Here is a 71,813-nt window from a genome sequence, read left to right as displayed (position 1 = left end):
CTGGTCTCTCACGACAGAGGAAGACACGCGGTCCGCGGCTCTGCCAAGTGCTCCCAGATGAGCCGCGGGAAACCCACCGCATAGAAGCAGCCAGCTGTTAGAGTTGGACTCACCTTTAAAGGCTGGTGCTTGGACTTCTGGCTCCCCCATGCCTAGGGTCTCTCTGACCCCCTCCCTTTCCCCCCCTCTCTCTCCTCCCCCCTGCCTCCCTCCCTCTCTGACCCCCTTCCTGTCTCCCTTGCTCTCTGACTCCCCTCTGCGTCCCTCTCTCTGACCGCCCCCCCCCACTCTCCCTCTCTGTCTCTCTGTTCCTTGAACGCATCTGCCGAGGGTCCCGATGGCTGCAGGGAAACTGAACTGGGGGCCTGTCCCCGGGAGCGGGAGGCCAAGGGCAGGAGGGGAAGCCTCTGGAAGGCACCTGAGAGCCGCTGGGGGATCAAACACAGACGCCCCAGAGCTCTGAACTATATACATAGGATTTGTGCACTTTGGAAGCAACCCAAGTGAATAAGCAAAATGTGGTGTATACGCACAATGGAGTATTATTCAGTCTTTAAAAGACAGGAAACTCTGGGGGCACTCTGGGATACTAATTACTTAACATCTATCTGGTAAGATTCAGAGAGTAATTAAATCAGATAATGCATATACAGTCCTTATCACTGCTTAAAATATAGTCAACACTCTATCAAAAGTAGCTATTAATAAAAATGACAACAAGAATGAACAAAATATTTTAAGACGGGTTTTTTTCTGAGTACAGTTTGGACATGTTCTATACACTCGGATATGTAGTGTTGTCATTGTAATTACTGTTTTAGTAGTCTGCATTTGGAATGGCCATTTCCTCTTTAATCAAATATTTATTTACTGGTTAATCAATTATGTGTGTATGTATGTATATATTATTTTCAAGAGGTTGGATTTGGGAGGAGCCTGGGTGGCTCAGTCGGTGAAGCGTCTGCCTTTGGCTCAGGTCGTGATTCCAGGGTCCTGAGACCAAGTCCCACATCAGGCTCCCTGCTCAGTGGGGAGCCTGCTTCTCCCTCTGCCCCTCCCTCCCCCGCTCGTGCTCTCTCTCTCTCTCTTTCTCAAATAAATAAATAAAATCTTAAAAAAGAAAAAAAGGACTGGAAACTCTGACTCATGCTACAGCATGGATAACTTGAGGATATTATACTATGTGAAATAAGCCAATCAGAGAAGGACAAACACCATATGATTCCAGTGTGAGGTTCGTAGAGCAGTCACCCTCAGAGGGCCATCGAGTATGGTGGTGCCAAGGGCTGGGGAAGGCAAGGGGAAGTTGTTGGCCGTAGAGTCTCAGTTTTGCAGGATTTAAAGAGTTCTGGGCATGGCTGGGGGTGGTGGCTGCTCAACAATGTGAATGCTCTTAATATCAGTGAACTGTACACTCAATAGTTAAGACAGTCAATTTTATGTTAGGCCTATTTTACCACATAAAAGGACTGGAAAAACACACACGCACAAACAGAAAGAACACTACCCACACGGCCAGTACCGGAACCATTAGGTGACTCGTGTCTTGTCTGACCCACTAGTGCTGCCCAGTGAGGTTTCTGACGTGCAGTGTACCTGTGGGAGGGGCCGGGTCCCACAGCCCTGCTGCTTCCTCCACTGTGGAAGGAGCACTTGCTGAGGAAGAGCTGACTGGATTCATAGACTCAGCTTGCATGATTTCTGCTGATTCTCCCATATGTACTTCTTCAGATCCTGCTTCTTTCCCTCAGCACGCAGTGTGCATATTCTCAGAATGCCATTTTAAAGGCATCATAATATCCTGGCCTGTGGATGGAGTCCTGCCCTGTGTGGCTCTTCTAAATTGCTTTCCTCATGCCAGTCCTCCTCACCCACACTGGCTCCTGGCCTTAGTTCCGGATTCACTCTCTCTCTCCCTTCATACCATAATTCATCTTGATTCTTTGTATAGGATGATAATCAGCTTCTGCTCTATGCACAGTCACCACACGTGGAATGAATGAGCACTGAATAGGCCGACATCACTGTGGTCCAAAAAGCAGTGAGCTACCCACACCTCTTGCTCCAGGTGCTTGGGCGTAGACTCACGAACAACTTGGGAAAGTGGGGTGTAAACAATCACCAAACCATAACAGATCATAGGCGCCTCTCTGACTTTAGAGAGCATCTAATTTCATTACTCTTATACAGATGATTGGACTGCGGTCCCTAAGTAATGTGATGTGGTCAGATGCCACGAAGTCATTGCAAAGCAGAAAACAACAGAATGCAGAACCCTTTACAATGAAGAGTGGGTTCAAACTAGGCTGCACAGGCAGGATACATGCTGTCAGGAGCCTCTCACCCTGCAGATGCTCACACCTTGTAAAGGGGTGTTATTTGTGTGTGGACAGGGCATCTTCCTATTATCACTGCCATCCCCACTTACATTACTTCAGCCTATGTGAATCCTGCTACATTCGGTTTTATGGCTGCATAACAGATTACCAGCAATTCATCAGCTTAAAACACTCCTGTTTATTACCTCACAGTCCCGTAGATGAGAAGCCCAGGCACGGTGTGACTGGGGTCTCTTCACGGGGTCTCCAAAGCTGAAATCCAGGTGGCTGCTGGGCTGTGTTCTCATCTGGAGGCTCGACTGGGGAAGAATTCACTTCCAAGCTCGTTCAGGTTGTTGGCAGAATGCAGTTCCTTCTGGCTGTAGAATGGCAGCCCCACTTCCTTCCTGGTTGTCAGCCTGGGGCTACTCTTCCCTCAAAGGGGCATCCCACACCCTTCGCCATGTGATGCCCTTGGGCAAGGAGACTGTCCCTCATGTGCAATCCCTCTCATGCCTCAATTCATCTGTCTCTGATTTCTGGCCCCAAATGTCAAGGGTCACATGCCTGGGTCAGGTCTGCATGGCAATCTCTCCCTCTTAATGTCAGCTCCATCATTTAACAATCTAGTCACAGAGTGAGATCCATTATATTCACATATGCATACACACATTGCACAGGGTGTGCACACCAGGGTGAGATTTGGGGACTATCTTAGAATCCTGCCTGCCACACTGCCCCAGAGCAGTCCCAAGGAACCTAAACACTGGTCCACAGACTTAGCACCACATCATTAGAGCTGAAGTTTGTGTTGGAAAGAACCTCTGAAGTCAGGAAAGTTGGCTCTGTAGATTTCCATATGATGCTGGATTTGAACTTGATTCCAGCTGGGAGGGGGGTGGGGGGACAGTTCAAGTTGGTCAAAGCATAACCAATTCCCTGCTCTGCCTTCTTGGTTGGACTCAAATCTTCAGCATTTCCAGTTTGTTCCTCCACCTGCAAGAACCCTATGGAAATTATTCCTAATGGTCCATGAAAAGATCAAGGGTCAACCGAACTCAGATGTCTTCAGTTGCCGTGTTCTGATTTATTGGCAATACGTTGGGTAAGGCTTTCCTGATTATTTCCCGGTTAGGTTGCTTTACCAGATGAAACATGGTCAAAGACAGTTATTAATTAAACGAAAATACAGCAACCAGATGTGAAGATCCTAAACTCTTTTATTTTGAAGTATCTTTTTTTTTTTTTTTGAAGAAACACCGGCTAGAAGAGAAATTTGTCATACATTTTAGCTTATAAATTTATTTTAAACATCCATATGCAACTAACTTCTGGTTTCATTTCCTCTCAAACAATGTTTTGAACTTGTTTTCCTTCTAAAATCGTCCCAGGTAAACTCGTATTAACCAGTGAGGCAGGTTGCTTTTGTTAAAGAAACTCTGTGAAAAGAAAATTGAATCCATTTCCAGAGTTGAAGAGGAAACAGTGGTGAAAGAATAATTTATAGAATACACTGCACTGTTAATTGGCAGTGTTTGTCTTGTCTTTTTGAGGTAACCCTCTAAAACCCTAGCATTTTAGAAGAATGAAGGAACCAGAGGATGCTCTCATATAATCTCTTTGTGTTACAGATAAATTGAGACAGAGGGAGTTGAAGCGACTTTCTCAATGCCACACAGCTAGTTAGTGCCTGCCCTGAGGGTCCAGTTTCCCAAGGGCACTGCATGCGGCCAGGCCATCTCCCTGACCTCTGGAACTGAGCCAAGGAGCCCTCCCTAAAATGCCTCCAACCCGCTAATGGTTTCATGCAGAAGGTGTTGCTAATGGAAATGCAAAATGACATAAATTAGGCAGGTTCTCATGTGTTAGTGTTTTGAACAAAGACAGAACATCTGTCTTCACTTTGCCCTTGCAGGAGGATCTTCTGCATGAGCATGCTTGGACCCATTCTGATGATCCTTTGCAGGGTTGGCCAAACAGTGAGAGTGAGGTATCACTGAAGGACATCTCAGGGTTGGCAGTCAGGCTCCTAGAGCTTCACTCCAGAGTCTGAAGACCATCATTTCTAGGGAGATCTGATAGATACCCAAAATAACTTCCCAAGCATGCCATTTCATGCCTTGTGTCCTGAAAGCCTATAATCCCTCTAGTTATCAGAGGGTCGGTAGTGATTAGTAAGTTATTCAATGCTATTTTTTTCTTACTAATAAGGGACATTTTGAAACTTAAAAAATCACTTGCAAAAAATAAATATTTAGGGCACCTGAGTGGCTCAGTCGGTTAAGCGTCTGCCTTCAGCTCAGGTGATGATCCCAGGGTCCTGGGATCAAGTCCCACATCAGGCTCCCTGCTCCGTGGGGAGCCTGCTTCTCCTTCTGCCTCTTTCTCTCTCTCTCTCATTCTGTCTCTCGTGAATAAATAAATAAAACCTTTAAAAAATATTTAAGGGTGATGTATTGACCTAAAAGGCATTAATAGTATTTTTTTTGGTACCAAAAAAATGAAAAACAATTCTAAAAACCTATGGGTTTTGTAAAGAAAAAACTTTTAAATTCTTTTATAATACAGGGTCTGTCAATCTTGGCACTTTTGACATTGTGGGACAAATAGCTTGTTCAGTGTGTGCCTGTTCTGAGCACCGTTAAGATGTTGAGCAGCATCCCTGACCTCCACCCACCAGATGTCAGTAGCACACCCCCTTCCCGGTTGTTATGATCATCAATGTCTCCAGACATTGCCCAATGTCCCCTGGAGGCTGATGGCACCTGTTGGCATACTATTGAACATCGGCAGTGCATTTCAGACATGAATGGGACAGTATGCATTGCTATCCAGAGCCAGGGAGCCCTCAAAGACAGTTTTACAACAAAATCAATATCCAATACCACCAAATATATATCTGAAGTTCAATTTAAAGCAAAACTTCCTAACAGGCAGAACTTCCCAAAGGAAACTGCTGCCTGAAGAAATAGAAGATTGATTATTAATAGATGTGACTGACAAGAAGGAGAGTCAGAAAACTACATAGCACAGACTGATGGGAAGGTAACAGCAGGTAGAAGCAGGGATAGGAGAACATTCAGCTGTTTCCATTCAAGAGATGGGCTTCAGCATGCAAAAAAAAAAAAAAAGTTACCTATCTGTAAAACATTTCTGCCTAAATGCCTGCTTTCCATCGCTTAACATTTTTAAACTGGGTAAACTAATTGTGTCACATTGTAGAAAATTCAGAAAATACGTAAAAGTACAGAGACATAAAAACAATCACCCTCAATCTGACCAAAAGAAATTGCTCCTGACGTGTGTTTATATTTCCGTCCAGATGATGTTCTATGTGTGTTCTTGCATTGTTGAGCCCAACTTGTCTTGCTCTAAAAATTTTGTATTCAGTTTTCCTCCTGTCAAGAAAACTCTGGAAGCAAAATGTATCCTAATTTATTTAACCGTCCTCCTGTTGTTGGGTATTTACAAAAGTCACCAAGACAGAAGGAATTTTTGGTCTTGATAGATATGTCTCATGATTGTAATATATTTAGCTCTGCACCTGGCTTGATGCAGAGTAAGTAAAGTTCTCAGTGAATGAGTGAGAGGGTGAGTAAGCATTGTTATGACATGGTTAAATTGCTTCCCTGACAAGTTAAACTCCCACCAACAGTGAATAAGTTTCTGTCTCCTAAAACCTTCAATGGCACTAGCTATTACCCTCTCTTCACTTTGTTGTAATTCAATGGATGAAAATAGAACTAATTGCTATCTTAATTTAATTTGCATTTCTTGACTACCAGGGACATTGACTACTTGGGTAGTTTATTAAACATTTTTTTGTAATAGAAGGTCTGCTTATGACCCTGTTTTGAATTTCTTGAAAACTTTGTTCTTGCCTTTATTACTTGCATGAGTCCCTCTCTTAATAAGGATATTAGATACTAACCTCTATCTTTCTCAGATGTTTGGGGTTTTCTAATTTTATAATTTACATTTGCACACAAATTTGCTTGGGGGAAAACTCCCAGACAAGGTGAATTTACAAATAAAAAGTATAAAACACTTGACAAAACCTATTGCCATAGGACACAATTAATAGAACAAAATCATGGGAGAACTCATACCTAATGAAACAGAGGGGAAATGAAGCAAGTTGAAAAGAACTTTGACGTTCAATTGTTAGACTTTATGGAAATAGAAGGAGTGACAACCATTAAGTGAGAACAGACATTTCAAGTTTAAGAAAATCCATTTGGAAATCTGGAAACTGAAAAACAGCCATTGAAATAAACAAAAAAAAGTCAAAAGATGGCTTAAATTGTATACTAGAGGGCGCCTGGGTGGCTCAGTCCTTAAGGGTCTGCCTTTGGCTCAGGTCATGAACCCAGGGTCCTGGGATCCAGCCCCGCATCAGGCTCCCTGCTCAGCAGGAAGCCTGCTCCTCCGTCTCCCACTCCCCGTTTGTGTTCCCTCTCTCACTGTGTCTCTCTCTGTCAAATAAATAAATAAAATCTTTTTAAAAAAATTTTATACTAGATATAACAGAGGAGGGAACCAATGAATTAGAACATGGGGCTAAGGATATCACTCAGAATGTAGCACAGAGAGATGAAAAATAAGTTCAGAGACATGAAGGTTGATGGAATCCGAGATTCATCTAATAGGAGTTCCTGAAGGAGAAAATGGGCAAGTGCGGATACTTAGGCAGATAACAGAATAGAATTATTTTATAACTGAGGAAATATGAGTCCCCAAATTGAAGAAGTTCACTGAGAGATGAGAAGGATTGAGTTTTTTATATTGGAATCACCTTGGAAGCTTCATAAATGCTGATGTCTGTGTCCCATTCCCAGAGATTATGATTAGTTGAGCTGGGGTGGGGCCTGGGCTTTGGGATTTTTCTAATGTGCAGATAAGTCTGACATTCATTGCCATAGACCCTTGAATGCCGAGTGAACTTTAACAACAACAAAATGAGCCCCCAAAACAATAAAGGAGTATCATAAAACATAGTGAGCAAAGAAAGAAGTAAAATAGTCTGGTCAATTAGATATTAAACTTTAGATAATACAGTAAAAAGTCCAAATTGGGTCTTTATTATAAAGTACAATAATAACAATAATAATAATAGTGAAAAACATATCTATTTGAAAAATGCCAGGAACTAAAATTCTAAATAAGAACGTGGAAAATAGGAAGTAGAAAGTTCAGAGGGAAGTTATTGTGTCCCTGGATTCTTGTCTTCTTTATAAAGGGAGCTTAGAGTTAATTACCAAATGCATTTGAAAAATAAGTTAAATCACTAAAGAGTTATAAAAAATTATAGGCGACCACTAAAAGAACAGATACAAAATGTTTAACTTTCAAAAGAGCATGTAACGGGAAGATAAAACTTTCAATCTAACAAAGTCAGGAAAGAGAAAAACAACTAAGGAAAATAATGTTGAAAAAACTGATGCTAGAAATAAGTCCAAATGTGTCAGTAAACTCAATAAATGTAAATTAATTAAATCATCTTTCTAAAAACACAGATTTTTTGGGAGCCTGGGTAGCTCAGTCATTGAGCGTCTGCCTTCAGCTCAGGTTGTGATCCCAGGGTCCTGGGATCGAGCCCCGCATCGGGCTCCCTGCTCCACGGGAAGCCTGCTTCTCCCTCTCCCACTCCCCCTGCTTGTGTTCCCTCTCTCGCTGTGTCTCTCTCTGTTAAACAAATAAATAAAATCTTAAAAAATATATAAATGAAAGCACAGATTTAAAAAAAAACAGAATAGATCCTAAAATTGAAGTTTTGACTAGACACCAAGATAAAGGGATGTGAAAATCCTAAATGAAGTATCAGATTCACAAAGGAAACAGTTGAGAACCAGTCCACTGGCTGTGAACTCACACACTCAAGAATATGGTGAAAATATAGATTTGTGGGGACAACATAGATTTGTGTAACATGCCTGTGGTGGAAGGGGTTTTTATAGCTGAGACCCTCCCAGGAGGGAAGGGTGGGAGGGGTGACACCTTTCTCACCCCAAGAGAACAGGCTCAGCTGTGGTTCTTGGAGAAGCTGTATAGGTTTGATGTTGAGGGCTTGCTCTAGACTGATAACTTCCTCCCGCCCAAACAGAGGAGTGGCCAGGTACTTTCCCAGGTGTGGGAAGGCTCACGAAACCAGAGGTGGTTAGACACAAGTAGCCCTCCTGAACCAGATGCCGGGCATACAAAAGGGGAGGAACCAGGGCGGGAGACGGGGGCAAGAGACAGACAAGAAACAGAACTAAGTATGCACATGCGTGTACACACACACACACACACACACACACATAACAGACATGTGAGGCCCTGCCCGGGAGGACCACCCAAAGTGTCTAGAGGACCTTCAGCAGCAGAAGCCACAGGAGAGTGGCCCTCTGAGATCCCAGCAGAGGAGCAGACCCCAGAGTTCCTGCACAGGGTTGCCAGTGAGGGCAAGAACAGCTCCGAAGAACCAGAAAGTGCCCCACAAGAGCTGTTTAAAACCTCTGCTGGACCTGCAAGGAGGAAGCACCCCCCCACACACATACACTCCTCTCTTCTCTCCAAGGACTCTAGCTTGGCCGAAGTCGGCACCTCTGTGAAGGCTGTCAACTCCACAACCACAAAGCTCATGGGGGGGGGGGACAGAGTGGTAAATGAATATAACCATTTCAATGAACAGCTCAGCTGCACTTACTTGATTTCTGAATTGAGATGTGTTTGAGGCGGCACACCAGAAGTCAGAGGTGAGTATGGGACCACCCAAGCCCTGACCACCAATAAACTCACTTTAAAGAGACAGGGAACAAAACTAAAGTCCTGCCCTCACTACCGCATAAATTGTGTTTATTGCACATACTAGTTACAAAATATTCAGCTACATACAGTGCATGAGAGAAAAACCCCAAACACCCCAAATGCAAGGAAACACAGGATGTAAATAAAGAGATGAGAAAGATAGGCAATCGCTGAACAAGGAAAGCTTGACTGGCTTTATAAATATGAGACAAAAGAGACATTAAGACAGAAAGTATTATTAGGGATAAAATGATCATTTTTAAGGATAAAAGCAAGAGCTCTCTGGGAGATGAATAATCTTCAATACACACACATCAGACAGGTCAGCCTTACCACATACAAAGCAAGAACTGACAGAACCATAACAAGTTGGCAAATCCATAATCAAAGTAAAATATTCTAACACACTTCTCTTACTAACAGATAAATCTAGCTTCCCAAATATCAGCAAGAATAAAAAAGATTGAAACACTCTAATTGCTATATGGGATATAGATAGAGATGGAGATGAGCGATAGAGATGGAGATGGAGATGGGATGGGGATGGAGATGGGCTGGGGATGCAGATGGGGATGGGGTTGGAGAAGGGAATGAGGATGGAGAAAGGGATGGGGATGGAGTTGGGAAGTGGATGGGGGTGGAGATGGAGATGTGGATGGTGACAGAGGCGGATATGGGGATGGAAATGGGAATGAAGATGGGGATCAGGATGGAGATGGGGATATGGATGGAGATGGAGACGGGGAGGGAATGGGGCTGGAAATGGGGATGGGGATGGAGATGGGGATGGGGACAGAGATGGGGATCCGGATAGGGATGGCTTTTCTATATTTTACATATAAAATGGTGGGGATGGGGGTGGCAATGGGGGTGGAGACAGAAGAGAGGGAGCTCCGAGATTTCCACAGATTCAGACTATGCATTCTTTTCAAACTCATAAAATGTGTTTTTAAAATTTGAGTACATACATAATGGATCATAAAGGAAGTATTGAAAAATTCCAATGATTTGAAAACATGCACTCCACAATGATTTTATAAATAAAATTTTAAAGTCTGCTAAAATACACCCATATGTTTGGAAACTAAATAGCACTTTTAAATAACTCATGGATCTGGAAGAAATTGTAATGGAGATTATAAATACTGAGAACTGAATGACAAAAAAGGAACTACTCAAGAATCTGTGGGAAGTGGATGAAAGGATATAGGGAATTTATGATATGAATATACATATGTTAGAAAATGAGAGAAATTTTAAATTAATGAGCTAACAATTCAATATGAGAATTTAAATATGAAAATCAATGTAAGACGAAGGAAAAACAAAATAAGAAAATAACAAATTCACAATTATGGAAACAGTAAATCAAGAAGTAATACGGAGAAACAAAAACCTCAAAAGCTGATTCTTTACAAATGATTGATAAAAAATACAAATTCTTTTCTTGATTAACCAAGAAAAAAGGCATGAATAAATATCAGAAATGAAGAAGAAGAAGAATCACTGCTAAGTAGTGATCAAAGTACAAAAATAAATGAACGATTTTGGACTAATCTATTTGAAATCTTATATATGGTGGACAATTTTCTTTAAAAAAATGAAATACGGAAGCTTCTCTTTTTACTAATATGCTCCAAATCCTAGAAGAGGAGGGAAGACTATCTCCTTTATGAGGGAAGCATCCCTATGGTAACAAAACAAGATGAAGCAGGAAAACTAAAGAAAATTATAAGAAGTCTTCTGCACAGCGAAGGAAATGATCAATGAAATAAAAAGGCAACCTGCAGAATAGGAGAAAATATTTACAGACTACACATCTGATAAGGCGTTAATATGTAAAATGTATTAGGAACTCATACAACTCAATACAAAAAAAGCAAGTAATCCAATTGAAAAATGGACAGAGGACCCAAATAAACATTTTTTTTTTCCCAAAGAAGACATACACATGGCCAAGAGTTACCTGAAAAGGTGGGCGACAGCACTCAGCAATCCTCAGGGCAATGTAAATCAAAACCACAATTCACACCTGCTAGTTGGCTTTTATCAAAAGGACAACAGGTAAGTCTTGGTGAGCAAACACTTCAGAGCAAAGGGAACCTTTGGGCACTGTTGGTGGGAATGTAAATTGGTGCGGCCACTGTGGAAAACACATATGGCCCAGCAATTCCACTTCTGGGTGTACATTCTGAACAAATCAAATCAGTATCTCAAAAAGATATCTGCATTCCCGTGGTTGTTGCAGCATTATTCACAGTAGACAAGATTTGGAAACCACCTAAGTCCTAAGTGTCCACTGATGGACAAATGGATAAAAAAGATGTGATATATACATATAAAATGGAATATTATTTATCCATGAGAAAAAAGGAAATTCTGCCATTTATGAGAAGATGGTGGGAGGACATGCTGCAGGACAACTTGATTGGATTCTTCAAAAGGGTCACAAAACCCAAAAAGGGAGTGGGGGTCGGGAGCTGCTCTCCATTTACAGAGATTAAAGAGTGGCCCCTAAACGCAGTATGTGAGGCTGGATTGGAGCCTGGACCAAGTGAAAAACAGCTACAGGGACCTTCTCCAGACAGCTGGCAACGTTTCTCCCAACTCTGGCCATGTAGAGGAATACCTTGATTTCAGTTTCTTAATTTATACATTAGATTTATTTAATTTATTAATTTATACATTAAATGCACTTCCACCAAAATCTCAAAGCATGTTTTCTTTTTTTTTTAAGATTTTATTTATTTATTTAAGAGAAAGAGAGGAGCACAAGCAGGGGGAGCAACAGAGGGAGGAGAAGCAGACTCCCCACTGAGCAGGGAGCCTGAAGTGGGACTCGATCCCAGGGCCCTGAGATCATGACCCGAGCTGAAGGCAGAGGCTTCACTGACTGAGCCACCCAGCCATCCCTCAAAGAATGTTTTCCTCCTGGAAATTTTCAAGTTGTCCCTCAAATTGACAAGGATGAGGATGAGCTAAAGTCATGACTACGTAGAGTAATGAAGAAGGATGTGCCTTTCCAAGTGTGAAGACAGACTTGAAGGCAGAGAGATTATAATCCTGTACAGGCACGGGAAACCTCCTGGCTACTGGCCCTGTTGCCTTCAGCAGACCCACCGCCCAGGGGCTGCCCGGAGCCCCTCCATCACACATAAGCACTGCCCTTGCTCTTCCAACCCCTGCTTTCACCCGGCCTGGGGCCAGAGCCACCTGACAGAGGGTCAGGACACCAGCATTTCTGAAGTTCACATTAAACTGTTATAATCTTCAGGGAAAGAAAGCACCAGTCACAGTACTCAAGCTATCTGGATGTGGGTGTGCAGAGGGATGGGGGTCTCCATCCTCCCCCTTGTCCTCCACGTCCCCATGGCAAGGATAAAAAGTCGCTGGGGCTCTCTGTGCACCAGCTGCTGTGTCAGGAGGGGGCCGGGCCATCTGGATCTCTTATTACTGCTTCTGTGGAAAGAAACTAAGCTAGGAACCAAGTCAGAGAACCCAAGAGGAGCCCCGCCCTATCTCGGAGGCCTTGCCACCTTGTCGCTCTCTCCCAGCCTCCTAGAAGCATGGAGCATCGTGTCCCTTGAACTCTCATCCTGTGGACTCCATTGCCCCCGGGGTGGGGCTGTTGCATTGCATGAGTGTATGCGGCACCCCCAGGATGCCATGGCTGGGCTCCCTGGCACTATGCCATGCCTCCGCCTGCAGTGGGGGCCGGGGGAGGCTCACAGGCTTCCGTGCCAAGGGCCACCTGAAAGGGACCCAAAGCTGAAACTTCTACAATACAACAACCAAGCTGGCTTGGTGGAGGAGGGCATCACTGAAGTGAGAACTCCGCCCCTCCACAACCCAGGAGCACGCCCCCTCCTGACCCCAAGCCTGGGTCCTCTCCTGGAAGGCGCCTTGGCTACAATGGGAAGAACTCTGCATGACAAGGAATCCAGAAAAGGAAGATTCAGAGCCCCAGAGAGGAGGGTGAAGAGATTTGGCAAATGCTCAGGGAGATTCCAGCTGAGCTGGCTGAAGGCTGGGAGATGGAAGGACACATTTGTTTTTTCCAAATTATTAGGACCAAAGAGCTTTATTCTCCAACAAATCCTTCCAGGGAGAGCCCCACATCTCCAAGGCGTGCATGGGACTCCTATTAGCATTCATAACCATTTTCCCCACTAGTCTGATGAGGTAGTTCCCATGCAACCTTGATCTCCTCCATGTGGCCTCCTACTTGGCCATCTTTTCAGCTAAAAATAAACTCTATTCATCAACAAATACTTTAATATTGATTGTGTTGCCTGAGTGCAGGCTGGTTACCAGATCAAAGTACCCTGTGTATAATAAAATGCCATTTATAATGAAGTATTAAATCAAATGACACTCAGAAACACACACTTTTCTGGAGGCTTTTTTATGTGTGAAACTTAATGGGTATTAATTGTGAAGCATTTGCATCGAGAGTGGAGAACAGGGTCTCTCTGAGCCAGAAGTGAGTGTTCTCCTTGCTTCTTCACTCCCAGCTGGGACCTCACCTGGACCACACTTCTGTATCGGTGCCCTCCCGGTGTGACCATACAGATTCCACAGACACTCATGAAGAGTAGGGATGGGTTCTCACGCTGATGGTCTGTCCTGGAAAACCCAGCCAAACCAATTCTAAAGATGAAGCAGAGTCAAGACCCTCTCCTTACCCCTGCCAATACAGACAGGACATTTCTCTTTCAAATTCCTTTTCCATGAGTTTTACAGAAGGTCTGTCTTCATTGGCTCTAGTGTGTCTCTGGGTCTGCCTCCATTGGCTGTCATGCATCTCTGGGCCTATTCCCACTGGCTGTCATGCATCTCCGGGTCTGTCCTCACTGGCTGTCATGCATCTCCGGGCCTGCCCCCACTGGCTGTCATGCATCTGCGGGTCTGCCCCTACTGGCTGTCATGCATCCCTGGGCCTGCCCCCACTGGCTGTCATGCGTCTCCAGGTCTGCCCCCACTGGCTGTCATGCGTCTCCGGGTATGTCCCTACTGGCTGTCATGCGTCTCCGGGCCTGTCCCCACTGGCTGTCATGCGTCTCCAGGTCTGTCCCTATGGGCTGTCATGCATCTCTGGGTCTGTCCCCATTGGCTCTTATGTGTCTCTGACACCTTCAAGTCCATTCAACTTACATTCGTGGTGGAGGTCCACCCACTCTGGGGCAGGCCCCCTGCTGAAGTGTGGGTGTGGAGGTGAACAGTCCAAAGAGAGCCCTGCCCCTGAGGTGTTCCTGGTCTAGCTGAGGGGGAGGCAGGTGAGCAAAGGAAAAGGTGACAAAGAAGTGCAGGAACACTGGGAGAGAAGAATTTTGCCCACCCACACTCAAGAAGCCCAGGGACCTCGGGGACAAGTGTTGGCCCTCAGCCCACTGACTCCTAGGGACAGCTGCCTTCTGTGTCTGCGAGTTCTGACCAAAAGTGGAAACTGTTCTCTTTTGTTTTGACCTTTGCTATTGGAAATCTTATAAAAGTGTGTGATTCCTTCCCCAGCCTCAGTAAACACAGAAAAGAAGCCCAGATAAATCTGTTTGTGAGGCTGGAGGATGCTGAGCTGCCTCTGGGTTTCTTTCAGACGCATGTCTCAGGAACACATTGAACTTGGCTTGCTGGGGGAAGGCATCCTCTGGGTCCCAGCAAATTCACTAGGACGGCAGCGTGGGGTCAGGAGGGAGATGCCCAACAGACTGAGGACCCCGACCGGCTCACCTGCGTTTCCGTGTGTCACCCCCAAGCCCCACATGGCTTCTGCAGCAAGGAAGTCCTTCTTGAAAAATGTGACTGAACTGAGACCCTCGGTGGTGGGCGGGGAGAGATCATCTGAGTATCTGCTTTGTCTCTCGCACATTCACCCCGGTTTCTAAAGGTGAGGAAATGAACACGGTTTAATTCACTAATTCTGTTCCTCTGCACTAACAAAGACCCAGGGCTTGGCCGTCTCTCTGTAGGCAGGACAGGGAGGGGGACCGAATCACTCTGGCTGCGAAGGGCGAGGGTGTGCGGAGCACGAAGGGTGCTGGGTTGAGGCTGAAGAAGGTGCTAAGCCCAGGCCATTTCATTGGGCTGTTTGAGGGCTTTGTCAAGTACATTTTGATTACTTTAGATCCCATTCAACTGGGAAGACCAAAGGAACAATCAAGGTGGGTGATGGGAGCACTACGGGCATCTCCTGCAATCCTGGGCAATACAGATTGGGGAGATGGTCAGGATTCCCCCCAGACTCCTGCTCGCGCGGCCCCCACAGGGCACAGCTGTGTGCAATCTCTGCGGAAACCCAGGCTTCCCTGGAGCCACCTGCCACCGTCACCTGGCAGAGCTGGGCTAGGTGCCCACAGGACAGAGGGGAGGGCTTGGAGCCATGGGCAGGTCAGACCTCCTGCCCCCTCACCGAGGACTTGCTCCTCATCTAAGAAGGTGTCCTGGGAGCTCACAGAAGTGCAGAAGGGCTCCTTGGAAAGTTGTCATTGGCAGCATGACACCTGAGCGGAGACCCAGACTGGCTTTGAGGGCTCTGCTGCCTGTGCCCTCAGAGGCATCTGCTGGAGCAACCAAGTGCACTTGCTTCCTGCGGGGGCTGTACCAAGTCTCCTGATTTACAGGCCCTCCCCCACGCCTGGAGGCCACAGGCCAAATCGGGCTGTAGCCCGGTTCCCTCTGCAGGCTCCAGGGGCAGGTTGGCCTCCTGCACATTCCTGGCTGTGGGACCGAGGTCTCTGGCGGGCCACCAGCCCCTCGGCCTGCGGACCTCAGGAGGAACAGCATGGCCTTGGACCCTTCTCCCGTCAAGTCTCCCTGACCCTTCTTCAGTGGTGCTCACTCCACTTTTAGGGACCCTGTGGTGACATCGGGCCACCTGTGTGATCCAGGCTCTCAACCCACCTGGGGCTCCTGAAGGTAATCCCACCTGCAGAGTCGCCTTGCCCTATGAGGCCACCTATCGCAGGCCCTGGACGGAAGTTAGGACTATCAGGGTCGGCGGGAGGCCAGCCGCAGGGGTGGGGACCGGAGAGCTGCACGCGGTTTCTGTTACGTTCTCTTTCTTTCATCCTCTCCTCCGTCTCCATCCTGCAGGAAGGGTACCAGTGGTGCAGATGCTGAGGACAAGCAGGGAGTGACTGACCCTGCAGCTGAGGAGACTCCGTGTCCCCCCAGGAGGGGGGTGGACGTTTCTCCATCTGAACAAGGGCGAGATGGATTCTGGACGGTAAAGGGTGCACAGGGTACGCCATTCTCCAGCTCATGCCCCTGCCCTGTCAGTCTGCCCACCACCTGTTGCTGACTGCACCTCCCAGATCCCTGGATCCAAAGGCAAGAGTTGGGAGGGGCAAATTAGTCAGGGTGTTTCTTCCCTTGCACCTTCCCCACTTCGAGGCTGTGTCTTCCTCCACAGCTAAGGCCAGGAGCCCCTCCTCCACCGCCCAGCTCCTACCAGGCTCCAGTCAGCCCCGGGGGTGCAGCAGCACCCAGGAATCCAGGGGTTTCTTGGGCACCGGGACGTCCCCTCAGGCTCCCTTACTCTGCCCTCTCCACCCTAGTCTTTACTGGCTTGAGTCCTGCTTTCTGCCCCTGACTCACACTAACTCATAAGGACCTTGATAAGCCCACCCAAATCATGGCCCCCTGTCATCTCCTTGGAACCCCCAGCCAGCTGATGTGATACACACAGGCCCACGTGTGCGCTCTGTTCTCCCTGGAGCAAGAAGCATTTCCGGCTCTGTCTCCCTGACTGAGCCCCCCTGCTCTTCACACCGTCTGTACCCACCTCCTCTCCAGAGCCCACTCTGACCTTCCATGGGCAGAGGCTCGTCCTTCAGGCGTGGCCTCTCCATACCTGTGCCATCCCCCCTGTCATGTGATCACTTATGTCTCCGTGACTAGGTCAGGGTCAAGGCATGGGTGTAGACCACACATCAAGCCCCTCAGTGCCCACTAAAGCTGCAGGCTGGGAGACTCTCTCAGTCCTTCTCCATCAGAGTTTCTGCTGGTGGCCCCTGGGAACTCTTACTGAACAAGTTCCCTTGTTGATTCCTACCCATCATGAAATTAGAGAAACACCATCCCAGAGGAGCCAATCTTCAGTTATCTCTGTGTTTCTGGAGCCACACACAATCAATGTCAGTTCATTTTCAGTGATGGTTTTGAATGAAGTTGGGGCAGGGTGTCATTCCACACACTGCATGGTAAGATCCCCTACTTGCCTTTGTCATGGAGTTCCAAGGACACTGATACGACATCAGAGGATTCCCCTCATTAGAAACCGGATGGCACAAAAGGAAAGACCCACATGCACTCATGTAGGAGGAGAGTCAGACCCCATCCCCAGTCAGCCCATGGTGGGGCCTGCTGGCCAGCAAGCCCACCACCCATACGGCCTTTCAAGTGAATGGACAGCCAAGATGGGCCCTTCATTTGAGTGAAGCATTGAATATGAGAGACAGAAACCAAAATCAATAAAAAGTTTTTTTAAAAGAACTCAGAAGAAACACATAAAGCAACAGGCAGATAAAGAAAACGGAGGCCCTCGGAGAGGTAAGAGATTTGGCACCCATGAAACGGGAGGTGATGCCGAAAACAGGGAATGGAAACGTGCTAGCATAACTTTCCAAAGGGGATATTTGACGTTGGGGAAATCCACCAGAAAGTGGAAATATAGGTTGAAAAATAAGAGGGGGAAAAGCCAAGAGTGTTAGAAAAGCAGCCCAAGACCATCTAACTGGAATTGCAGGAGAGAGCAAAGGAGAGAGGGAGGACGTGATTATCAAATAAATCCTTCAAAACCTTTCCTACAGCTAAAGAATATGAATTTCCCAGTGGAAGGGGCCCAGTGCCTGGCGCAGTGACTGAAGGAAGCCTCATACCCTGAGAATCCTTGAGATGTTTCACTGGGGGTAAAGAAAAGCCCAGAATGTTTTCAGAGAGAAGGAACTGATTGCTGGATGAGGTTGAAACCCAGAGTGGCCTAGACTTCTTGACAGCAACGCCAGGAGCACGAGAAAGTGTCAGGACTCCCAACCTCACTTTTGATCACACGTGAGAACAGAATAAAGAAATGCGCCAACATTTCAAGGTAATCAGAACGTGACTTCCCGTGTACCCTTCCTCGGGGTCTTATTGAAGAATATCTTCCATGGAATGAAGGGATTAAACCAAAAGGAGGAAGATATCAAATCGGCAAAGCAGGGAAGCCCACAGTGTAGCAAGGCTAAGGGAACACGGCAGGGGATGGTGAAGAGATGTCCCTCAGTGAGCGCTGTGTTGAGGCCGCAGGAGGACCAGACTGGGCAGGGGGTGAGAGGGCACGGGAACACCACCAAGACAAAAGAAATTACAGAATGTGAGTGACCAAATCAAAGGGGTTTTAGAGTCTGTAGCAAGGTTTAAGGTTGAATTTAAAATAGGTGCATAGAACAACAGATTTTAACGGGGGTGAGGGGGCATCAAGGAAAGGAAAAAGGTTGTTCCAGGGGAAAAAAAAAAGAACGTATGCTTTGGGTATAAGTGCCTTCACTGTGAAAAATATTTTCATTAGCATAAGAACAAACATCAAATACTGATTTGATCAAAAATTGTGCAAAGACTCGGTGTGAGGTGCTGCAGGGCCTGGGAGGGAGTGTGTTCTTTCCACAGCAAGAGATCAAGACTGTAAGCATGTATTTAGAAACAGCTCCAAGAATTACAAAGGCCTTCTTCTGGGTACTTCAAGAGAGATGGCAAAGGACAGGAAAAGTCTTGTTTGACCTCTAAAACCAAGTATTTCCTTTGCTTTGATTAGAAAGTGTTGGTTTTTTTAAAAGGAAAAAAAAATCAGGCCCCCCTGAGACTTTTTCATTATATGACAAAATGCCTGAAATTTAAAAACTATCAAATTTTTAAACCCTTGAGGGAAAAGATTGTGAGCAGAGACTCTTCTACCAAGCCATTGTACCTGTAGGAAAGAAATTAGGAGACGTTTTTAAATATGGGTTCTCAAGTATTGTTCTACACAAACACACACATGCATATTCCCTTAAACATTACTTAAATATATTCATAGTTGAATGAATAAATGTCATCAAAACTGAGAGTTCAAAGGCATGGAAAATATGTATTTTCAAAACTTATGGAGATCAATAAAAGCAGTTTTCAAAAAACATGAGTTTCAATGAGTACCATTGGAATATTCATTTAAAAATAATGAAAATATTGCAGTTGTTCTTGCAGAAGTTGCTTATGTTCTGGAACTCAATAATAACATTTTGGATCAAGCCCCAGAACATAGCACTGCAGATGAAAAGGAAGGATGAGTGCACAAAGAATTTTTGACACACGTAAGTAGAGGAGCTTGGTACAAATAGGGTTGAAAAAACCCTAAATGGGCGTTTGTGCTCCTTTCAGGGGCACAAATGAAAACAACCAGAATGTCCGAACACAAAGGATCAGATCAATCCGGATGATAAACTAGTTGTTACCGCTCAGAATCTAGCCCACAGTGAAAACAGGAGTCACCAGGACAAGATGCAAAATATATTCTCCCGTTTTCAGAAAATGTAAAGGCGGGTACATATGTATGCCCAGGAACAGGACCAGGAGAGCATTCCCCAAAGGGTTACCCACCATTCATAAATCACTTTGATTTTCTCCTTTGTGATCTTTCTGCATTTGCCATGTCTGTGCTGATTATGCCTTACCTCTGTGAGGCAAAATCAAAGCAGGAGTCTGGGCGACTGAGCCTCCTGATGACCCCAGAGAGGTGAGCGTCCAGCCGAGTTCTGAGCCATCTGATGTCCTCCCCTTCTCTTCTGACACTCTCTTATTCTCCCCTAGAAACCTGAAAGGAAAATCCAACAGGTGCATTTTGTCCTCAGCAACAGCTAAGTCCGGCCAAGATGGTGGCCCGGGGACAGCCCGAGTTGGGAGAGAGAAATAGGGGAGAGGCGGACATGGGAGACGACATAGGGTGCTTGGTATCAGAAAGCATTTTGAAACTGTCAACCAAGGTGCAGTAGAAGGACCGGTGAGCTGAACTGAGATGCTGAGCATGGGTGGATTCCAGCCAGGATTCACCACTCACTAGGCAGGTTATTCTGGAGCTTGGGGAGAGGGCATCTTGGAAACACACCAAGACTTGGTGTCTTATTCCTGAAACGGGGGTAATAGAGTGCTTGCCTGCCTCTAGGATGTAGTGGGGCTGCAGTGATGTCAGGGACATGCGGGCGGGAGCCCGGGTACCCCTCTGTGTGCCCAGCCCAGGAGATGGTCAGGCTAATGCTTTGCAAGTGGGCTGCCAGTCATGCCTCCCTCCACCTGCCTCTTCCTTCCCCATCACCTTCCTTCCCTCAATTGCCCCGATGAGGTAGTTAAGCTTTCCTCCTTCCAAAGGCCCCTGCAAATGTTAAAGAGCCATTACTTTATTTTTTTATTTTTTTAAATTTTATTTTATTATGTTATGTTAATCACCATACATTACATCATTAGTTTTTGATGTTCCATGATTCATTGTTTGCGTATAACACCCAGCGCTCCATTCAGTACGTGCCCTCTTTAATACCCATCACCAGGCTAACCCATCCCCCCACCCCCTTCCCCTCTAGAACCCTCAGTTTTTTTCTGAGTCCATAGTCTCTCATGGCTCCTCTCCCCCTCTGATTCCCCCCCTTCATGTTTCCCTTCCTACTATTTTTTTTTTAAAAAAAAATACAATGTATTATTTGTTTCAGAGGTGCAGGTCTGTTATTCAACAGTCTTACACAATTCACAGTGCTCACCGTCGCACATACCGTCCCCAATGTCTATCACCCAGCCACCCCATCCCTCCCACTCCAGCAAACTTACTTTAAATTATCAGAAGTGCTCCTGCCTGAAGTGGAAGTTTAAGCTTGTTGGGAATTTCACCTTCAAAGTCATGAGTTGGTTCAGAACAATCCTTCACATGTACTGCTTCCTAGATGGGGTTTTTAGGCCCATTGGAACCTGTCTGAAGTGAAGGGGTCCCTGTTGGGGCCCTTCTGGGGAGGTAGGACAGAGCCCTCAGGGCTGTCAGCTTCCTGGGCTTGAAGTAGGTCAATCACACCCTGGGTCTGAAACAGGCCTGCTTTCTCAGGAGTCATTTTTATGCTGAACTCACCACTTAACACTGCAAAGCCAAGAAAGAGAAGGTTTTCTGCAAGAGAAAACAGCAATGCCCCTGCCCTGGGCCTACCCAAGATAGCGAGATAGCGCTGTGCTTCTCTTCCAAGGAATGCTGAGGCTGGGGCCGGCTTCTGGACTCTAGGTTCTGACAGCCAGAAATCCAGCCACCGCCAGGGGGGCTGCACCTGGGAAAGGTTGCCCAGACATGCCATTACCCTTGGACGACAGCAGAATATTTGCCTCTACAGAGGTCAAAACAGAGTTATGGTTAGTTTCCAAAATTGCTTTACAAAAGGAAAGTAAAAATGTTCCCTTAAAAAGAAATCTTAGCAACCCAAGGTAGATTGGTGGTTGCCAGGGGCTGCAGGGGGCGGGGGGGGGGAGAAGGAGGAGAAACTGCTTAATGGTTAATGGGCTTTACTTTGGAGAGATGGAAACATTCTGGAAGGAGACAGAGGTGGTGGTTTCACAACAGTGTGAATGGATTTAATGCCACTAAATGGCTCGCTTTAAAAATGGTTTAATTTTATGTTATGTGAATCTCACCTGCATAAAGTATTTTTTAAATCATTTCAAAGTGCTCTCCCCTCTGGCTTGCAAGGCTTTGTCAACTTTGGGTGAGGGGTGGGACTGTGTGGTGTGTGTTCCAGCTAGCAAAGGTGGGAACAGTCCCCCTCCCCGCTCTGCCCTGGAGGGGTTGGAGGGCCAGCTGGGGCAGGGTGCCTGCCGGTGCTGCTTGGTCTAGCGAGGCCAGAGAATGGTTCTTCTTTTAAAAACCCATTCATTTGGGTTTCGGGTAATATGATGAAATATATATGTATAGTAAAGAGCAGCCATCAAAAAAAAAAAAAAAGTGAAATCTTGCCATTCGCAAGGATGTGGATGGAACTAGAGGGTATTATGCTAAGCGAAATAAGTCAATCAGAGAAAGATAAGTATCATATGATCTCACTGATACGAGGATTTTGAGAACAAGACAGAGGATCAAAGGGGAAGGGAGGGAAAAATGAAACAAGACTAAACCAGAGATGGAGACAGACCATAAGAGATTCTTAATCTCAGGAAACAAACTGAAGGTTGCTGGAGTGGTGGGGAGTGGGAGGGATGGGGTGGCTGGGTGATGAACATTGGAGAGGGTATGTACTATGGTGAGCGCTGTGCAATGTGTAAGACTGATGAATCACAGACCTGTACCCCTGAAACAAATAATACATTATATGTTAATAAAAAAATTAAAAAAGAAAAAATATATATATAATAAAGAAAATATCCATCATTTCACTACTTACAAATGACATCTTACATTTTGATGTATGGCTCTTTAATCTTTTTTGTATTTGTATATATACTTTTTAAAGTGCTTTTGCAACTCTCCACTTTTTTTCCCAATTTCTCGTGTTTGGTTGTGTGCAATACCATGCATAAGCTCACGGATACCTCTCTCCCTTACTCTAAAGCTGTGCGTCCCTGGGTGGGAGTGGAGAAGTGGAAAGATCTTTCAATAGCCTGCCATTGAGATTTGCTCTTTTAAATCTTTAAGTTTTTCTGTTCCTTCCTTTGTCTTCATGGATTTGACTTAAAAAATACCAGTTTTCCTGAGGTTTTTAGAGGGGAGGGGGTAGGGGGGATGGGTTAGCCTGGTGATGGGTATTAAAGAGGGCACGTACTGAATGGAGCGCTGGGTGTTATACGCAAACAATGAATCATGGAACACTACATCAAAAACTAATGATGTAATGTATGGAGATTAACATAACATAATAAAAAAATACCAGTTTTCCATCTCCTCTGAGGCTTTATTTTCAGTTCGACTTTCAGAAAGCTTAACACACGATGCACGGGCACGTGTGTGTGTGTGTGTGTGTGTGTGTGTGTGTGTGTGTGTGTGAAGCAGAGTGAAAGGGAAGTGGGGTCTGGAATAATTATTTGAACTTGGTTCTTCTACAGATATTTTAGTAAGAAGTAAACCTTGTTTCCCTTGACAGAAATTTGCATGTTTGCAAGAGCTGAGACTATGAGTTTGGTCAGAGCAACTTGCAGTTGAAGGAGCAGCTCTCCGCAGACTTGGTGGCTGGTGTTCCCTCCCCCCGCCACAGTGTTCCTGGGCCCATGGCACCCTTCACATGTGCATGCGGCATGGGTCAGTGCTGTTAGCCTTGGAGAAAGACACTCCCTGGGCCCATCTCTCCTTGCAGGAGTGTTTCCAACTATTCAGGCCCCTCTCTGCAGCTTCTTGGTGCATTGTGGTATGTCCCCCCAACCCAAGTGAGACCATTCATAGTCCCCTGTCATGAAGGGGCAGCTGATCGGGTCAGTCCCATCCAGGTGAGTGACTGAGTCCCTCTCTCAGGGTCACTTCTCTCTGGCACTGGACAACAGAATGAATAAAACAAATAGATCTCAAACAGTGGAGCCTAAAGCACAAATGAGAGGTCAGTGGGATGGTTGCTGAGGGGCAGGGCCAATAATGTCGGAAGCAACCTATTCTCCTGCCTGGTGAGGGCGAAGGCTGCTAAGCAGACATTGTTAGAAACCTCACAAAGAAGGGAGTCCTCCTCAGAGAAATCAGAAGCTCAATGTGCCAAGCTCTCTGAAATGGACTGTCCCCATTTGTCTTCATGGATGGCTCTCCATAGCTGTCAAATATACTGAAAAGCCTCGATGAGCAAGTCAACATTCTGAGAAGTCAACTTCTGAAAGTTTCCCCCTAAATCCCACTGTTGCCCTTTCTTCTTCTTGGCATAAAAACCCTGCTTCTGGAAAGCAACCTGAAAAGCAGACGGATCGCAGGGTCTCCTGGCCCTCTTTCCCTGCCTGCCTTATGGTGGCTCTCCACCCGAGCAGGATGCCCAACGACCCCCTCCAGGCGCCGTGTGCCTGAGAAGACGCTGGCTGGGACAGACCCACACGGAACCAGGGCAGATGGCAGGGGGTCATCTGTATGGAAGAAGCAGGGCAATTAAGGTGTCCCCCTCAAGAAGCATTGCCAAAACATGGTTTCAAGGGAGAATTCTACCAAAGCTTTGGAGATTAGATAATCCCACTGCCACATAAATTAGCCTAGGTCCTAAGCAATAAAGAAAACTTCTGAAGTCTTTCCATTAAGCAAGCATAACATTAATTTCCAAACCTGATAAAGAATACTCCAGGGGCTCCTGGGTGGCTCAGTCGTTAAGCATCTGCCTTCGGCTGGGGCAGGTCATGATCCCAGGGTCCTGGGATCGAGCCCTGCGTCAGGCTCCTTGCTCCACAGGAAGCCTGCTTCTCCCTCTCCCACTCCCCCTGCTTGTGTTCCCTCTCTCGCTGTCTCTCTCTCTCTCTGTCAGAAAATAAATAAAATCTTAAAAAAAAAAGAATACTCCAAAGAGCAAACCAGAGACCAACCTCACTTGTGAGTATCGATGCAAATGCCCTAAATATAATACTAGCAAACAGGAACCTAAGATCAGTCTGCTTAAATAAACCTGGATTGGTCCTGAACTTAAATTGGAAATAACAGAATGGATTCATGATGCATTTCATCTTTAAAAACAACAACAACATAGAAAATTAGGGGCACTGCTGAAAATCCTAGACACAAAGACCATCCAGCAGCACTGGGTGCTCCAAGGGCACATTGATCTCCCAACACCATTTCCCACTGAAAGAAACCAGGATTACTTGGGGAAATGGCCGAGTCCAGGTGTGGAGAGGGAAATGTACAGGATGAGCCTGGAATGTCTTCTGGCAGCCAGAAGCAAGGAAGATCTCAAGACCACTTGTGTGGGGTCAAAAGGGGCCAGGAGAGGCTCCCACTGCCCAAAGATGAGACAACTGGATCATCGATCAAGGGAAAGCTGCAATGGATTGGAACCCACCAGGAATATTTGCATCTACGAGTTTATGATGACACCTTTAAAAGCTCATCAGTCAGCTTCTGAGGAGGCTAGCAGATCAATGCATTACTTTGCAAACTACGAAAGAAGGGAAAAAAATCAAGCATCTACCCTGCTTTTTCATAGTAACCGAGGGGAAGTTTCTTTTTATGGAGATACTCCAGCTAACTAAGTAAAGAAATTATAGAAAAAGACTATGACAGCATCACTCCCTCATGAAATAACAGCTGTAGCAATGATCATCGATGCCTGCTAGCATCACAGAGAGACAACCAGGCAGGATGCACCTCTGATGGATGAATACACATCCATTGATGAAGGATTATTGTCCAAAGGGCCCATCCGAACCCTGAAGCCTGGTTCACATCTTTCAGCATCAAGCATATCACTTATTGGTCATTGGCCATATGGCGGGCAGGAGAAGGGTGATCTTTTATTTTCCTCTTCTTCTTTACTTTCTGATTCAAAGAGATTTTAGGGTTCTGTAGGATCCTACATGCGGTGTGGCCACAGTTGAAAGAAAGAATTTGCATCGTTGGATTTCACAGTGCCAGAACCCCATGAGACAGGTGTTCCTTTCTAGCATTTTACAGGCGAAGACAATGACTTCCCTAAAGCCTACAGCTAGTTAACTGCAGACCCAGGATTCAAAACTGGAACTTCTTTTCATTCAAGTAAGAGAGGTTGCCCACACCCCAAGTTTCCTGAGTAGGAGAGTCGCTTAGGATTTTTCATCCCCAGAAATGCAGCAACCTCAGGCATTCTTTCCACAGCAATGGGAAAGATCACAAAATCAGGAAAAATAAAAATACACTCACAAGTTCTTCATGAAGTTGGCATTTTATTTAGAGATTTTTAAATCCCATGTCTCTAAAGGATAAGCATGTTTGTCTTGCAAAGCCTAGCTTTGTAGGAAAAACAAACAAAACAAAACAAAATCTTGGAAATCTGTGTTGCCCTTAAGAACAAAGAGTAATCATTGTTGCTACAGTCATGGAAATTCTGAATGTCTTCACCAATGCATAATTCAAACACATCTGAATACATTTTATTTAAAAGTTCCCCCCGAAGTTGTCTCCTACTGGTTGATATCTTCAACATGTCCATTTGTTTGATTTTTAGCAATTGGCTCTCACCATTACATAGGAATGGAAGGAGGAAGATTTGAGGTGAATTAATGAATTTCCTGAGATGTTCCATGTGTCCTTCTTTTCTGAGAATTTCTTTAAATGGTACAGGTATTGACAAAACCGGGTACTTTAATATCTGATACTTAGCATGAGGTGACCCACCAGAACCAGCTTGATCACAAAGAGCAAACCATGCTTCCCGGCTCTCGGGAAATACCCGTCTTTATGGCGTTTTGTCGGGATGGTGTCATCTGAAGGGCAATCTAAGGGGGCTAGTTCCTGGGAGTCAGCTTTCCTCTGTACCTGTTCCAGTAAGGAACCATCAGTCACAGCACCAAAGATAACCAGTTCAATAAGGAACCCAAAAGCATTCTGTTCCACTTCCTTAGACTCATGGCGCTGAGCTGACCATGAAACTGTGAGGCCAGACTTTACCTTGAAACCATGGTGTGTGGGGACACACAGGTGACAGCACAATCTGGATGGATAGAATCTTCTGGAAAAGTGGAGCTACCCAGAAAACTCTCCTTTTCAACTTTCTCATTTAAATATTTTAGTTCACTTCTTTGCCTTAATTTGTATAAGGAAAAGGTCACTGAAGCTTTATAAAACAACCATGTTTCTGGAGTGAGCCCAAAGGAATTAGGGGGACGGGCATCCCAGCACTGTGCAGGTAGCTGCCTAAGGAGGGAACATCCTGCTGAAGGCATTGCCGTCTTTTAATGAATCCTTGGGGTAAATTCTGTTCCTCATGCTTTTCCTCTCTCTCCTGCAAAGTAGAATGCACTGAACTTTCTTTTTTGTTTCTTTGAAGGTTTCCAACAGTTGAATTCAAATAGTTTCAAGATCTCTTGCCTCTAAAAGGAGTTCTGAATGTCGGCTAAGATGAATCTCTGCACAAACCTCAGGTTCAAGGTGGAGATGAAGCAGGAAATGCTATTTTAACAAGAACTGAAACGCTAGGAAAAGTTAATATTCAGAACCCAGGGTGTCAAGAGCTGTTGCGGGCAGACACTGATGAACGCTTTATTTTTATTCTCAGTAACATCTAGCACCTGAATACATCTTTTTAAAAAATTTTTTATTGTTATGTTAATCACCATACATTACATCATTAGTTCTTGATGTAGTGTTCCATGATTCATTGTTTGTGCATAACACCCAGTGCTCCATGCAAAATGTGACCTCTTTAATACCCATCACCAGGCTAACCCATCCCCCAACCCCCCTCCCCTCTAGAACCCTCAGTTTGTTTTTCAGGGTCCATCGTCTCCCCCCTCCAACTTACTCCCCTTCATTCTTCCCCTCCTGCTATCTTGTTCTTTTTCTTTTTTCTTAACGTATGTTGCATTATTTGTTTCAGAAGTACAGATCTGTGATTCAACACTCTTGCAGAATTCACAGCGCTCACCATAGCAAATACCCTACCCAATGTCTATCACCCAGCCACCCCATCCCTCCCACCCCCCACCACTCCAGCAACCCTCAGTTTGTTTCCTGAGATTAAGAATTCCTCATATCAGTGAGGTCATATGATACATGTCTTTCTCTGATTCACTTATTTCACTCAGCATAACACCCTCCAGTTCCATCCATGTCGTTGCAAATGGCAAGATCTCATTCCTTTTGATGGCTGCATAATATTCCATTGTGTATATATACCACCTCTTCCTTATCCATTCATCTGTCGATGGACATCTTGGCTCTTTCCACAGTTTGGCTATTGTGGACATTGCTGCTGTACACATTGGGGTGCACGTACCCCTTCGGATCCCTCCATTTGTATCTTTGGGGTAAATACCCAGTAGTGCAATTGTTGGACCGTATGATAGCTCTATTTTCAACTGTTTGAGGAACCTCCATACTGTGTTCCAGAGTGGCTGCACCAGCTTGCATTCCCACCAACAGTGTAGGAGGGTTCCCCTTTCTCCACATCCCCGCCAGCATCTGTCGTTTCCTGACTTGTTAATTTTAGCCATTCTGACGGGTGTGAGGTGGTATCTCATGGAGGTTTTCATTTGGATTTCCCTGATGCCGAGCAATGTTGAACACTTTTTCATGTGTCTGTTGGCCATTTGGATGTCTTCTTTGGAAAAATGTCTGTTCGTGTCTTCTGCCCATTTCTTGATTGGATTATTTGTTCTTTGGGTGTTGAGGTTGATAAGTTCTTTATAGATTTTGGATACTAGCCCTTTATCTGATATGTCATTTGCAAATATTTTCTCCCATTCTGTCGGTTGTCTTTTGGTTTTGTGGACTGTTTCTTTTGCTGTGCAAAAGCTTTTTATCTTGATGAAATCCCAATAGTTCATTTTTGCCCTTGCTTCCCTTGCCTTTGGCGATGTTTCTAGGAAGAAGTTGCTGCGGCTGAGGTCGAAGAGGTTGCTACCTGTGTTCTCCTTTAGGATTCTGATGGACTCCTGTCTCACGTTTAGGTCTTTCAAACATTTGGAGTCTATTTTTGTGTGTGGTGTAAGGAAATGGTCCAGTTTCATTCTTCTGCATGTGGCTGTCCAATGTTCCCAACACCATTTGTTGAAGAGACTGTCTTTTTGCCATTGGACATTCTTTCCTGCTTTGTCGAAGATGAGTTGACCATAGAGTTGAGGGTCCATTTGTGGGCTCTCGATTCTGTTCCATTGATCTACGTGTCTGTTTTTGTGCCATACTGTCTTGATGATGACAGCTTTGTAATAGAGCTGGAAGTCCGGAATTGTGATGCTGCCAGCTTTGCTTTACTTTTTCAATATTCCTCTGGCTATTCGGGGTCTCTTCTGGTTCCATACAAATTTTAGGATTCTTTGTTCCCTTTCTTTGAAAAAAGTGGATGGCATTTTGATGGGGATTGCATTGAATGTGTAGATTGCTCCAAGCACCATTGACATCTTCACAATGTTTGTTCTTCCAATCCATGAGGATGGAACGTTTTCCCATTTCTTTGTGTCTTCTTTTCTTTCATGAGTATTTTATAGTTTTCTGAGTACAGATCCTTTGCCTCTTTGGTTAAATTGATTCCTAGGGATCTTATGGTTTTGGGTGCAATTGTAAATGGGATCGACTCCTTCATTTCTCTCTCTTCTGTCTTGTTGGTGTATAGGAATGCCACTGATTTCTGTGCATTGATTTCATAGCCTGCTACTTGACTGAATTCCTGTATGAGTTCTAGCAGTTTTGGGGTGGAGTCTTTTGGGTTTTCCACATACAGTATCATATCATCTGCAAAGAGTGAGAGTTTGACTTCCTCTTTGCCAATTTGGATGCCTTTGATTTCTTTTTGTTGTCTGATTGCTGTGGCTAGGACTTCTAATACTATGTTGAATAGCAGTGGTGAGAGTGGACATCCCTGCCGCGTTCCTGACCTTAGGGGAAAAGCTCTCGGCTTTTCCCCATTGAGAATGATATGCACTGTAGGTTTTTCATAGATGGCTTTTATGATATTGAGGTATGTCCCCTCTATCCCTATACTCTGAAGAGTTTTGATCAAGAAAGGATGCTGTACTTTGTCAAATGCTTTTTCTGCATCTATTGAGAGGATCATAGGATTCTGGTGAGAGGAAAGTAAAAGCCTGTTCAAGAAGGACCTAGTTTAGAGGTGCCTGGGGGGCTCAGTTGGTTAAGTGTCTGACTTCAGCTCAGGTCATGATCCTGGGGTCCTGGGATCAAGCTGCCACCTTGGGCTCCCCACTCGGTGGAGAGTCTGCTTCTCCCTCTCCCTCTGCCCCTCCCCCCTGCTTGTGTATATGAGACGTTTCTTGCTTCTTGAGGCCCATATTGCAATATACTTCTGAAGGCATGTTTGTTGATGCACTTGAATAAGGAGCATCTCACAAGGAGCAGTGAGGTAACTGAGTCTCACTGTTTGGGGATATATTTTGGATCTGAGCCCCCTCCCCATCAATCTAAGCAATGAGAGAGGAATCCCAGTCTTGGAGGATCACACTAGAGAGATGGACACACCCTGGGAGAGATGGAATGGGGCACATGGTCATGGACCACTGGACAGGAAAATGGGGCCAGGGAGTCTCACTTCCCATGGTGGTATTGACTATCCCCCCTGTCACATTCTCTCCTGCCTCTAAGGGCTGAGCCATTCTGAGCCCATGAGAAGTTCTGGCTGCACTCTCCCATAGATTTGAATCACTCCATGCACACCACTACCCACGTAGCACAGTGATAGTTGGCCTCATCCTCAGGCTGAGCCCCAGTGATGATAAGGGTGGTTTTGTTCCCAGAGATGGATCCAGGGAAGTGATCAGGGACCTCAGAGGGATGGTTCTTTATCCGGTAGATAAGGGGGTGGGGAAACCAGCCTGGGGTCTGCTAGTACCAGCCAGGGCAGTTACTGGTAGAGACTTACCCAAGCCTAGGACCACAAGTGAGTATGACCATCCCTCTTAGAGACACTGCCAGTGATGGCTCCTGGGTCACCACAATCTGACAACCTTCCCCTAAAACCAAAGGGGAGACGAGCGCTGTTATGGGAGACAAGCGTCACCCTGAGACACTGTTGTTATGTGTCCCCCCACAGTTGCAGAATCCCTTCATCTGACCAGGGCCTTCAGTGAGGCACCTGAGAACCACAGTCCGGGCCGTGGCAGTAACCCTTACAGGACGTGGCCTCCTCAGCTTCCTGAGCTGGAGTGGGGTGTCCTTGGGAAATTTTCATGCCCCAAACCCATTAGAAGGATAAGGTATTTCATGCCACTCCCCCTGCTTGTGCTCTCTGTCAAATAAACAAATAAAATCTTAACAAAAAAGAGTCAGGGTAGTGTTTATGGTAGAGACATTTTAAGGATCCTGCAGGTTCCAAATATTTATACAGTCAGACCACTGTTCTGCCTCTTGTTTCCCTTCAGCATTTAGGTATACTCATAATCTGGGTCAGAGAGATTCCAGTGCCATTTCCTATGGGTGAGGCTGAGAAGCTAGCTCTGACTCTCCATCTGCCCTGGACATCTCAGATTTGCTCCTCTCTTGTAATTGGACCACCAGCTGAACTTTGAAACTAGATCTAGTGAAATTTTCAAGGGCTAAGCCTGCATTTGCACTAAATAAATTTCTGAAAACTCTGGGCAATGCAAGCTGTGCATATTGCATTACTTTTCCAGTGGTTGCCATCATAATTTGGGAAATGCATCTGTATGGAAATAAATGTGGAGTGTGTTAGCTTGCTAGCTGCTGTAACAAAGTACTACAAAGTAGGTGGCTTAAAATAATAGGAATGTATTCTATCCTGGTTCTGGAGGCCAGAGTCTGAAATCAGTGTATTGATAGGGCTATGCTGTCTCCAAAGGTTCCAGAGAAGAATCCTTCTTTGCCCTTTTCTAGTCGTTCTTACTTGCCAGCAATACTTGGCATTCCTCGGCTTGCAACCGCATCATTCCAATTTCTGCCTCTGTCTTCACAAAGCTGCCTTCTCACTCTGTGTGTGTTTGCACATGGCATTCTTCTCCCTGTGTGTTTATGTCCAAATTTGCCTCATGTTTTAAAGACGTTTATCATTGGATTAGGGCCCATTTAATCCACTTAAATCCCGTATGACTGTGTTTTAATTTGATTGATTCATCTGCACTCTATTTCCAAATAAGGTCCCATTTGCATGTGACTATTATTACCATGGGTTAGAACTTCAATAGAACTTTATCTTGGTGGGGGCGGGGGGTGGTGCACAATTCAACTTACATCCTGGGACAAAAAAATGTATCAAGAATCTCTTTGAGAATAATATCATCTACTTAATAAAACTAGTGTGATGATTGGGTACATTTACACATAGTGTAAAAATAAGCCAGTCCCCAACCTCTCTGTCCATCCAGCTGTCTTAGATGGCATTTTCATTGACTGCATGGGATTTTGATGTTGAAGAAGCAACACCATTGATATCTGTGTTCCTTTGTTCAGTGGAACCCATGAGAAGAGCCATTTTGTTGAACTCATCCTTAAGATACAAACCACACACCTGTAGAACATCTGACTTGTACTGGGACAGCCCAGCCCTCAGCTGTTCCATCATTGTCTTATTAACCTACATCTTTGGGTGCTGACAAACCCCAACAAACACCTTGACAGCCTTTCAGCCTCTGATGGGCCAACAATGACAGAGAAAGGAGATCAAGACCTCAGAAAATCTGTACCCATGAGGCATGTATGGTGGACTAGTCACTAGGGTTTGTAATTATACAAATGGGGAATCTTATGAAGTGATCAAATATATGTCAACAAATTGACCTGATCCTTGTTATTGTGGCAGGAAATGTCCCAAGGGCTGACAGAAGATCATGGCTGTCATTATGATTCTTTACGTCCTATGTTGTCACACAAACTCCTTGTTCTCCTTCATCTTAAGACCCACCACATTCTTTGGCCTGAATATTCTTTTCTGACAACTCTTTCTCCACTCACTGCATAAATCCAATTAATCATTTGGGGCTTAGTTTCCATTATCTCTTGTGCTTAGAGTGTGCCTGCCATATGATGGGTACTTAATACCATTTGCAGGATGTATTTAAGAAAATATTGAGATACATTTTATCTTTCAGATAATCTTTTTCATAATGTCCCTTTTCTTTTGATGATACTAATTTTGGAATCTTGGCCCAAGGAGAATGTGAAAACCGTCCTTCTTAAAGCCTGACTATGAGATGTGGAACACGTTCTGGAATGTATCCAAAAGCTACCTCTTTAGCTACACAGCAGAAAAGTCTGGCCATTGTAACTTCAGGAGTGTTTTCCTTATCTAAATTGGTGCAGAGCACCAACGAGTTGTTCTAAAGCAAGAAATGGAAGGACTATAGAGAGTGTCCATTTTGTCTCCCACCTCCCACCACTCTTACAAGTGGGGAAACTGAGGTTCAGAAGGGAAAGAGTGTGGTGCAGGCAGCATGGCAGTTGGTGGAATACTTAGGATTAAAACAAACTCTCAGGACAGTGCTCCTTCCTGCTTCATCTAGATTCAAGCTCAAACTGCAAAATAATATCAGGAACCCTGAAAATGAAGAAGTGATCTATGACACATGTCAGTATCACATAACTTTTAAAAATGATTCTTTAAGATGTTACATTGGTCTTGATATACCTTTACAAATATTAATTTTAATGGCTATCTCAAAGGCCTTTCATGACATAGACCACAGGTGTTACCTTGGGCAAGAGCAATTGTCTGGCAGCTCTCAACATGCAGTCATGCAGAATCCTAAATAACATTGTCAACTTCAGTGTGGTGTTTCACAGAGGACTAACTTGGACCTTCAACAACATCCTTGCCAATATATCTTTGGAAGTTCTGGTCCTGAGAAGTTTATCAGAGTAAATGGAAGCTCTGGTCACAATTAAAATAAAAGGACCAAGGACATTTTCTGGCAAGTAAGAGAATACATCACCTGATAATGAAATTCAAATGGTTGTCACAGTGTAGATGCTCTTGGCTTCTGACTCCTATTGGTTTTGAGGGCTTCTCCAAAGGTGGGCACCAAATGCATTCTCTGCCCAGTTCTGACACTGTGACTGGTGGCATGCATTGATGAGGTGGTAACTGGGTGCCACCTTTAGTGGGAAAGAGTTATCACAGAGCTGAAGGTCACATCAGGACTGGTTAGGTCCATGCTGGAGTGTCTTCCCTAGGGCCCAAGGGCAGTTGCTTTCTTACTGACAGCTTCATAATTCATTCTGCACTGAACTAGATGTGCTCATGTTGACTCGATCACTAAGGCCTCTAGTGACACTGTCGTAGGATGGTGGGAAAGATGTGGTAGATGCAGTTTCAGATTTGTCTGGGAGTGTGCAATTTTCATTTGCCATGAATACAATAAAGCCTTCACCTAGGGGTGACACAGCCTCCTCCTCAGCCCTGGGCACACCTGGGGGGGTTGGAGATTGTCATGGAGTGGTGTAACACATAGCTCTGATAGGCCTTTTGAATGACAGTAGCTGAAATATCTTCCTGCTTCCACTGCAGGGTGGTTGCTATTGGTTCATAGGATGTTTTTGAAACATTAGTTGCCATAAACTTCTCTTCCATATTTGCCTTCAGAGAATCCAACTCCCCAGATTCTCTGAGAACATTTCTAGTGAAGGCAAAAAGAATGTCCAGTGAATCTTATCTCCAGGGACCAAGGGTAGGTCCATCTGGATTAATATATTCCGACTGGGTTTTGGGATTTGCAGGGCCCTGAAAGGGTGTCTGCAAAGTCTGAGAGGGGAGAAAATGTAATAAACTGAGTGGCCTCTGGGTCAAACTTTTCCCAGGTCTCATAGAACATGTCAAAGTCATCCTCACTCAAAGGTTCGCTACCCCCCTGCGTGGCCACATTGAAGTTCTCCAGAATCATGGCAGTGTACATGTTGTCCACGATGAGGAAGGAGATGATGATGTACGTGGTGAAGAAAAGGATGCCCATGGCTGGGTTCCCACAGTTCCCCCAGGAGCCATTGCTGTTGGGCAGATTGGAGTCACAGAAAGGGGATCCTGTGTTGAAGATAGGGCTGAGGAGCCCATCCCAGCCAGCTGGTGTGGTGGTCTGGAAGAGGCACAGCATGCTGTTGGCGAAGGTCTGGGAAGTTGAACGTGTTGTTGATGCCAGCCTCCCCGCTTACATGGGGGAAGCTGACTATGCCGAAGATGGAGTAGATGAACATGACAAGGAAGAGCAGCAGTCCTATGTTGAAGAGAGCAGGCAGGGGCATCATGAGGGCAAAGAGCAGTGTGCGGATTCCCTTGGCTGCTTGTATCAGCCTGAGGATGTGACCAATCTGGGCCAGGTGGATGACTCGGAAGAGCACTGGGAGAAGTAATTTTCAAGTGAGGTAAGAATCGCAGAAAATACAGGCCTTTAGAAGAGGGGGGAATGATCTAATCAGTACTTGCAAGCATGAGCCCTGACAAAGCTGGCTGCAATCCCTGTCCCATCTCTGCTCTGTATGGATCTCCATGTGAGTATTTGTATTCAAGGACTCTGGGCCTTCTGAACCTTGCACAGTGGCTGGCATAAAGTAGGGGCTCAGCACGTGCTCATTGCATAAGTTTTTCTCTCTCAAGTAAGACCCACGCTTCCCACCCTGTTCTTATCTTTCTTTCTCTCTACCCGGAATGTCTTCTTCTTAGTCAGCCTCCATGGTCAAAGCCCTATCTTCCGCAGCCTAGGTTAACTGGAAGCGACTACACATTTTTCCACACGTACACAGCCTTTGTGTGGTTCTCTCTATGACACAGGCCCTACTCTTCCCTGAGAATTCAGCCTTGGGACAGGCCTTTTCGTCCACCTTTTCCTGGTCCTGTGCTCTGTGAAGGCCAGGATCCCCTGTGATTCATCTCCCCATCTCCCATTGTGAAGATTGACTCAGTTCCTGTACATGGTCCTGTGGATCATTGTACAGAGCCTGGTGTTAATTATAAGGTGGTCTGAAGAGTCGGGCAACTTGCTGACAGCTAAAGTAGACAGGTTTTGAATGGCCAGCTGTCTGCATAATGGCTTTTATTTGTTTCTTTCATCTCCGGCTGTGTTTGAACTCTATGTTAGGGCCTGGAGATGGGCTTGTTTAGTGTCAGTTATGGCCCTCCCACCCCCCAACTATGAACAGAGTTGGAAAGATGAAGAATGTAAAAGTCTCCCTATATGATATCTAACTTGAAAATTTGTGAAGCTTGATCTTGGGGCCGTGGATGTCTATTGGGACCGCAAAAGATTAGATGAAGCCTTTAGGTCAGACAGGATTCAAAATCTCTCAGGACAAATGGTGAGTGTAGTGGCAAGCTCTCTCTCCTTGCCAGGGTTCCCTTGACGCTCTTCCCCTACCTGCCTTTTGTCATATGAATATGGGTGGTCACAGTATTGTGCTGGAAGGAGGAAGGAAACAGGAAGAGATTTGGGAAGTAGTTATAATATTGTATTATAAAATCTTTATGAAAGCCCCTCTCCTAAAGCAAGTTTAACTGGGATATTTTTCCACAGCGTGGGGTATGTGTCTATATAACCTACTAAGATTCTGCCAGCCAGCCAGCCAGTCTACATAATACTTCAAGGTAGTATGAGTCTTCATACTTGTAACAATTAGATACTCAATCCATGTCTTGCAAGTGGGAAGGAAGAAAATGAGAGGGGGAGGGCAGAAGGAGGAAGAGGTGGGTTCTTTCACTTGTTTTCCAGCTGTCTCTATGACTGATTTCTAACCAGTGGATGGTGTTGCTGTGCAGGTCATAGGCACTGGTAGTTAAGGTGTCCCCATCATAGAATGGAGTACTTTGAGTATATTTTATTTCTATAGTGTTGTTAAGGGAAGTCACATAAGCAAGCTCTCTTCTCTACTGTAAACTGAAAGTGACCTTTAGAGTTTCTCACTTGGAAAGCAAACGAACAAAACAAACCTCCCACAAAAAACCAGCAGCAACAGGAAAACAAAACAAAACAGAAAACAAAAATAAACGTAAAGCTCCCAAACAAATAAACACAACCCAAGGCTGTGTTTCAGCACCAGGGTGGGGAGATGGATGAAGTGCTGCCAAGTTGTATTTAGATGCTGTTAGCTCTTGATGGTAAATCAATGGAAAATTAAATCTACAGCAATGTTCTGACATGAAAATTAAGCAGGTCATGATATAACAGGTCAGGATATATTTGTAATGCAAAGTAAACCTGGTGCACTGTCATTTGGCCTTTGTAAGGCTAAACTGTGCCTCAACCACAAGAAGGCTAAGGACATTCTCTTGGTTGTTGGTAGGAGGCAGCTAGTTCATTAGAAGGACATTAGCCTGGTCTAAATTCAGCTCTACCCTTTACAGACTGTATGACTTTGCATAACTTTCTTAATCTGTAAGGCTCAATTTTAAATGTATAAAATGAAGATAATAACACTCCTTCAGGGAGCCATTGTGAAGGCTCCCAAGGAGCCCAGCCCAGTCCTCAGAAGTCAGCAAGCACTCAACTGTGGTGGCTCCATTCCCCACTTGCGTTTCTGACCTTATGCGTTTTCTCTGAACACTCGTTGGCCCCCAAATACTGGGCCTATCATTCAAACACCCAGACTAGGCCCTAAGAGCATTGATCTCTTGGCATTGATCTTTGACTTGTCTATCACTCACATTCCCTAAGTGGACAGTTATATAATGATTTAACTGCAGATCTTTGACTTAAGAATCTCCTCTGAACACTCATAGTCTTTGCTCACTCTTCTGGCAACCATCTCCTTTTCCAGAAAGTATTTAATGACTCACCTCACATCGTACCACCCATTCTCCTCTTTGAAGACCATCAAGAGAAGGCCCTCTGGAAGTTCCATCATCTTATATTCTCTGGAGAAGTGCCTGACTGTCCCCATCAGCCCCAAAGTTCAGGCAATGGGCTATGCACACAGTAGGTGCCTAAAAACACTTTGTGACAGCATGGAAAATGCCAATGGAAACTCTCCATTTCACAGAGAGGACAGGGGCATTTTAAATCTGCCGCTTTTGGAAAGCAGCAAATACTGGGCTCCTCTAACATGTAATGTATATTAAAAACGTTTGTTGTCCTCTTGGTTTTGGAAACAAAACAAAACAAAACAAAACAAAACAAAACAAAACAAAAAAACAGCCCAAACAACCCCAAGCAGAGTCTGGGCTTCCCCACCACCTGTAAGCCCACTTACTCCCAATCGAGAGGACCATGACAATCAAGTTAAACACATTCCAGCCTTTGGTGAAGTAGTGATGCTGCAAGGCAAACATCTTCATGACACACTTACCCATGAAGAACTGATTGATTTTGTTAAGGATTTTTGTCTTTTCTTCGCTCTGTTCATCAGTCTCCACCATCATGGTGATCATGTTGAGGCAGATGAGGACCATTATGACAATGTCGAAAGCTTGTCTGGCACAATGTCAAAGACAAAGCCCTGGTACTTGTTCTGAGAAAACAAGAGATGGTCCATCAGGGCCTTTCTGGCCAACATACAAGAGGCATCTGGAGAGGCTGCATTCTCCATAGATGGCTTTCTAAAATCTGTCTGTTGTCTTCCTCACACCACATCCAAACAGAAGCCAAGTCCTGTCCTTACTCCTTCCAAAATCTTATTCTTAGTTGATTCTTCTTCAATGCCTCAATTCAAGTCCTTGTTGCCTTTCCCACCCCCTTGAAGTCACCAGGCACTTTTGTCTCACTGGTGCACCATTTTCGAGCTGTTCCCATCCCATCTCCTGGCTATCTAAATCCCAATAGTCCTGAGTGATCCATTTTTCTTAAGCCCCTTCCAGGGAGATCTCCCTAATCACCTATCACATCACACCACATTGCCTATTTCCTCTCTCCTCTCACAGGCTTCGTAGTCCGCCTTGAGTTCTAGCATTTCCTGTGTGCTTCGCTTCTTCTCTACTAGATAGCGAGCTCCTTGAGGATGGGGCCATGTCTTATTTATTTATTTAAAGATTTTATTTATTTATTTGACAGAGAGACAGAGAGCACAAGTAGGCAGAGGGAGAGGGAGAAGTAGGTTCTCCACCAAGCAGGAAGCCAGACGTGGGGCTCGATCCCAGGACCCCAGGATCATGACCTGAGTGGAAGGCAGTCGCTTAACCGACTGAGCCACCCAGGCGCCCTGGCCATGTCTTATTTAACATTGTGTTCCCATAGTGCCTGCAGAGGATGAGTTCAAGAACTGCAAATTCAGTGGCTGCTCATTCTCCCCCACCCCAAGTACTCCAGGGCAAGAGGGTAGGCCTGGAGTCCTTCTTGTTTCCCACTGTAACTTCCAGACCTTTGCTCCTCCTGAATCTTGCAAAACCCTTCCTCCTTTGAAGCTTGTGTCATCTAGGTAGTTTACCTTCATCTCTTCTTCATTGCTGCCACTTACCAACCTCCTGGTCCTTCGGCTTCATTACTGAGGAGTGAGGCTTTTGGCCTGACTTCCACTCTTGGCTACTACCTCTTGGTTCCTTAGCTAAATCTCTCATGACCTAGCTGTTCCTAGCTTAAAGAAAAAAAAAATCTTCCTGAACCTTACATCTCCCTCCAGCTACCACACTACTTCTCCCCCCACTTTCACAGCCAAATTCTTGAAGGCATGTTGTGCAATCACTGTTCCCCCTCACTCCCCACTTCACCTCCAAATGGCTTTTGTCCCCATCCTGCCACTGAGATGGTTCTCGTTAAGATCACCAATGACATCCAGAATGTAAATCCAAGGACACTTGTTTGGCATTGCTTGCCACACCTGCCACCTTGAAACTCTCCTTTCTTAGTCTCCGTCATGCCTTACTTCCCTGGTTCTTTTCTTGCCTTTCTGGATATTCTGTTTTGAGTCTTCTTTATGCAACCCTTAGATGTTAGAGTACCTCAAGGCTCAGTCCTAGGCACCCTTTGCTCTTCACCCCATTCCTTCTCTCTTAGGAATCTCTGCACCCTGTGAATTGGTACATGTGCGATTTTCACTAATTTTTTAAATATATTTTTTAATTATGTTATGTTAGTCACCATTAAGTACATCATTACTTTTTGATGTAGTGTTCCATGATTCATTGTTTGCGTATAACACCCATTTTTTTTCCTATGTCACAGGATTATAGTCTCTTCAAGGGCAGGAACTTTGTATGTGTTGCTCACTGCTCTATCCCCAGTGTCTGCCGAGTATCCCCAATGGCATGCAGTAGATGCTCAATAAATAGATTAATGAATGGATGACAGAATGGACAGCTCTGAATTACTCACACCTCAAATAAAATTAGAAGGCCACTCTATTCTATACAACAGGCACTTACTGAATGTATACTATGTGCCGGACTCTGCATGAGTGGAGGCAGAGAGGACCCTGTCATGAGTCTCATCAGGGAGCTCACAGGACCTGCAAAGCAGACATGGGGGAGAAGGGCTGTGACAGAGGCTGGGTCTTGCTTTCTGTTTCTGTTGGGTAGAGGTTGCTACCCTGTGGGTTAGAGCAAAGAATCAGACCCAAGTGGGTCTGGCTCTGGGCATAACTGCTGGCCCGTGTCTTTTCTGGAGTGGGAGAGGGATTGAAGAGCCACTAATAACTTCCATTTCATCACTGAACATGGTGAAAAAATAAAGGGCCATTTATGACCACACAACTTCTAATTAAACAGAGCAGGTGACAATATCACTAAGTTGTAGGCATTGAGTTTGCCCTGGATATTTGGATGCTGGGGAATGGAGCAGGTTGCTGGCTGCTCTTGGCTTAACCTGTGGGCAGGGTTCACTTCTTTGCAACTCTCAGTGCTCTCAGAGATGATGAAGTGATGATGTGATATCCTAGAGCCTATTTTCCTATAAAGTGAAGTATGTGAAACCTGCTTTTAGTAATTTCTATAGCAGGGAATGTTATAGAATAAAATTTCCCAGTCTTGTGGAAGCTGTAGTCTTTCCTATGGAAGAAGCATACAATTTAGAACTTGAGCTTTGCCAGTGGTGAGGAGGAGTGTGAGTGTGTGTGTGTGTGTGTGTGTGTGTGTGTGTGTGTGTGTGTGTATCCCAGGTTGACCCTGCTGTGAAATGGCACCCATGCACCTGTGGATCAGAACTCCTGTATCAATGCTCAGCTTATGTGCCCAGCTTAACCTGTTGGGACTGCTAAGGGAAGAAGATGAGCATTCCAGGGCCAATAATCTAATGAAAAGAGAGCTGGATCTGGGAAGGTGAATCTTAGGTAGGAGTGGGGATTTCTCTTTTTGCTTGTGTTTCTTTCTTGGCTCTGGACTTTGAGGAAGCCAGATGATCAGGCTTGTCCCACTGGGTGGTGGGTGCCAAGATGTTGTCTGCCATATGGATGCTGGCCAGGAGCAAGGATGGGCCAAGACTTGTGGACCCTGGAGATCAGCCAAATGCCGTTACTGCTTGGGCCCCCGCTCTGCTGATTTCCCCTTTGGAACCCCTAAGACTTCAAAGTCTTGGTTAAATGTTCCAGACTTGCCTCGGCTATGATAAGGGGAACAAAGGGCTATGCTTGGAACAGAGTATTAAGGAGAGAGCCACATTCCTCCACTAAAGCTAGGACAGTATCGATAGTTAATTAGTAATTCACCCCCTTCCCATCCAAAGGGATGATGAATCTCAGAAACACAGTTGGGCTGTGAGGTCTCACTTCCCTTATCCATGTGGCGAGCCTCCCCCATTGCCAACCTTGGAAGGTCTTGGTTATGGCTTGATTAGGAGAAATGGTGATTTTGTCATAGGTCTTCCTGCCCAACCATTGGCTTCCACTCTGACTGTAGTGCCTGGAATTTCAACATTAGGTTCCTACCTTTGTATTAAGATAGTGTCCTCTCCAGGGTCCCTTTTTGAAATGCAGCTCATCCTATCCCAGTGAAATTGTCCTCCTTGAGAGGAGGAAGCTATGGTGGCCTGTGGGATTAGTTGATAAAAGGGGAGAATCTGAGATGTTACAGAGAGACTGAGCAGTGTGTAGGACAAGGTACTAACAATTGTCATGATTTTGCCAAGGGATGTCCCTAGCACAGACTCCTTACCATCTGGTTCAAGTGTAGATTGAGCATCAGTCCAGCCACCAAGTGAAGGCCAGCAGGGACTCAGCTGCTTGTTTCTCTGTAAGTCTCAGGCTCCTCCTCCTCTGACTTGATGCTGATTGGTTGGGCTTAGCCCATTTACCTACATCTTTTAATTCTGAGCTTGTTCCTGCCCATTGGACTGGCTGACAGAGGGGTACTCCCTGAGGCTTAAGGCTCACTCAACCCCAGATATCTTGATTTGATGGGGGATTTGGAAGGAAATCTCTGCCCCTACAGAGGTCTGAACATCCTATCACCCCTCATTATAACACTTCTTATCAGAATTGACCATAGGGATACATTTATGACCACTGTTTCCAAGGAAAGTATATCCAAAGGTCATAGCATTTTTTTTCTCCCATAAATGTTTTCAAGACTATGTGCTTATGATGTTTTTACTAACTTATACAAACCCCATGCCTTGATTTAGAAATCCTAATGCCTTGGCCAATAGAATATATGTCTCCTTAATTCTAGGGAAAGTTCCTCTCCTTTGTTGCAGGTCCTTAGGCTTTGCCCTGATGGTGGTGGTGGTGGTGGTGGGGGGGAGTCTAATGGCATAAGCACCTGTAGTTTTCTTCACAGATACTGCATCTTAACCACAGAAAGGTTATGTAAACGGACAAGATGCCAGTTCCATTCTGATGGCTCAGAAATTCTTGGAAGAAGTTTCATTGTACATTTCCTACATAACAATACTCCCACTCTCAAACCTGTTCATCCACTCTCAACGGAAGCCAACTAGAGGTTTGACATTTTCTATCTTCTGGTGGAGGACTGAGAAGAACTGAGGTGATAATATGTATGGTTTGAGTGTTGCATTTCATCGGGGAATAAAAGGCCATGTCTCTTAGGGTTTTTGTGAATAAAGGAATTGAAGTGGAGTATAGCTCTAAGTTTTGGTCAATCTTTTTTTTTTATTGTTATGTTAATCACCATATATTACATCATTAGTTTTTGGTGCAGTGTTCCATGATTCATTGTCTGTTCATAACACCCAGTGCTCCATGCAGAACGTGCCCTCCTCAATACCCATCACCAGGCTAACCCATCCCCCTACCCCCCTCCCCTCTAGAACCCTCAGTTTGTTTTTCAGAGTTCATCATCTCTCATGGTTCGTCTCCCCCTCTGACATACTCCCCTTTTCTTCCTCTCCTGTTATCTTCTTCTTTTTCTTTTTTCTTAAAGTTTTGGTCAATCTTTAAACACAACAATGGGATAACTTTTGGCTCCTATTTACCATGACCGTGATGGGGACCAGGATCCCAGGGGCCTGGGTTTTGGCCATTTCCCATCTGTCTACTGTAGGCATGGGGTGGAATTTAGGGTGAGCCTGCAACCTAGATCATGATGCATAACCACACAAATGCTTCATTTCAGGGCTCTTACCACATTTAGTATCATTTAGCCTAACCTGCTCCCAATCCTGTGATTGAACCCTAAACTGTTTGCAGAACTCAGTACTTCCCTAAACAGGTCTATTTGGAGTACCTGTGGGAGATATTTGGAAGACCAAAGTTCCTTCTTTTAGACTTCTCATTCCTTGGGACTGGGAACTCTCATTACATCATCCCCAAATTCAATCTAGATTTCCCCCTTCACAGAGTGCTGGCCAACCCTTACCCACCATTGGAATAAGCTATCGGTTGGATTTCCAGACACATTCTGCTTCAGGGAAGCTCTGGGGCTCACCAGAGGTCATGGGATGGGCTTCTGGGGCTTCTTGGAGCCCAGCTTCTTCATGGCATTGTAGTACTTCTTTTGCCCCTCTGTCATGAAGATGTCCTGGCCCCCTAAGTACAGGAGAGGATAAAACACACCACTGTTTTTAAAGCAACAAGAACCCCCTGGAGTACCAAAATCAGAGCATGCTGGAGAAGAAGAACATCTCTACCTTCTCCCTTCTCTGAAGAAAGACATGTCAAGGACAGAATCAAGCAGTGTCCAGCCCAGGTGCCACAACCAGTGACAGAGTGGGTGGGAATGAGCCCCAGCTCTGACTCCCTGCCTGAGTCTCTGGCACAAAGCCTGTTTATTTCTCTCCTGCAGGAACCCAGAGGTACTGCATGGGCAGAGGGTGGGAAGAACTTGGGAGTGGAACCTAAGGAGAAGGTAAATATCATTTTAAATTGGAGCCTTGCAACCAGCCTGATCATTTTAGTCAAAACCACTGGGCTTCTGGAATCATAGTTCCTGCCAGGGACAAGAGCTTCCCTCAGGGCCTCCTTCTGCAGCAAAGACCTTGAGATCCAAACCGTTAACCTCTTCCTGGAGAGGAGGAGCTAAGGACAGTTACTGCCTTATCCAAGGGTCTTTGGAGAACTCTTGATCCGATTTGCATTGCCCTCTGCTATTACAATGCCAGAACTTCCAACATCAAAAATGCCTTCCTCCTTTAGCTTTGGGTTTTTTTTGAGGACCCTCTAGACCTCCTTCATTCAACCCCCCACCTTTCACTCCCTGGCATAATGTGAATTCTTCGCATTTCCATAGCATGTTTGTATAACTGAGATCACTGCAAATGCTCGGGAAATGGGCTGAGATCTCTGGGATTTGAGAGGAGATTTTAAGAAAATCTGTGGATACAGAGAGCTTCCAGGGAGAGACATCTCAGTGGGGCAGGGGCAGAGGTTTGGGAGCACTGGGTAGGGCAACACTGAAAATCCTGAGCAAGGAGTCAGCAAATATAATACCCCCACCCAACTTCAACCCTGGTTTATCTCATTCTATCACCTAACATGGCCAACTCCCTGGCAAGGTCGTACTCAGTTGCCTCATCTATAAAATGGGAGAAGGGATTGCTTGAATGGTCTCAAAGCCCTCTAGGGTGCTGATGACATTGACCAGCACTTCACAGCTGTCTTGCTGAGTCCCTCTGGGGCAGAAAAGGGCTGCCCACTTCTTATGCCCAGAACTCTGGCCAAGGACTTCCTATAGGTGGGAAGACCCATGCCATTTGACATTTATTTTGAATTATATTAGTATAATAGCTCAGTCTTAAACTAGTTGCTTCTTTTATTTTTTAAAATATTTTATTTATTTGAGAGAGGGAAAACGAGTGAGAGAAAGAGAGAGAGAGAGAGAGAGCACACAAGCAGGGGGGAGGGGCAGAGGGAGAGGGAGAAGCAGACTCTCCACCGAGTGGGGAGCCCAAGGTGGCAGCTTGATCCCAGGACCCCAGGATCATGACCTGAGCTGAAGTCAGACACTTAACCAGCTGAGCCCCCCAGGCACCTCTAAACTAGGTCCTTCTTGAACAGGCTTTTACTTTCCTCTCACCAGAATCCTATGAGTAGGTATTATTAACTCCACTGAATGGATGAGAAAGCTGAGGTGCAGAGAGTTTTTAGAAATTGCCAGGGTCAGCCACCTAGCAAGTGGTTGAGTTGGGAATGCAAGCCCAGGTTTGTATGATGCCAAAACCAATGCTGGGCCCTTATCCATGTGACTTATCCATAGGACCCTGTTTTTTCCTCTGGATTTCAGCCTACATTAGTCTAAAGGGGTGCTTCATCTACCTCAGAGGAATGGAGGGTGTTAAATGAAAGGATTAATAGAGGGTAACAAGAAAGCATTTTACACCTTTAATGCCCTAACATTTTAATGTAAACGTGAGAGGTTATCTAGGATTCGGTTCCTATTCATCAGAGTCAGCATCCATGGAGGCATAGGTCTTTCTCCCCATCCCAAGGAGGGTTGGGATTCTGCCAATACTGGAGCTCTGGCCCTTGCTGAGGCCTCCTGACTTGGTGCTTCTGGGGGTCAGAGCTCCAGACAGAGGCAGCAAGTGCTGGAGCCCTTTCTTTCCCTGTTGATGTTTCCCAAGGGTCCCCTGAGACACACCCCGCACACCTGGTTCCAGCTGGGAAGACCTGGGCACTCTGGGAGAGTGGAAGGGGACCCAGACAGAAGCAGGGATATTGTTGACACAGAGAAATGCAGCTCTTCCAGCAGCAGCCCCACGACACCAGGCAGGGGTAAGGGCTGCAATCAGGGTGCAAAGGTGGGTATTGGTGTTAAAGGCCAAAACTGGGCTCCTGGTGAGACACGAGGGCTAGGAATAGTGTTTTCTTTAGTCATGAAGTCAGGGGACAGGGAGTGGAAGATTCACGGGAACACCTGAGCCCCACTTATCTTTTTTTTTTTTCTGTTGATTGTAGTTGTCAATTATGACCCCAACAAAGAGACTGAATGTGAAGAAGCCACCAAAAATGATGAAGATAATGAAGTATAAGTACATGTACACCTTGTCTCCCCACTTGGGCTGCAAGTTCACCTGTGAACAGACAAGGTGAGGCATGGGGAGCAGGTGGGTGTATGTTTGTGTTCATCCCTGAGACAAGAACCTGGGTGTGGGAGGGTGGTTTGTTCGGGAGTCAGGAAGCAGGACTGAGGGAGGGGGAAGGTAAGCAGGAGAAAAGCCAAAGGGGGTGTTGATAAGCAGCCCATCACTGGGGGGCAACTGGTGTTCCATCCTGTTGGGGTTCTCCAATGAACTGTGTAGAATGCACCTCAGAATTGTACCTCTAAGGGATTGGGAAGCTGGAGCATTTATCTGCAGACTCCCGAGACTCACCTGTGAGGGTTGTCCCTATGAACATTCAATCCCCTGCCCTTAGGGGAGGGGCTGCTGAGCAAACTCTGACCCTGAAGAAAGTCAAGTCTCAGAGAATCAGAAGCACAGCACCAGAGTGACCTCAAGAGGTGGGCCAAGGGAATTGGGGCAGGGCATCAGCTCTGCCACAGCAGCAAAGGGTCTGTCCTCAGCAGCGTCCATCTCCTCCCCCCGGCTACCATGATAATACCCTTGTTGTAGCCACCACCCTGCTCCTGCCTCTGCCCAGGGAGTGTCCTTACACACAATCCTGGAGAGGTTATCTGACATTTTCCTCAATGGTGAGCGGGAGAACTTGAAAAGCCCAGGGAGTGTGCCTGTAAGGGAAAAGGTGAGGTTGGCTTCAACATTCAATAGAGGGCCAGCTGGACACTGCTCCAGGGAGGGATAAGACCAGGCTGTTGGGGGACTGCCTTATCTGGTACCAAAGCCACCTTCAGCCCATTTCAAATAGACTGATGTGAGTGGAATGCACCGAGGGGAAGGCAGAAGGCACGGCAGGCTGGACTCACATCTCGGGCATCCAAAGCTGCATACACGGTGTCCATCCAGCCTTTAGAGGTTGCCTGGAAACAAGGAGCAGAGGCCACTCAGTGTCTGCGCATTATCTACACCGAACTCCGTTTTGATTCACTTGTCTGTTTTTCTCATATCACGGGCCCCCTGGAGGCAGTCCTCTATACCTGCAAGGGCGAAGCACAGCACCTGGCCCACCACAGCTACTCAGGGAGTATTTGTTGAACCAATCATGAACAAACAGTGGGATGTAGGAAGGTGTGGGTAAGTGCGTGACAAATGTATCAGCAATTGCATCAACACCTGATTGGATGAGGGCAAGGTATGGATGAAAGAATGGGTGTGTGAATGTGTTTGCCTGTCATCACCACCAACACTTTCTATCATTATAATAGACCTGGAATACAATTGTTACTGTCTAGGAGAGGATCTGCAGTAGAGGACTGAACAGGGGGCTATATCGTGTCTATTTTGTACAAATAGTGAATTCTAAATCATCACCTGATACAATTGCACTGCAGGTTCATCCCTTTATTCTGTGCTGCCAGCCCACACTTGTCTAACTGTACCACTGTGACATTGCTTTTAGCCTCATGCTAGTCTGTAGGAATAAGTAGTGACTTCAGCTCACACTGATTGCTAGCCCTTGCAAAGTCTCTACAAAGCAACTTCTGGAAGACACCAGACCATCCACATTATCAAGTAGCCAAAGGAAGAGACATGGTTAATCTCCAGACTTACCACCTGCAGAAGTGTTAGGTAACCGATCGCAACATTATCAAAGTTGACTTTCACATTGACCTAGAAGAAGCTGCCACCGTGCTTCTGATCTTTATAGTCAGATATTATATTCACAATAGACAGAGGCACAAGAGAAAAGTATCCATTGGTTTTCTAGATACACTGCCCAAACTTCCCCTCAAAGAAGATCACACCAATGATGCTGAAGATGAGGTAGACGAGGAGGACATTCATGATGGATGGGATGGCACCCACCAGGGCATCTACCACCACCTGGGGGGAAATGCAAAAGGATCTGGAAACCTTCATGCTGGATCCCACTTCTGTCTACACTCACTTAGTCTGCTTCATGAGCCAGTGGCCTTTGGAGGTAGCAAGAGAAGTCGGTTAATTAAGACAATAACTCAGAAGACTGAGAGGCACTGGACAGCTGAAGATGGGTTTAGATCTTCTCCCTAAACATTCTGGGCAGGTTTTAGGATCTTTTCCCGGGATTGAGGGGATGGATGAACTTACAGTACACACACGCTCTCTTAGGGGTGTTGAGTGTGTGTGTTGTGCTGGGACATACAGACTTCTAGAACCTTAATTATTCTCCTTAAATGCTATTTTAAAAGGGCTTTTTAAAAATATAGTTCAAAGTATGCCTCGGTCAAGAATCAGTGAAAATCGAAATCCATATTCACAAACTTGCTTATTTGTAAAGCAGCAACCTAGAGATAAAATAAAACAAATTTCAAATGATTTCAATCATAAGTTCCTAGTGTTTGTGAAGGTACAAGTGAATTTTTAAAGTCTATTTTTGTTTTTGAAGATAGGATGTCTTCTTTGAGTCTGTGATGGAGGAAAGCAAAACCTAATTTTCAGTAGGAGAGGGGGACAAATTAGCAGCCCCTTGTCCCCCCAGTAATTCAAGGACCTGGCTTGGGAACATTCTATCGTGAGGAAGACAGTGAAGCCAAGGTGGAGGTGACGCCTTGAGTCTCACTCAGAATATGGCTCCGGACTCCCTTGCAGTGCTCTCATGCACGCTCAGGACAAAGTGCTTCCACTCTCAGGAAAGACTATTTAAGCTGAAGAACGGGTTCTCTACAGTGTTGTCTTTTCGAGTGAGGTGGCTGGCTTTACGCCTGCATGCACACACCAGGCCACGCGACTAGCCTCATGAAACAAGAGGTGAGTGAGAGCTGCCTTCTGCACGATCCAGTTTCTCACTCGATTTCACGTATGGGACCCTTTCCCCAGTCTCTCGTACACGAACACGAAATTCTTCCAGTTTCAAGAACAGCAATGTTAGCTGCTAAAGTTCAGTAACTCTACAGATTTGATTCTTTGACTTAGTATCCTGGCACCTAGGCATCCAGACACAGAGGGTACAGCAGTGCTAACATCCTAAAACAGCAGGTTGGTCGAGGGCAGCCTCCTTAGAGGCCTGTTTCACGCTCAGAGTAACGTTGAGGTCGCATTTCTCATGCTTTCACAAAAACACACAACAGATGAAGTTCGCGCTCAGGTGGGCGCTCTTTGCTGAGGCAGGGGGTCTCTACAGTTTTGTTCCTTTGTGTTAAGTGGATGGCAGTTAGGACTACGCACACACAGGGTGCAGACGACCTAGCTTCAGGAAACAAGAGTTCAGTCGAGAGGTGCCTTGGGCCCATGCTTATTTCTCCCTTGGAATTCTGCTGGGACCCATTCCCCAGGTTAGCACACAAGCACAGTTGAAAATGTTGCCACCCTGTGGAGAGGCGACGTGAGTTGAAGGTGGGATTCTTTACAGGCTTGTTTCTTCCAAGTCAGTGAAGAGCACTGAGTGTTCCAAACACACATGGAGCAGTAGTGTTAGCTTCAGGTAGCAAGAGCTCAGTCGAGAGGTGCCTTCAGCACTGGCGTATTTCTCCCTCACTTTTACGTATGGAACCCGTTCCCCAGGCTCTCAACCACGGTACCCTGGAAACGGCTTCCTCCCTCAGGGAGGTCGAAGGTAGCTAAAGAACGGTTTCTCTACACTGTTGTTGCTTCGAGTTAGAACGCTAGCAATTAGACATCCATGCCAAAGTGCGGCCGCAGTGGTAGCTTCATGAAACAAGTGGGGAGTCTTGTTCTGCCTTCTGCTGTGGCCTGAGTCTCACTCAGAAAATGGTTTTGGACTCACTTGCAGTGCTCTCATGCATGCCCACAGCAAAATGCTTCCACCCTCAAGAACAGCTATTTTAGCTGAAGCTCGGATTCTCTACTGTGTGGTTCCTTCGAGTTAGGTGGTTGGCTTTGGGCCTGCACGCACACACGGGACAACGGTACTAGCCTCAGACAAAAGAGCTGAGTCGAGAGGTGTCTTCGGCACCGGCCTTTTTCTCCCTCGGGTTTTCGTAGGGAAGCCGTCCCCCAGGCTCTCACCCACAGTACACAGTATACTGCTTCCTCCCATCGAGACATCAGTGGTAGCTAAAGCACCGTTTCTCTACAGTGTTGTTCCTTTGAGGGAGGTGCCTGGAACTTAGGTCCGCACGCACATGCAGGAGGAGTGCTAGCCTCGTGAAACTAGAGCTGATTTGAGAGGTGCCTCTGCATGAAGGTGTTTCTCTCGCCCAGTGATTTATGGGATCGTGTCCCAGGCTCTCACGCACACACACTGAACGCGTTTCCACCCTCTGGAACAGTGATGGAATCTAAAACATGGTCCCTCTACAGTGCTGTTTCGCAGAGTAGGTACGCTAGCAATTAGACTTGCACGCAAGAGTGGGGCCGCAGTGCTAGCTTCCTGAAACAAGAGGGGAGTTGTGTTCTGTCTTCTGCTGCGGCCTGAGCCCCCTTGGATTTAGGTTTGGGACTCACTTGCCTTGGTCTCACGCATGCACACAACAAAATACTTTCAATCTCAGCAAAGGCTTTTTAAGGTGAAGCACGGATTCTCTTCAGTTTGTTTCTCCGAGTTAGGTGGCTGGCTTTAGGCCTGCACGCACACACGGGGCAACGGTATTAGCCTCATGAAGCAAGAGGTGAGTTGACAGCTGCCTCCTGCGCGACCCTGTTTCTCCCTCGATTTCACGTATGGGACCCTTTCCCCGGTGTCTCACAGACGTACAGTGTACATTTCCTCCCGCTTCAGGAACCAAATGTGAGCTAAAGCCAGTAACTCTACAGCATTGACTCTTTGTGTTAGTGGCCTGGTACCTAGGCATCTAGGCACACAGGGTACAGCAGTGCTAACCCCCTAAAACATGAGGTGAGTCAAGAGCAGCCTTCCTCACTGGTCTGTTTCTCAGTCAGAGTTACATTTACGTCCCATTTCTCATGCTTTCACAAAAACACACAGCAGCTGTAGTTCGCTCTCAGGAAGGATGCTCTTTGCTGAGGCTCGGGGTCTCTAATGTTTTGTTCCTATGTGTTAGGTGGATGGCACTTAGGACTACACATACACATGGGGCAGACGACCTAGCTTCAGGAAACAAGAGTTGAGTCGAGAGGTGCCTTGGGCGCATGGTTATTTCTCCCTCAGAGTTCTGCTGGGACCCATTCCCCAGGTTGGCACACAAGCACAGTTGAAAATGTTGCCACCCTGTGGAGAGGTGACGTGAGTTGAAGCTTGGATTCTTTACAGGCTTGTTTCTTCCAAGTCACTGTTGAGCACTGAGCGTTCCAAGCACACATGGAGCAGTAGTGTTAGCTTTAGGTAGCAAGAGCTGAGTCCAGATGTGCCTTCTGCACTGACCTTTTCTCATTCGCCTTTGGTATGGAACCCGTTCCCCAGGCTCTCACACACGGTACCCCGTAAACTGCATCCTCCCTCAGAGAGGTCGACAGTAGTTAAAGCACGGTTTCTCTGCATTGTTGTTGCTTTGAGTTAGTATGCTAGCAATTAGAGTTCCCTGCAAAAGCGGGGCCGCAGTGCTAGCTTCATGAAACAAGTGGGGAGTCGTGTTCTGCCTTCTGCCGTGGCATGAGCCTCAGTCGGATTTAGGTTTGGGACTCACTTGCAGTGCTCTCATGCCTGCACACAACAAAATGCTTCCGATCCCAGGAAAGGCTTTTTAAGGTGAAGCACGGATTCTCTACAGTTTTTCTCTTCGAGTTAGGTGGGTGGTTTTAGGCCTGCACGCATACACGGGGCAACGGTATTAGCCTCATGAAACAAGAGGTGAGTTGACACCTGCCTCCTGCATGACCCAGTTTCTCCCTCGATTTCCCGTATGGGACCCTTTCCCCTATCTCTCACAGATGTACACTGTACATTTCCTCCTGCTTCAAGAGCCACAATGTTAGCTAAAGCCAGTAACTCTGCAGCATTGATTCTTTGTGTTAGTGGCCTGGTACCTAGGCATCTAGGCATGCAGGGCACAGCAGTGCTAACCCTCTAAAATATGAGGTGATTCGAAAGCAGCCTTCATTACAGGTCTGTTTTTCAGTCAGAGTTACATTTACGTCCCATTTCTCATGCTTTCACAGAAATACACAGCAGATGAATTTCGTGCTCAGGAAGGGCGCTCTTTGCTGAGGCACGGGGTCTCTACAGATTTTTTCCTTTGGGTAAGTGGATGGCACTTAGGACGACACGCACACATGGGGCAGACGACCTAGCTTCACGAAACAAGAGTTGAGTTGAGAGATGCCTTGGGCCCATGCTATTTCTCCCTTGGAATTCTGCTGGGACCAATTCCCCAGGTTGGCACACAAACACAGTTGAAAATGTTGCCACCCTGTGGCATGTGAGATGCTACATGAGTTGAAGCTTGGATTCTTTATAGGCTTGTTTCCTTACTCTCGCCCTGGGCTCCGAGATGCAGGGAGAGCCCGTCGGGCTGGATCCCCCCCCACAGGGATCGTTGTGTGTTTGGTGCCTCACCACCTGAGGCCCAGACAGTGATGCTCTCTATGGAGCCCCAGAGTTTTAACAGTGGGAGGCTTTAAACCTCCAGGCCCCCGATGGAGTGCTGGCAAGGGCCCAAGACAGCATAATTACACAGATAAAGACTCGCAGCATTTACTGGACTTGAGTGTTTAATCGCGAAGCAATGGGGCAGGGGCCCTGTTGCCCTCCTGGCAGCTCCAGCCCTGTAATGTCTCCAGATGAATTCAATTAGGAGTTGAAGCTGCTCTCATATTAGTAAACCTGATAGCTCAGCTAATGGACCCAAATGGTGGGATGGGTCCCTATCTGTCACTGTCAGGCCCTTCTCTGCCTGGCCAGGGTCATGGACAAAAAATAACCAAACCAAACCAAACCAAAACCAAACCAGTACCCAGCAGATGTGTACTGAAAACTGAGTAGAGACAACTAGCCAGGGGAATCCTGAGAATGCTCTGAAGGAAACATGAGAAGGAAACGTGTAGAGGGTGGCAATCCTCGTCCAGCAGGAACCAAGGGGTTTCTGTTCACCCCAGGGTCCCCCAACCCCATCTCAGCCCACCCTCTCCTCTCAACTGCTGTGGTCGACCCTGCCCAGGGGCACACAGCCAGTGGCTGACATTCCTCAAGCTGAAGGACGTGATAACTTGGGGCATGAATGATGTCTTCCTTATCTTTGCCCAGCCCGGTGCCTGTCACAGCGTCAGCACTCAGAGGCCAGGTGTCAAGTTCAATTCCTGAATTTAATGCCATGGTATTAACAATGCTAAATCTTTCTAGATGCCTCTTCCCTGTAGTGTGTTTGCTTCAAGATTTGTCATAAAACCACGAAGTTTCCTTTTAGCTCTTGTGAGACACTCCTAAACCCCAGTTTTGCTTCCTGCCCAGTCTGTGTAAGGCTGTCAGGACAGTACTCACACAGACTGCCTCTCCAGAGCACCAGAATGTTTTGGGCTGGAAAAAAGGGTGTGGACAAAAGAGAGTGGGGGTGGGGGGGAGTCACAGGGAAGACCTCCTCACCCCCGAGCGACTCTGACTTTCACCTGCTGGCTCAGAAACACACTTTCTCTGCGCATTGTCTTTTGTTCTCTTGTTTCTTGGCCGTCACTTTCTGGGCACTTATTCCATCTTAGGCAGGAACAAAACTCTTGACAAGCAGCATCTCGTTTAAGCTTCAAAAGAATCCTACCAGGTAGGCATTACCATTCAGTTTCAGAGATGAAGACAAGGAGACTCAGAGAGGTGGAGGATCTCATCCTCATCAACCCCTACCCCCCATCCTGCTGAACGCCCCTTCCTTCCACTGAAATCGTGCTGACCAGCCCAGAGGTTAGGATGGACTTGAAGCTCACGATGAGACATGAGGTTATGTGGGCAACTGCAGTCTGAAATACCACTTCCCGAGCCACCCCATCTGCCAGCCCCTACCATCCCACCAGTCAGCGTCTGGCAGGCTGTTCAGCCTCTCCTGAAAGCTCACATACCTACCTCTGCAGGGGCCTGGGCAGCAGTCTCATCTTTCCACTTCTCACCCACGTGGGAAGCCAGGTCCTCAGAGGACATTCCAGAGCCTGGGCTCCTGGCTGCCAGGTGGCAGCCAGGTGGCCCTCACACCTCCCGACTTGCTGCAGCTGCTCCTGCTAGTGAGCGAGGGTCCCATCTGGACACCTGTGCCCATCCTCAGCTGACTGCTTCTCAGTTTGAAGACATCTTGCACCCTCATAGTCTGCCAGAGCTAAGGACCTAATCTCTGCAGCATACGTACATGCATCCATACACACATGCTTGTAAGACATGAGCCCAGAGTTTCTCTAACCATGTCTGTTTAACTCTCGACTCCATTCCTTACAAGCTATGTGGCTTTATGCAAATAAATTTAACCTGGTCTCCATTTTTCCCACCTGCAAAATTGAGAAGGCAAAATCTACTTTATTCAGTGCTTTTGATGACTAAATAGGTGAATGCTTGTATAACACTTGGCATGAAGTGCTTGGCTCAATAGATGTTAGCCATGACCATTATTACTTGTCCAGAGGTCAGAGCGGTAGCAACCTTGGCTATCTGAAGTCCCCCAAGAATCCCAAAGTAAGTTCCACTCATGGAACTAATGGCTTAGTTACAAAGAAAAGGCAAAGATACAAAAAGCCGGTTGGAGGAAAGATGACGGAGAAGTAGGGGACCCTATTTCAACTGGTCCCCAGAATTGAGCTGGATATCTACCAGACCACTCTGAGTATCCACGAAATCAGCCTGAGATGTAAGAGGATCTGGATCCCTACAAACAGAATATTGCAGGCCGTTGGTTTCAAGGTACAAAGCGGGGAGCTGTGATTCTGCAGGCAGATATCAGAGCATAAATGGCAGCAGGAGGGTGCCGGGCCGGGGGGATCCTACACCGCTGGTGAGCAACAGCCTCACTTGCTGGGGACAGGGCACAGACTCACAGACCGGTAGCGGCGGGGAAAGGACTTTAGGGCAGGCCCCAGGGTGGAAACCCAGAGTGGTGGGGTCACGAGTGCGAACTGGGAGTGGCTGGCGGTTTTAGAAGCACAAAGGGCACAGACGGGCACTGACCTGGAGGCAGGACCGGGAGCGCTGCAAAGGGGTGACAACCCAGGCCGCTGCAGTTTATAGCAGCATGGACAGAAACGGAGACAGTGTGGCCTGGAGAGCTCACTGAAGAACAGACTGCGATCTCTCTGCTCTGAGGCAGGGGGTTGGAAATGGTCTTTTCTGCACTGACTCACAGAAGAGACCTGCAAAGCCACCAGGGAAATCCCTCAGGGAACAAAAGCCCGCAAAACTGATTCCACTGATCCCATCTCCCACCACAGGGGGGCAGGGCAACTCCCCTCAAACAGGGTTGCCTGAGTAACTGCACAGCAGGCCACTCCCACAGAAGAAGGCTGGGAAAACAAGAGGCCAGCAACCCTAAGGTCCCTAGAAAACAGGTGCATCTTGCTTGGGTTCTGGTCAATAAATTGGACTCTATACATTCCCTCAACCACCCATCAACAGAATGACTAGGAGGAGAAACCCCCCAAATAGAAAAGACTCAGAGATTATGACGTATGCTGCAGATTTACAAATGGGTGCAGATATAACCAAGATGTTGGAGATGGAATTCAGGCTAGCCATTGTGAAGACAATGGCTAAATGGAGAAATCAATTAATGGCAACATAGAGTCTCTAAGGGCAGAAATGAAAGCTGAGTTGGCAGAAGTGGGGCCGAACGGCTGGCTTGCTGAAAACAGTGGGGAGTCGTGTTCTGCCTCCTGCCTCGGCCCGAGTCTCACCCAGAGGACGGTGTTGGACTCCCCGGCAGGGCTCTCTCGCACGCACACAGCAGAAAGCTTCCACCCTCAGCAACGGCGATTTTCGCCGAAGCACGGACTCCCTACAGTGTGTTTCCTCCGAGGTAGGTGGTTGACTTTCGGCCTGCCCGCACACACGGGGCAACGGTACTAGCCCCAGAAACGAGAGCTGAGTCGAGAGGCGTCCCCGGCTCTGGCCTTTGTCTCCCTCGGCTGTACGTAGGGAGGCCGTTCCCCGGGCTCCCAGCCACAGTGCACGGTACACGGCATCCTCCCACCCAGTGAACGGCGGGAGCTAAAGCACGGTTTCCCCACAGCGTTGTTCGTTCCAGGGAGCCCCTTGCGGCTCGGGCCTCCACGCACCCAGGCGGGACAAACGCTGCGTTCGTTGAAACTAGAGCTGATTCGAGAGTTGCCCCTGCACAAAGCCGTTTCTCTCGCCCAACGATTGAAGGGATCTTTTCCCAGTCTCTCAAGGACACGCACCGCAAGTGCTTTCACCGCCCGCTATAGCGATGCACTCTCCAAAACCCTGTCCCTCTCCACTGCTCTTTCTTGAATTAGTACGCCAGCAGTTAGGCTTCCTGGGAAATGTGAGGCCGAGGCCTGGCTTCCTGAAACAAGAGGGGAGCCGTCTTCTGCCTTCTTCTGCCCCGTCCTCAGTCGCAGTCAGAATATGGTTTCAAAGGCCGTGGCAGGACTCGCACGCACACTCACGGCCAGAGGCCTCCAGGCTGAAGAAGGGCGACGGGAGAGGAAGGATGGGTTCTCTACAGCGTGGTTTTCTCGAGTGAGGTGCTTGTCTTTATGCCTGCCAGGCCAAGCACACACGGGGCCACACGCCCAACCTCATGTAACAAACACGAGGTGAGTGAGAGCTGCCGTCTGCACGCTTCTCTTTCTCACTCGGTTTCACGGATGGGATCGGTTCCCCGTTCTCTCCTACACGAACACTGTCCTATTCCTCCAGCTCCAAGAACAGCAATGCTAGCTACCGTGTGGTAACTCCACAGTTTGGATTCTTTGCAGTAGTTGCCGGGTGTATACCTAGGCATCCAGGCACACAGGGTACAGCAGGGCTCAACTCCTCACCCAAGAAGGGAGTCGAGAGCAGCCTTGCTTGCAGGCCTCTTTCTCAGTCAGGGTAACGTCTAGGTCCCATTTCTCCTGCTTCCACAAACAAACACACAGCAGATGAGGTTTGCGCTCGGGAAGGGCTTTCTTGGCCGAGGCGCTGGGTCCCCAAGCGGAACCGTTTTCTTCCTCTGCGCTTGGTGGATGGCACTTAGGATGAAAAGCACCCAGCGGGCGGACGGCTCTGCTCCGCGAAAGAGGAGTTGAGTCGAGAGTTGTCTTGGACGCAGCGGGTCTTTCTCCCTTGGAATTCGGCTGCGACACACTCCCCAGGATGGCACACAAGCACAGTTGAATAGGGGGCCACCCTGGGCAGAGGCGACGGGAGTGGAAGCTGGGCTTCCTTACAGGCTCGTTCCTGCCGAGGCAGTGCTGCGCTCTGAGCCTTCCAAACCCCTCTGGAGCGGTGGCGTTAGCCTCAGGTATCAAGAGCCGATCCTAGAGGAGCCTTCCGCACCGTCCTGCTTCTCTCCCTCGCTTGTACGAAATGGGACCCATTCCCCAGGCTCTCACTGACGGTACACCGTACGCGGCTTTCTCCCGCGGGTAGGTCGGCGGTAGCTGAAGCACGGTTTCTCTTCCGGGTGCTGCTTCGAGCTGCATGCTAGCCACTAGACTTGTCTGCAGAAGTTGGTCCGCAGGGCTGGCTTGCTGAAACCAGTGGGGAGTCATGTTCTACCTTCTGCCTCAGCCCGAGTCTCACCCAGAGGACGGTGTTGGACTCCCGGGGAGGGCTCTCTCGCACGCACACAGCAGAAAGATTCCACCCTCAGGAACGGAGATTTTCGCAGAAGCACGGACTTCCTACATTGTGGTTCCTCCGAAGTAGGTGCTTGGCTTTCGGCCTACCCGCACACACGGGGCAACGGTACTAGCCCCAGAAACGAGAGCGGAGTCGAGAGGCGTCTCAGCCTCCGGCCTTTGTCTTCCTCGGCTTTACGTAGGGAGGCCATTCCCCGGTCTCCCAGCCACAGTGCACGGTTCATGACTAACTCCCACACAGTGATCGGCAGGAGCTAAAGCATGGTTTCCCCACAGCGTTGTTCCTTCCAAGCAGGCGCTTCGGCCACGGGCCTCCAAGGACCCAGGCGGAAGGAGCGCTGGCTTCGTTGAAACTAGAGCTGATTCGAGAGGTGCCTCTGCACGAAGCCGTTTCTCTCGCCCAGCGATTGAAGGGATCTTTTCCCAGTCTCTCAAGGACACGCACCGCAAGTGCTTTCACTGCCCGGGATAGCAATGCTCTCGCCAAAAGCCGGTTCCTCTCCACTGCTCTTTCTTGACTTAGCACGCCAGCAGTTAGGCTTCCTGGGCAATGTGGGGCCACAGGCCTGGCTTCCTGAAACAAGAGGGGAGCCGTCTTCTGCCTTCTTCTGACCCCTCCTGAGTCTCACTCAGAATGTGGTTTCAGAGGCCCTTGCAGGACTCGCACGCTCCCTCCCTGCCGGAGGCCTCCAGTCTGAAGAAAGGCGACGGGAGAGGAAGGACGGGTTCTCTACAGCGTTGTCTTCTCGAGTGAGGTGCCTGCCTTTACACCTGCCAGGCTAAGCACAGACGGGGCCACACGCCCAGACTCATGAAACAAACAAGAGGTGCGTGAGAGATGCCTTCCGCACGCTCCTGTTTCTCAGTCGGTTTCACGGGTGGGATCCGTTCCCCGGTCTCTCCTACATGAACACTGTCTGATTCCTTCAGCTTCAAGAGCAGCAATACAGGCTACCCTACGGTAACTCTACAGCGTGGATTCTTTCCGGTAGTGCCCGGTACCTAGGCATCCAGGCACACATGGTACAGCAGGGCTCACCCCCTCACCCAGGAGGGGAGTCGACAGCAGCCTTGCTTGCAGGCCTCTTTCTCAGTCAGGGTAACGTCTAGGTCCCATTTCTCCTGCTTCCACAAACACACACACAGCAGATGAGGTTTGCGCTCGGGAAGGGCGTTTTTGGCCGAGGCGCTACGTCCCCAAGCGGAACCGTTTTCTTCCTCTGCGCTTGGTGGATGGCACTTAGGATGAAACGCACCCAGCGGGCGGACGGCTCTGCTCCGCGAAAGAGGAGTTGAGTCGAGAGTTGCCTTGGACGCAGCGGGTCTTTCTCCCTTGGAATTCGGCTGCGACCCACTCCCCAGGTTGGCACACAAGCACAGTTGGAAAGGGGGCCACCCTGGGCAGAGGCGACGGGTGTGGAAGCTGGGCTTCCTTACAGGCTCGTTCCTCCCGAGGCAGTGCTGCGCTCTGAGCCTTCCAAACCCCTCTGGAGCGCTGGCGTTAGCCTCAGGTAGCAAGAGCCGAGCCGCGAGGTGCCTTCCGCACTGGCCTGCTTCTCTCCCTCGCTTGTACGAAATGGGACACGTTCCCCAGGCTCTCACCGACGGTACACCGGACACCTCTTTCTCCCCCGGGGAGGTCGGCGGTAGCTAAAGCACGGTTTCTCTTCCCGGGGCTGCTTCGAGCTGCACGCTAGCATTTGGACTTGCCTTCAGAAGTGGGGCCGCAGGGCTGGCTTGCTGAAACCAGTGGGGAGTCGTGTTCTGCTTCTGCCTCGGCCCGAGTCTCACCCAGAGGACGGTGTTGGACTCCCCGGCAGGGCTCTCTCGCATGCACACAGCAGAAAGCTTCCACCCTCAGCAAGGTGATTTTCGCCGAAGCACGGACTTCCTACACTGTGGTTCCTCCGAGGTAGGTGTTTGGCTTTCGGCCTGCCCGCACACACGGGGCAACGGTACTAGCCCCAGAAACGAGAGCTGAGTCGAGAGGCGTCTCCGGCTCCGGCCTTTGTCTCGCTCGGCTTTACGTAGAGAGGCCGTTCCCTGGGCTCCCAGCCACAGTGCACGGTACACGGCATCCTTTTACCCAGTGATCGGCGTGACCTAAAACACGGTTTCCCCACAGCGTTGTTCCTTCCAGGGAGCCCCCTGCGGCTCGGGCCTCCACGCACCCAGGCGGGACAAACGCTGCGTTCGTTGAAACTAGAGCTGATTCGAGAGTTGCCCCTGCACAAAGCCGTTTCTCTCGCCCAACGATTGAAGGGATCTTTTCCCAGTCTCTCAAGGACACGCACCGCAAGTGCTTTCACCGCCCGCTATAGTGATGCACTCTCCAAAACCCTGTCCCTCTCTGCTCTTTCTTGAATTAGTACGCCAGCAGTTAGGCTTCCTGGGAAATGTGGGGCCGAGGCCTGGCTTCCTGAAACAAGAGGGGAGCCGTCTTCTGCCTTCTTCTGCCCCGTCCTCAGTCGCAGTCAGAATATGGTTTCAAAGTCCCTGGCAGGACTCGCACGCACACTCACGGCCAGAGGGCTCCAGTCTGAAGAAGGGCGACGGGAGAGGAAGGACGGGTTCTCTACAGCGTGCTTTTCTCGAGTGAGGTGCCTGTCTTTATGCCTGCCAGGCCAAGCACACACGGGGCCACACGCCCAACCTCATGTAACAAACACGAGGTGAGTGAGAGCTGCCGTCTGCACGCTTCTCTTTCTCACTCGGTTTCACGGATGGGATCGGTTCCCCGTTCTGTCCTACACGAACACTGTCCTATTCCTCCAGCTCCAAGAACAGCAATGCTAGCTACCGTGCGGTAACTCCACAGTTTGGATTCTTTGCAGTAGTTGCGGGGTGTATACCTAGGCATCCAGGCACACAGGGTACAGCAGGGCTCAACTCCTCACCCAAGAAGGGAGTCGAGAGCAGCCTTGCTTGCAGGCCTCTTTCTCAGTCAGGGTAACGTCTAGGTCCCATTTCTCCTGCTTCCACAAACACACACACAGCAGATGAGGTTTGCGCTCGGGAAGGGCTTTCTTGGCCGAGGCGCTGGGTCCCCAAGCGGAACCGTTTTCTTCCTCTGCGCTTGGTGGATGGCACTTAGGATGAAACGCACCCAGCGGGCGGACGGCTCTGCTCCGCGAAAGAGGAGTTGAGTCGAGAGTTGCCTTGGACGCAGCGGGTCTTTCTCCCTTGGAATTCGGCTGCGACCCACTCCCCAGGTTGGCACACAAGCACAGTTGGAAAGGGGGCCACCCTGGGCAGAGGCGACGGGTGTGGAAGCTGGGCTTCCTTACAGGCTCGTTCCTCCCGAGGCAGTGCTGCGCTCTGAGCCTTCCAAACCCCTCTGGAGCGCTGGCGTTAGCCTCAGGTAGCAAGAGCCGAGCCGAGAGGTGCCTTCCGCACTGGCCTGCTTCTCTCCCTCGCTTGTACGAAATGGGACACGTTCCCCAGGCTCTCACCGACGGTACACCGGACACCTCTTTCTCCCCCGGGGAGGTCGGCGGTAGCTAAAGCACGGTTTCTCTTCCCGGGGCTGCTTCGAGCTGCACGCTAGCATTTGGACTTGCCTTCAGAAGTGGGGTTGCAGGGCTGGCTTGCTGAAACCAGTGGGGAGTCGTGTTCTGCTTCTGCCTCGGCCCGAGTCTCACCCAGAGGACGGTGTTGGACTCCCCGGCAGGGCTCTCTCGCATGCACACAGCAGAAAGCTTCCACCCTCAGCAAGGTGATTTTCGCCGAAGCACGGACTTCCTACACTGTGGTTCCTCCGAGGTAGGTGTTTGGCTTTCGGCCTGCCCGCACACACGGGGCAACGGTACTAGCCCCAGAAACGAGAGCTGAGTCGAGAGGCGTCTCCCGCTCCGGCCTTTGTCTCGCTCGGCTTTACGTAGGGAGGCCGTTCCCCGGGCTCCCAGCCACAGTGCACGGTACACGGCATCCTTTTACCCAGTGATCGGCGGGACCTAAAACACGGTTTCCCCACAGCGTTGTTCCTTCCAGGGAGCCCCCTGCGGCTCGGGCCTCCACGCACCCAGGCGGGACTAACGCTGCTATCATTGAAACTAGAGCTCATTGGAGAGTTGCCCCTACACGAAGCCATTTCTCTCGCCCGAGGATTGAAGCGATCTTTTCCCAGTCTCTCAAGGACACTCACCGCAAGTGCTTTCAAGCCCGGTATAGCGATGCTCTCTCCAAAACCCTGTCCCTCTCCACTGCTCTTTCTTGAGTTAGTACGCCAGCAGTTAGGCTTCCTGGGCAATGTGGGGCCGAGGCCTGGCTTCCTGAAACAAGAGGGGAACCGTCTTCTGCCTTCCTCTGCCAAGTCCTGAGTCGCACTCAGAATATGCTTTCATAGGACCTTGCAGGACTCGCACGCACACTCACGGCCAGAGGCCTCCAGTCTGAAGAAGGGCGACGGGAGAGGAAGGACAGGTTCTCTACAGCGTTGTCTTCTCGAGTGAAGTGCCTGCCTTTACGCCTGCCAGGCCAAGCACACACGGGAACACACGCCCAACCTCCTGAAACAAACAAAAGGTTTGTGAGAGCTGCCTTCTGAACGCTTCTCTTTCTCACTCGGTTTCACGGATGGGATCGGTTCCCCGGTCTCTCCTACACGAACACTGCCCGATTCCTCCAGCTCCAAGAAGAACAATGCTAGCTGTCGGGCGGTAGTTACCGTTTGGATTCTTTGCGGTAGTTACAGTTTGGATTCTTTGCGGTAGTTACAGTTTGGATTCTTTGCGGTAGTTGCCGGGTACCTAAGCATCCAGGCACACAGGGTACAGCAGGGCTCACCTCCTCACCCAAGAAGGGAGTTAGGAGCTGCCTTGCTTGCAGGCCTCTTTCTCAGTCAGGGTAACGTCTAGTTCCCATTTCTCCTGCTTCCACAAACAAACACACAGCAGTTGAGGTTTGCGCTCGGAAAGGGCGTTCTTGGGCGAGGCGCTGGGTCGCCAAGCGGAACCGTTTTCTTCCTCTGCGCTTGGTGGATGGCACTTAGGATGAAACGCACCCAGCGGGAGGACGGCTCTGCTCCGTGAAAGAGGAGTTGAGTCGAAAGTTGCCTTGGACGCAAGGGTCTTTCTCCCTTGGAATTCGGCTGCGACGCACTCCCCAGGTTGGCACACAAGCACAGTTGAATAGGGGGCCACCCTGGGCAGAGGCGACGGGAGTGGAAGCTGGGCTTCCTTACAGGCTCATTCCTGCCGAGCCAGTGCTGCGCTCTGAGCCTTCCAAACCCCTCTGGAGCGGTGGCGTTAGCCTCAGGTAGCAAGAGCCGATCCTAGAGGAGCCTTCCGCACCGTCCTGCTTCTCTCCCTCGCTTGTACTAAATGGGACCCATTCCCCAGGCTCTCTCCGACGGTACACCGTACGCGGCTTTCTCCCCCGGGTAAGTTGGCGGTAGCTGAAGCACGGTTTCTCTTCCCGGTGCTGCTTCGAGCTGCATGCTAGCCACTAGACTTGTCTGCAGAAGTTGGGCCACAGGGCTGGCTTGCTGAAACCAGTGGGGAGTCATGTTCTGCCTTCTGCCTCGGCCCGAGTCTCACCCAGAGGATGGTGTTGGACTCCCTGGGAGGGCTCTCTCGCACGCACACAGCAGAAAGATTCCACCCTCAGGAACGGAGATTTTCGCAGAAGCACGGACTTCCTACAGTGTGGTTCCTCCGAGGTAGGTGGTGGGCTTTCGGCCTAGCCGCACACACACGCCACGGTACTAGCCCCAGAAACGAGAGCTGAGTCGAGGGGCGTCTCCGTCTCCGGCCTTTGTCTCCCTCGGCTTTACGTAGGGAGGCCGTTCCCCGGGGCCTTGCCACAGTGCACGGTTCATGACTTTCTCCCACCCAGTGATCGGCGGGAGCTAAAGCACGGTTTCTCCACAGGGTTCCTTCCAGGGAGCCCCCTGCGGCACGGGCCTCCACGCACCCTGGCGGGACTAACGCTGCTATCGTTGAAACTAGAGCCGATTCGAGAGTTGCCCAAGCATGAAGCCGTTTCTCTCGTGCATCTATTGAAGGGATCTTCTCCCAGTCTCTCAAGGACACGCACCGCAAGTGCTTTCACCGCCCGGTATAGCGATGCTCTCTCCAAAACCCTGTCCCTCTCCACTGCTCTCTTGAGTTAGTACGCCAGCAGTTAGGCTTCCTGGGCAACGTGGGCCGAGGCCTGGCTTCCTGAAACAAGAGGGGAGCCGTCTTCTGCCTTCTTCTGCCCCGTCCTCAGTCGCAGTCAGAATATGGTTTCATAGGCCCTTGCAGGACTCGCACGCACACTCACGGCCAGAGGCCTCCAGTCTGAAGAAAGGCGACGGGAGAGGAAGGACGGGTTCTCTACAGCGTTGTCTTCTCGAGTGAGGTGCCTGCCTTTACGCCTGCAAGCCAAGCACACACGGGAACACAGGCGCCGCCTCATGAAACAAACAAAAGGTTTGTGAGAGCTGCCTTCTTCACGGTTCTCTTTCTCACTCGGTTTCACGGATGGGATCGGTACCCCGGTCTCTCCTACACGAACACCGTCTTATTCCTCCAGCTCCAAGTACAGCAGTGCTAGATGCCGTGCGGGAACTCCACAGCCTGGATTCTTTGCGGTAGTTGCCGGGTACCTAGGCATCCAGGCAAACAGGGTACAGCAGGGCTCACCTCCTCACCCAAGAAGGGAGTCGAGAGCAGCCTTGCTTGCAGGCCTCTTTCTCAGTCAGGGTAACGTCTAGGTCCCATTTCTCCTGCTTCCACAAACAAACACACAGCAGATGAGGTTTGCGCTCGGGAAGGGCTTTCTTGGCCGAGGCGCTGGGTCCCCAAGCGGAACCGTTTTCCTCTGCGCTTGGTGGATGGCACTTAGGATGAAAAGCACCCAGCGGGCAGACGGCTCTGCTCCGCGAAAGAGGAGTTGAGTCGAGAGTTGCCTTGGACGCAGCGGGCCTTTCTCCCTTGGAATTCGGCTGCGACACACTCCCCAGGATGGCACACAAGCACAGTTGAATAGGGGGCCACCCTGGGCAGAGGCGACGGAAGTGGAAGCTGGGCTTCCTTACAGGCTCGTTCCTGCCGAGCCAGTGCTGCGCAATGAGCCTTCCAAACCACTCTGGAGCAGTGGCGTTAGACTCAGGTAGCAAGAGCCGAGCCTAGAGGAGCCTTCCGCACCGTCCTGCTTCTCTCCCCCGCTTGTACGAAATGGGACCCGTTCCCCAGGCTCTCACCGACGGTACACCGTACGCGGCTTTCTCCCCCGGGTAGGTCGGCGGTAGCTGAAGCACGGTTTCTCCTCCCGGTGCGGCTTCGAGCTGCACGCTCGACGTTCACGGTCCCACCCGTGAAACCGTCTGAAAACAGGAGCGTGTGGAAGGCAGTTCTCACTCACCTCTTGTTTGTTTCATGAGTCTGGGCGTGTGACCCCGTCTGTGCTTAGGCTGGCAGGCGTAAATGCAGGCACCTCACTCAAGAAGACAACGCTGTAGAGAACCCGTCCTTCCTCTACCGTCGCCTTTTTTCAGAATGAAGGCCTCTGGCAGGGAGTGAGCGTGCGAGTCCTGCAAGGGCCTCTGAAACCACATTCTGAGTGAGACTCAGGAGGGGTCAGAAGAAGGCAGAAGACGGCTCCCCTCTTGTTTCAGGAAGCCAGGCATGTGGCCCCACATTGCCCAGGAAGCCTAACTGCTGGCGTACTAACTCAAGAAAGAGCAGTGGAGAGGATGAAGGAGACCGTGGGACTCCTACACGAACACTGTCCGATTCCTTCAGCTTCAAGAGAAGCAATGCAGGCTACCCTGTGGTAACACTACAGCGTGGATTCTTTCCAGTAGTGCTCGGTACCTAGGCATCCAGGCACACATGGTACAGCAGGGCTCACCTCCTCACCCAGGAGGGGAGTCGACAGCAGCCTTGCTTGCAGGCCTCTTTCTCAGTCATGGTAACGTCTAGGTCCCATTTCTCCTGCTTCCACAAACACACACACAGCAGATGAGGTTTGCGCTCGGGAAAGGCGTTTTTGGCCGAGGCGCTTGGTCCCCAAGCGGAACCGTTTTCTTCCTCTGTGCTTGGTGGATGGCACTTAGGATGAACCGCACCCAGCGGGCGGACGGCTCTGCTCCGCGAAAGAGGAGTTGAGTCGAGAGTACCCTTGGACGCAAGGGTCTTTCTCCCTTGGAATTCGGCTGCGACCCACTCCGAAGTTTGGCACACAAGCACAGTTGAATAGGGGTCCACCCTGGGCAGAGGCGACGGGAGTGGAAGCTGGGCTTCCTTTCATGCTCGTTCCTGCCGAGGCAGTGCTGCGCTCTGAGCCTTCCAAACCACTCTGGAGCGGTGGCGTTAGCTTCAGGTAGCAAGAGCCGAGCCGAGAGGTGCCTTCCGCACCGGCCTGCTTCTCTCCCTCGCTTGTACGAAATGGGACCCGTTCCCCAGGCTCTCACCGATGGTACACTGTACGCCGCTTTCTCCCCCGGGGAGGTCGTTGGTACCTGAAGCACGGTTTCTCTTCCCGGGGCTGCTTCGAGCTGCACGCTAGCCATTGGACTTGTCTGCAGAAGTGGGGCCGCAGGGCTAGCTTGCTGAAACCAGTGCGGAGTCGTGTTCTGCCTTCTGCCGCGGCCCGAGTCTCACCCAGAGGACGGTGTTGGACTCCGCGGCAGGGCTCTCTCGCAAGCACACAGCAGAAAGCTTCCACCCTCAGCAACGGCGATTTTCGCTGAAGCACGGACTACCTACAGTGTGGTTCCTCCGAGGTAGGTGTTTCGCTTTCGGCCTGCCCGCACACACAGGGCAACGGTATTAGCCCCAGAAACGAGAGCTGAGTCGAGAGGCGTCCCGGGCTCCGGCCTTTGTCTCGCTCGGCTTTACATAGGGAGGCCGTTCCCCGGGCTCCCAGCCACAGTGCACGGTACACGGCATCCTCCCACCCAGTGAATGGCAGGAGCTAAAGCATGGTTTCCCGACAGCATTGTTCCTTCCAGGGAGCCCCCTGCGGCTCGGGCCTCCATGCACCCAGGCGGGACTAACGCTGCTTTCGTTGAAACTAGAGCTGATTCGAGGGTTGCCCAAGCACGAAGCCGTTTCTCTCGCGCAACTATTGAAGGGATCTTTTCCCAGTCTCTCAAGGACACGCACGGCAAGTGCTTTGACCGCCCGGTATAGGGATGCTCTCTCCAAAACCCGGTCCCTCTCCACTGCTCTTTCTTGAGTTAGTACGCCAGCAGTTAGGCTTCCTGGGCAACGTGGGGCCGAGGCCTGGCTTCCTGAAACAAGAGGGGAACCATCTTCTGCCTTCTTCTGCCCCGTCCTGAGACTCACTCAGAATGTTGTTTCAGAGGCCCTTGCAGGACTCGCACGCTCACTCCCTGCCAGAGGCCTCCAGTCTGAAGAAAGGCGACGGGAGAGGAAGGAGGGGTTCTCAACAGCGTTGTCTTCTCGAGTGAGGTCCCTGCCTTTACGCCTGCCAGGCTAAGCACAGACGGGGTCACACGCCCAGACTCATGAAACAAACAAGAGGTGAGTGAGAGATGCCTTCCGCACGCTGCTGTTTCTCACTCGGTTTCACGGGTGGGACCCGTTCCCCGGTCTCTCCTACACGAACACTGTCCGATTCCTTCAGCTTCAAGAGCAGCAATGCAGGCTACCCTGCGGTAACTCTAAGCGTGGATTCTTTCCGGTAGTGCCCGGTACCTAGGCATCCAGGCACACATGGCACAGCAGGGCTCACCTCCTCACCCAGGAGGGGAGTCGACAGCAGCCTTGCTTGCAGGCCTCTTTCTCAGTCAGGGTAACGTCTAGGTCCCATTTCTCTTGCTTCCACAAACACACACACAGCATATGAGGTTTGCGCTCGGGAAGGGCGTTTTTGGCCGAGGCGCTTGGTCCCGAAGCGGAACCGTTTTCTTCCTCTGCGCTTGGTGGATGGCACTTAGGATGAAACGCACCCAGCGGGCGGACGGCTCTGCTCCGCGAAAGAGGAGTTGAGTCGAGAGTTGCCTTGGACGCAGCGGGTCTTTCTCCCTTGGAATTCGGCTGCGACGCACTCCCCAGGTTGGCACACAAGCACAGTTGGAAAGGGGGCCACCCTGGGCAGAGGCGACGGGAGAGGAAGCTGGTCTTCCTTACAGCCTCGTTCCTGCCGAGGCAGTGCTGCGCTCTGAGCCTTCCAAACCCCTCTGGAGCGGTGGCGTTAGCCTCAGGTAGCAAGAGCCGAGCCGCGAGGTGCCTTCCGCACTGGCCTGCTTCTCTCCCTCGCTTGTACGAAATGGGACACGTTCCCCAGGCTCTCACCGACGGTACACCGGACACTTCATTTTCCCCCGGGGAGGTCGGCGGTAGCTAAAGCACGGTTTCTCTTCCCGGTGCTGCTTCGAGCTGCACGCTAGCATTTGGACTTGCCTTCAGAAGTGGGGTCGCAGGGCTGGCTTGCTGAAACCAGTGGGGAGTCGTGTTCTGCTTCTGCCTCGGCCCGAGTCTCACCCAGTGGACGGTGTTGGACTCCCCGGCAGGGCTCTCTCGCATGCACACAGCAGAAAGCTTCCACCCTCAGCAAGGCGTTCTTCGCCGAAGCACGGCCTTCCTACACTGTGGTTCCTACGAGGTAGGTATTTGACTTTCGGCCTGCCCGCACACACGGGGCAACGGTACTAGCCCCAGAAACGAGAGCTGAGTCGAGAGGCGTCTCCGGCTCCGGCCTTTGTCTCGCTCGGCTTTACGTAGGGAGGCCGTTCCCCGGGTTCCCAGCCAGAGTGCACGGTACACGGCATCCTTTTACCCAGTGATCGGCGGGACCTAAAACACGGTTTCCCCACAGCGTTGTTCCTTCCAGGGAGCCCCCTGCGGCTCGGGCCTCCACGCACCCAGGCGGGACTAACGCTGCTATCATTGAAACTAGAGCTCATTGGAGAGTTGCCCCTGCATGAAGCCGTTTCTCTCGCCCATCGATTGAAGCGATCTTTTCCCAGTCTCTCAAGGACACTCACTGCAAGTGCTTTCAAGCCCGGTATAGCGATGCTCTCTCCAAAACCCTGTCCCTCTCCACTGCTCTTTCTTGAGTTAGTACGCCAGCAGTTAGGCTTCCTGGGCAATGTGGGGCCGAGGCCTGGCTTCCTGAAACAAGAGGGGAGCCGCCTTCTGCCTTCCTCTGCCAAGTCCTGAGTCGCACTCAGAATATGCTTTCATAGGCCCTTGCAGGACTCGCACGCACACTCACGGCCAGAGGCGTCCAGTCTGAAGGAGGGCGACGGGAGAGGAAGGACAGGTTCTCTACAGCGTTGTCTTCTCGAGTGAGGTGCCTGCCTGTATGCCTGCCAGGCCAAGCACACACGGGAACACAGGCCCAACCTCCTGAAACAAACAAAAGGTTTGTGAGAGCTGCCTTCTGAACGCTTCTCTTTCTCACTCGGTTTCACGGATGGGATCGGTTCCCCGGTCTCTCCTACACGAACACTGCCCGATTCCTCCAGCTCCAAGAACAACAATGCTAGCTGCCGTGCGGTAACTGCACAGCTTGGATTCTTTGCAGTAGTTGCCGGGTACCTAGGCATCCAGACACACAGCGTACAGCAGGGCTCACCTCCTCACGCAAGAAGGGAGTCAGGAGGAGCCTTGCTTGCAGGCCACTTTCTCAGTGAGCGTAACGTCTAGTTCCCATTTCTCCTGCTTCCACAAACAAACACACAGCAGTTGAGGTTTGCCCTTGGGAAGGGCGTTCTTGGGCGAGGCGGTGGGTCCGCAAGCGGAACCGTTTTCTTCCTCTGCGCTTGGTGGATGGCACTTAGGACCAAACGCACCCAGCGGGCGGACGGCTCTGCTCCGCGAAAGAGGAGTTGAGTCGAGAGTTGCCTTGGACCCAGCGGGTCTTTCTCCCTTGGAATTCGGCTGCGACCCACTCCCCAGGTTGGCACACAAGCACAGTTGAATAGGGGGCCACCCTGGGCAGAGGCGACGGGAGTGGAAGCTGGGCTTCCTTACAGGCTCGTTCCTGCCGAGGCAGTGCTGCGCTCTGAGCCTTCCAAACCACTCTGGAGCGGTGGCATTAGCCTCAGGTATCAAGAGCCGAGCTGAGAGGTGCCTTCCACACCGGCCTGCTTCTCTCCCTCGCTTGTACGAAATGGGACCCGTTCCCCAGGCTCTCACCCAGGGTACACCGTACGCCGCTTTCTCCCCCGGGGATGTCGGCTGTAGCTGAAGCACGGTTTCTCTTCCCTGCTTCGAGCTGCACGCTAGCCATTGGACTTGTCTGCAGAAGTGGGGCCGCAGGGCTAGCTTGCTGAAACCAGTGCAGAGTCGTGTCTGCCTTCTGCCTCGGCCCGAGTCTCACCCAGAGGACGCTGTTGGACTCCGCGGCAGGGCTCTCTCGTACGCACACAGCAGAAAGCTTCCACCCTCAGCAACGGCGATTTTGGCTGAAGCATGACTCCCTACAGTGTGGTTCCTCGGAGGTAGGTGTTTGGCTTTCGGCCTGCCCGCACACACGGGGCAACGGTATTAGCCCCAGAAACGAGAGCTGAGTCGAGAGGCGTCCCCGGCTCTGGCCTTTGTCTCCCTCGGCATTACATAGGGAGGCCGTTCCCCGGGCTCCCAGCCACAGTGCACGGTACACGGCATCCTCTCACCCAGTGAACGGCGGGAGCTAAAGCACGGTTTCCCCACAGCGTTGTTGCTTCCAAGGAGGCGCTTCGGGCACGGGCCTCCAAGGACCCAGGCGGGAGGAGCGCTGGCTTCGTTGAAACTAGAGCTGATTCGAGAGGTGCCTCTGCACGAAGCCGTTTCTCTCGCCCAGCGATTGAAGGGATCTTTTCCCAGTCTGTCAAGGACACGCACCGCAAGTGCTTTCACCGCCCGGTATAGCGATGCTCTCGCCAAAACCCGGTCCCTCTCCACTGCTCTTTCTTTATTTAGTAGGCCAGCAGTTAGGCTTCCTGGGCAATGTGGGGCCACAGGCTTGGCTTCCTGAAACAAGCGGGGAGCTGTGTTCTGCCTTCTGCCGTGTCCTGAATCCTCTTTGATTTCGGTTTGGGACTCACTTGCAGGGGTCTCACGCACTTACACAACCAAGGGCTTCTAATCTCATCAAAGGCTTTAAGTGGAAGCACGGTTCCTCTACAGTTTTTTCTTCAGTTTAGTTGCCTTGTGTTAGGCCTACACACACATAGGGGCAACGCTATTAGCCTCCTGATACAGGAGCTGAGTTGACAGCTGCTTCCGGCGTGACCCTGTTTTTCCTTCGACTTCACGTATGGGACCCTTTCCCCGGGTCTCCCAGACGTACACTGTGAATTTCCTCCCGCTTCAGGAACCACAATGTTAGCTAAATTTAGTAACTCTACAGCATTGATACTTCGGCCTATTGGCCTGGTATTAGGCATCCAGGCACACAGGATAGAGCTGTGCTAACCCAGTATAACATGAAGTGAGTCGAGAGCAACCTTCTTTACAGGTCTTTTTCTCAGTGAGGGTTACGTTTACGTCCCATTTCTCATGCTTTCAAAAACCAGAACAGATTAAATTCGCACTCAGGGGGGCGCTCTTTGCTGAGGAAGGGGATCTCTACAGTTTTGTTCCTTTGCGTTAGGTGGATGGCACTTAGGACTACGCACACACAAGGTGCAGACGACCTAGCTTCAGGAAACAAGAGTTCAGTCGAGAGGTGCCTTGGGCCCATGCTTATTTCTCCCTTGCAATTCTGCTGGGACCCATTCCATGCCAATGTGGGGCCGCGGTGGCAGGTTCAGGAAACAATTGGCGAGTCTTGCTCTGCCTTCTGCCGTGGCCTGACTCTCACGCAGAATATGGTTTTGGACTCACTCTCAGTGCTCTCACGCATTCCCACAATAAAATGCGTCCACCCTCGGGGAACAACTATTTTAGCTGAAGCTTGGAGTCTCTACTGTATGGTTCCTTCGAGATAGGTCGTTGAGATTCAGCCTGCACGCACACACAGGACAACGGTACTAGCCTCAGAAACAAGAGCTGAGTCGAGAGGTGTCTTCGGCACCGCCTTTTTCTTCCTCGGGCTTTCGTAGGGAATCCTTCCCCCAGGCTCTCACCCACAGTACACAGTATACTGCTTCCTCCCACTGAGACTTCGGCGGTAGCTAAAGCGCGGGTTCTCTACAGTGTTGTTCCTTCAAAGGAGGCGCCTGGAACTTAGGCCTCCACGCACACATGCAGTAGGCGTGCTAGCTTCCTGAAACTAGAGCTGATT

General features: G+C 48.9%; 1 pseudogene; it reads right to left on the bottom strand.

Moving 5' to 3' along the window:
- Nucleotides 1–33,854: 33,854 nt before the first annotated feature.
- On the bottom strand, nucleotides 33,855–67,992 carry LOC148162281 (sodium channel protein type 10 subunit alpha-like; annotated as a pseudogene).
- Nucleotides 67,993–71,813: the final 3,821 nt, after the last annotated feature.

Source organism: Eumetopias jubatus, unplaced genomic scaffold (assembly GCF_037043125.1).
Source record: "Eumetopias jubatus isolate StellerSeaLion01/CBP00866 unplaced genomic scaffold, mEumJub1_p1.0 scaffold_16, whole genome shotgun sequence".
In the NCBI taxonomy this organism is placed as follows: Eukaryota; Metazoa; Chordata; class Mammalia; order Carnivora; family Otariidae; genus Eumetopias; species Eumetopias jubatus.
This window is presented reverse-complemented; position numbering and strand designations above follow the sequence as displayed.